This window comes from Manis pentadactyla, chromosome 13 (assembly GCF_030020395.1).
Source record: "Manis pentadactyla isolate mManPen7 chromosome 13, mManPen7.hap1, whole genome shotgun sequence".
In the NCBI taxonomy this organism is placed as follows: domain Eukaryota; kingdom Metazoa; phylum Chordata; class Mammalia; order Pholidota; family Manidae; genus Manis; species Manis pentadactyla.
The window spans coordinates 21,795,309-21,856,256 of NC_080031.1; the positions used below are offsets into that span (position 1 = coordinate 21,795,309).

A 60,948-nucleotide genomic window follows, 5' to 3' on the forward strand; every position below is an offset into this window, starting at 1 on the left:
GATAGAAAGGAAGGAGGGCAAAGGAGGCGAGGGAGGCAGCACTTTCCAAGACCACGCACCCCCCACCTCCCCACCCCCACCCCCAGGCCTAGGCCCTGTGCAGAACTTGGCTGCCGGCTTCTTTGCAGGAGCTGCTCCCTAAGTCCCACAGACTCCAAAGCCGATACATACCTCACTGCTTTCCCCCATCATGCAGGCAGGGACCAAGTGGCCGTGTGCTGCTCTGTCTACCTAACTGGGACTCTCCACTGTCCCACAAACGAAGCACTTGATATTTGCTTTGAAGGCCTCCTGCCTGGAGCCTCAGGGGTGAGAGGATGCCTCTGTGCTTGAAGGAACTTCAGTGAGGCCAGCTGGGGCCGGTACCTTGTTCCATTCAAATTCCTGCAATGAACTGGAATGGACTTTCCCTTGCAGCATACCACACAAATCCAAATACCAATTTTCATTTTTTACTGTATTGTAATCCAAATTGAATCCAAGGGCTATTTCTGAAAACCCAAAATGGGAAACAAAGGAACTACAACCATATAAACCATGAATGCATTTCCTGACACTGTTGGGCTGGAGGAAAACCAGAGCATAAAAATGCGCTTTATGCCAGGCCTGTGCTGATGACACTTCCTTCTGCCCAAGCCCTTGGCTTGGTTTTCCCAATTAAAAAGGAACAAGACGGTGCAGGTCTGGAGTTCATGCGACATTTCCCATCTGAAATAGCCATGAGTGAGAGCCAGCAGCCGCCAGGCCGGGGGCAGGACGTGGGCCTCCCAGGGCCTGGCCTTCCTCGCCTCATTCTGCTCCAGGAAAGCAGGGTGGGGTGCCCCTTTTGGGCACTCAGCCTGGCCACTGGGGGGCAGGGAGGGGCAGACAAGTTCAGGGAGCTCTGTCCCTGGGCAGAAGTGCTAGATGGGAAAGCCAGAAGAAAGTTCTGGGTCTGTGAGGAGGGTGGAAGTATGGACAGGCGTCACTGACTCAGAGGCCAAAGGCTTGAGTGTGCAGCTCTGCCAAAAGCTAATTCTGAGGCTGTGGGCTGCTCACACAGCCCTTCTAAGCCTCAGTTTCCTCATATGTAACATGGGAATGGGATCTCTCTGCCTGCCTCACAGAGCTCTTGCAAAGATCAATGGACCCAGATTTAGGAAAAACTGAACCCTACAAGCCCAGCATAACGCTTTTACTGGGAAGGCTTGTGATTCCAAACAGGCATCCCACGTTCACTTCCAGGTAGAATGAGCTATGGGACCCCTATCCCCTCCCCTCCCTCTGGAGATGGGGTCAGGGGAAGAGGTAGAGGCGTGGAGGCTGTGCAGACCTCCATGGACACCCCCTGGGTGTTCCAGGGTACGGTGAGTTGGGGGAGGCCAGGGCCAGGCTTGGGGTAGCCAGGGGCAATAGGCAGACTGGGCTGGGTTAATGAAGTATAGATTGACTGGGCCCGAGCTGATGAGCTCTGGCCCTGGGCTTTTCCTGAGCAGTGGCGACAGAATCAACGCTAATCCCTTGATCCCATTAGAGGCCCCTGTGCATCTCTGGGCAAAGTCCGTCCCGCCCTTCCAGGGCACTGTCTGGGGCCAGAGGAAAAAGTGGGGGCTTTGACCAGCATCGCTGACACTGTCATCTATTTAAAGCACCCCCTCTTCTGCCTCCTGCTGCCACATCCCTGCTTCCATGCCCAAAGGGCTGATGCCTTTCCCCAGCCCTGGCTGCCCAGTTTCCCCCACCTCTTCCTGGGCCCCAACCCAAGGAGCTGCTTATGTTTCTGCATCTGGAGGCTTCGGTACCTGCCTCATCAACTGCGGGGGTTCAGGCTCCCTGGTGACAGATGATGGCTTGTTTCCTTCCCACGGCAACAAAATCTCTCTCCACCAGCCTTTCCTTGGTGGACCTAGCACACTGACGCAAGCTCTCCACTCCATCCCTACAGCACATGGGTGGATGCCCGAGCGCACGCAATGCCCGGGCTCCTCCCTCCCACAGCAACTGACCGCGTGCGGGTGAGAGCTGGTGGTCTGCTCCCTACCTGCTCGTGGCAGTTATGTTTATTATTATCATGAAATATTATATAAACCATGAAACACAAGCTGGGAAGAAATAAATGTGTCGTTTTTATGAAAACTAAGTTGAATGCTCTCAAAAGACTCCATAGGTAAGTGTGGAAAAGAAGTTGGCTAAATTAGGTGAAGACTGATATGGAAAAAGCCATAAACACTAAAAACTAGTGGATACTGAATTTGAATTGCTCACCGAGTGTCCTCCAGGCCCTGGGTCACTAAAGAAATTGACACTGGGGGTCACAGGCAGTGCGCAAAGCCTGGATGATGCTGGAAGGCAGCACAGACCCCCCATCAGCCCCCCACTGGCCCCAGAAAGGCCTAGGCCCTGCATCCAAAAGGTGGCAGTGCTGCAAGCTGGCTAGTGATGAGTGGTTTGGATTTGGGGAAAATGATCACATATTGTGTGAGAATGGGGAAATATTTATTGAAAACTTGGCTGTAAAAGTGATTTGTCTTAAGTTGAAACATGTGGTCCCATGTATGCCTCGTTTTGAAGTCGTTCCCCACTGTGACCTGCTGTTATCACCCCCAGAAACACCTGAGTCCATTTGTGGCTGACCTCTACCACTCACATGCGTGCCTGCTCCCTCTCCCACACCGCTGTGTCACCCGTGGACTCCAACACAGTGCCTGCCCACTACGTGCTGGATTAAAATTTGCCAAATGGAATTAAATAAGCCTCCTCTTTCGGGACTGAGAACTGGTGGGGTGTGTTCATGTGAACACCTGCAGGCTCGGAAGAAAGACTTTCCATGCATTTGGAATTGTCTAGACTTGCAGCCAGCCTTGCAGCCAGCCCAGCCTTTCCAGGCCCAGCCTCTCTATCCATCCCAACTGGCTCCACCCCCAGCTGGCTCCACCCCCACCTTGGACACATCGTTGCCTGCCCATGAGTCCCAGACACCCTTTAGTTCTTAAGCACAGCCTGTGCACCCTAAAACCCATAGACAAATTCCTGTAAATAGGTCTTCCCAGACATGGCCGATCTCCATGGCCAGCTAGCCCTTAACTGATGATCAAGTTCCATGGAAAGCTGTTGGGTTGGCCTCTTGCCTTGATTTTGGCCTTGAATGCCCGTCTGACCCCCACTTTTCTCACATAGGACATTTCTTCAACTTCACAGAGCCCCAACTGCCTTAACCTCAAGCTGCTAAAATTAGAACTCTCCCAATCAGCCTCCATATTTTAAGATGAAGGTGGAGGCCTAGAAGGGCAGGCAGTGGGGCCCTGGTCCCCAGAAGAGGGGAACAGTACCCCCTGTCCCAGGTGCTGCCCCAGCCACTGTGCCACCTCCCTGCCACTGCTCCCGGGACCCTGCTCCTGTCAGCAGCTGGCCATCCCCCGCGGAGTAGCCTGTGTCCAGTGGAGGAGGCAGAGAACACCCAGGAGGGTGACAGGGCCATGCCATGTGGCATGTGGACAATGAGGGTTGAGGCTGGTCACAGACTTGAGTGACACATGCAGATGTGGGGAATCCTACCCACAGTGGACCCTGGGCCCCACACCCATGCACACCTGTAGTTTCCCATCAGCCACCTCCTGCTCCACCTGACTCTTCCTCAAACACCCATTCTCCCCTCCCTTGCCCCTCCCTCTTCTGGCTCCTGGCTGTGGCCAGCCAACCCCCCATCCACGTGTTAATTCTTCTACCAGCACCAAACCAGGACCCAGAGCAAATCCAGGGTCTATGGCAGATTCAGCCTGTGACCACAGGCAAGCAGAGGCCCTCCCTCCAAGGCCCAGGCAGAGCAGTAGGCTGCAGTGGGGGGGTCACCCTGGCAGACCCTCTCAGACATGGGCCTCAGATCTGGGGTGGGGATAGTGCAGCCTTACGCCCAGCCCCACTTCCCACAAGCCTGCCACCTGCTGGCCAGCTGGCGTTCTCCAAGGCTGGGGGATCTCCGTTGTGCTTAATAACTGCCTGGTAATTAGCTCCACGATTTTGCTACTATGCTTATAATAGCCTCCATTAAAGTTATGGGGTTTTCAAGCCATAATGGCTTCCAGAGTAATTAATGCACAACTGGGTTTATTGCTAAGTTTATTTTTAGAGCTTTTCCTCTTCATTCCCCTCCCTTTCCTCCCCTGAATGTTTTCGCCCAAATGGCTGGGATCAGAACTGCCTCCTCACAGCCCCTTGCACCTCTCCTCTGTCTCTCCCCCTCCCCAATCCTGTCTCCCTCTGCTTCCATCTCCAGGGAGCCTCTGGGATCCCACGACAGGGACAGGTTTCGTGGACAGGGGTGGCTCTGAAGTGGCTCTAGGTCAGGGCCTGTGTGTGTTCCTGTGCTCGCCCCACCTGACCCAGGGTCAGAGGCCCTGGGCCTGGAACTCTGCGCATGCTCCTGATGACAGCACAGAGCCAGAGGGGCTGGGTTCACATCTGGCTGCATCATGTCCTGATGGTGACCTTGGGCACATCATTTACCCTCAGTGGCCTCAGTGCATTCCATGGGAAATGGTATTAACAGCAGCACCTACAGTGAAAGTGGTTGTGATGGCTTCCTGTGAGGTGCTGAGTGTCCCCATTGGGCCCCATGGCAGCCTATATAACTAAGGACAGCCCAAGCAGAAAAGTGGGAGGTTGAGCAGGTGCCCAAGGGTGGGTCTTGGTTTAGGGAGGTGCCCATAAGAAGGGGTAAGTGCAGGACCACACTCACACAGGCTGCACCCATCAGACTGGCACGAAGCTCCGCCTCTTTCTGTGGCTTTCTGCATCCTGAAGTTAGAACCCTCCCCAAGACCAAGGACATTGGAAAAGTTTTGCCAGTCACTGAGAGCCCAGGGGAACTCCCCCAGCCAGGCCTTCGGGAGCTCCTCAGTCCTCCATCAAACGCGGCCTGAGATTGCCCAGCCAAACAGAATCTGAGCAGCCCTTTTGGTGTGGGAGGATGGGGCCTGGGGGAGCATGGCAGAAGGTCACAGCACTTCATCACACTCAGCACCAGAGACCAAAATAGGCATCTAGGGGGAGGCATGGGGCTCTTGCCTGCTGGTGCCCTGGAAGAGGATCTGTGAGAGATGCAGCGTACACTCCAGAACTGTTCTCCCTGCTCTGAGCCCATGTTCTTTGTCGCTGCCCATGACATTAACCTGCTGAGCCTTCCAGAAATGAGGATCAGCCTGCCCACCAACTATTTACAAGGATATTGGAGGCAAAGAGGGACTTTGGTGGCAGGGCTCAGGTGGAGACATGCTGGCTGACCCCAGGAACCACGGTGTCTTTCCTGGAAGATACCTGGTTCTTCACGAGGTGACAAAAACATCTGGAGAGAGGAGCAGACAGGGGGAGGAAAACAGTCTCCGATACTTGGGAACCAAAACTCCTCCTCGGCCACGGCTGTCAACCCTGCCAGAAATGGGGGCGCATTCTCGCCCCCTGTGAGGGGCCTGGGCAGCCAGCACTGGAGGTGGTGAACACACCAGCCCAGCCTGGGGTGCCCTGGCCTATACCCCCACCTTCCTCCTCTGCAGACCCCATCTGCATCTTGCAGGGTACTCAGCACAAAAGTGGAAAGGAAGGTGAATACAGGCTGTGACAGCCTCCATGGTGGTCACCAGAACTCTATGCCTGCTCTTCTTATCACATGAGTGAACAAGGCCCCGAGGAGGAGGATGCTGCTGGTGGACCCTCTGCAGAACTGAGGGAATCTGAGTCCTCCTCACACTGGGTACCTCTCCTGGGGCCCCTGCTGGAATTCAGCTTCCCCAGGATGTGCTGGCCCCACCAGGACCACCTTCTGCCTCCTTGCTGACACTCAGCTGCGCAGAGCTGGTGCTTCACAAGAATATCCTACAGACATCAACAAAGGGTTTCCTCCCAGAATCTCCCCAAAGCTTCTGTAAGTCCTCAAAGGACTCACCCAGTGCTCACCCCCATCTCCAGGCTATGAAAGAGACCGTCTGGGCACAAACACATGGACGTGGCAGTAGCGGACGTGTCTTGAGCGCTCACTGTATGTACTGTACATCAGGCACTGTCCCCGGGGCTTTCTCAGTTAACCTGTTTAACCTCAGGGTCTGTGAAGTAGGTGCTGACGATACCCCATTCCATGGAGGAGACACTGAGGCCCGAATAACTTGGCCAAGGGCATGGGACTGGCTGGTGGCAAAGTTGGGGTGAGTGAGAAGGCTGTGCCCTTAACATCTATGCCCTGCTAACTCCCATGAGTGGGCAGTGGCCTGTCTCCACGATGCCAGGCACTGGGCCCCTTCACCAGGCAGGCGGGTGGACATAGGCTACGAGGAGGGGGCCCTCAGGCTCCGTAGTGCGTCCTGGATCTGGGCTGCCCTTCTGGGCATCTGTGCCCTACCCAGGTCTCTGGCCATCCTCTTCTGCTCTGTCTTGTAGGTGTCCACCTCCTAGGCTCCTGACAGTGCCCCAGACAGCCACCCCTTCCCAGACTCCAGTCGGGCTGGACTCTGCAAACCTGCTTCCGCAATGGGTGGGTTGTGAGCCTTGGTAAGACCTGCTAGCCAGCATTCGGCTTCTCTGTGCTCCCGGTGCCTGGCCTGCCCAGCCCATTCCTGTTTTTTCTCCCCTGTGCTTCCGCTGTCTGCCACCACCATCCCTGGGGCCACCCCTCTCCTGACCTTGCTGCCGTTCAGGTAACGAGGAGCTGTGGGCCCAGCCAGCCTTGGAGATGCCGAAGAGACGGGACATCCTTGCCATAGTTCTCATCGTGCTTCCCTGGACGCTGCTCGTCACCGTGTGGCACCAGAGCACCATTGCGCCTCTGCTCGCTGCGCACAAGGGTGAGCCCCCTGCCCCAGCTGGCCTGACCAGGCTTGGGTAAAATAAGAGTGACCACAGCCAGATTCTTATTTTCATTTACTAGGCAGCTGAGAGGAGCCATAGGCTGATGCAGGCCAGTGCCCTTACCCTTCTGGGGATCGTGGCCCCTGTGGGAGCCTGTCGAAGGCTGGCACACATGTGCATGTAGGAACAATTCTGCATCCCATCCCAGGACATGCAAGAATGGCCGGGGAGGGAGTATGGATGGGATTCATGGCCTGCCTTGCATCTTGAAACCTTTCAGGAGGTCTATTGCTTGCTCCTCTTTTCCTGCTGAGGTAACCCTGATGTAGTCCTACCTAGCGAAAAGAGGCCTGGACAGAGGAAGAATCCCATGAAGCATTTGTGGAAGAACTGGGTTTACAAGCAGCTTCTCCTGGCTCTGAGTCCAGAGCTTTCCCATCCACCAGCTTACATTTCCCTTGCACACCAGGGATCCCTACGTCCCAAACTTTTTATGTGCCCCTCATTCATTGGTCCTCAGTCTCACGTCCCTCCCCTCTCCCCACTCCATGCATGGCACGGACTACCCTAGGACAGCAATTCTCCCACTGAGTCATGCATAATAAAGAGCACACAGGCAGCATGTTACAGTGGGAGGGCACCCAGGCCCATCCCAGCAATAGTGCCCACAGGGTTGTGGTGGGCCTGGAAATTCTCATGCAGCCCATAACCCCAGGTGATCTGGACACAGGCTGTATGTAGCCAAGCATCATCGGTCTGGAACTGGGCTGCTCCACACAGTTACATGTCTTGCTTGGCCCAGTGGTTCCTGAAGCTTCCATGAGGAAGGAACAAGCTGAGATGCAGTGCCCCATTGCCCCGTGCTGGGCACAGTGAGCCTCTCCTCCTGCCACATATCCTCTCCTTTCCACTCCCAACTTACCCTTTTAGAGCTGTTGTTATCCTGCAACTACATCATCCCAGAGGGGTTGAAACCACCATATATAAGATGACATGTATCACGTGGAGCCCGTTCTTGGCAGGGCTGTGGGGTCAGGGATATCAGGCTGTTTTGCTAAGAACTGATGTTACTCCCTGAGGATGGGGAATTGGCTCTGGTTCCCTCAAGCATGCCAAGAAGGACTGAACCAAAGCTGCCCTGAAATACAGTCAGGGTCACAGGGAGGTCTTTATGATTCAGAGGTTGCAGACACCCTAAAGCCAGCAAGAATAGCTGAGTGCAGGCTGTGGCTGAGTCATAATTCATGAACTTTCCCAGGGCACAGATCTGTTTGGGATTATTTGAGTGGCAGAAGGATAAAGAAAATGGCTCTAAATCTAAAGGGGCCTCTGTGTTCAAAACTTTCCCAACTGCAGGGTAAATTAATTTGTATACACATCCTGGTCAGAATCCCAATCCCCATGTATCTTTTCCTCAACCTCATTCTCTTTCCAGTTTGACCTAAAACTCCTCCAAAAGTTCACCTTTGATCAACCATGTCCGTGCTAGTCTTTCTGCCCCTGCATTCACACACCACAGGCACTACATCCATGGCCCAGGAGCAGGCTCCTAGCTATTGCTGTGTGTCTTGTTGGGCCTCAGTCTGTTTAAGTCCCTGAAGAGCTAGAGCAGGTCTTCTGGGTCCTACTGCATCTCCTCCCCAAGCCCAGCATCTGCCCTCACACAAGCACCCCACACATCCTGCATGCTAACGATGTGGTGGGAAGGGCAGAGGTGACAGGTGGCGGATTCCCCACATCCTCCCTAGGCCCAGGCTTCAGCTCTTCCATGTGATTGTTCACTTCAGCCTCTCCGTGGTTGCCGGAAACCAGGAGGAAGTAGGGCTGGCTACTGTCCTCCTTCTGCACTCGAGGAGATAACTGCCTAGCACTGTTTGGACACTTTACATGTATTGACTCACTAGCCCACATAGTAACTCAATAAAGTAGATGCTACTATTAACTTCATTTCTCAGATGCTAAAATTGAGACACCAGAAGGTAAGCAAGCAGCTCAAGGGCATACAATTAGTGACAGAAGTGGGCAGGATCTGAGTCCAGGCCTTGGGTTCCTGGGTCTGTCCTCTGACCATCAGCACTTCCTGATACAATGGTGTGCGCTCATGAGAGCCACACAGTCATTCAAACATAAAGACATAACTTGGGACTCATTAAGAACAAGAATACCAATGGCCCTGATTTCTCTCTTGATAGCTTCACTAATGAGGAAAATACCCAGGATGTAAGAGAAAACTTGATAATTAGAGATGCCCCATTTGGAGCAGACTGCCTTCAGGAAGGAATGGGTTCCTTTTGCCTGTGGGTGCTTTGCCAGAGGCCAGCCTCCAAAAAGCTTCACACAACATCTTTCATGGTGTCCTTGGGGAGATGTGGGGGGAACTAGCTGGATACTAGGACAGTTAGTGTCCCAGATGGTCAAATGAATGTGTCCAGAAAGTACAGATTAGGAGACTGACATTATGCCAGCAGAAGAACTGAAACACTTTTGTGTATGCTAAAATGTAGGAATATCTAAATCACAAACAGCAGGTTCAGGATTCCAAATTATCTTGGTAACTGTGGGCAAAAATCCTGGAATAAAATGCAATAGTTAAGTATTAAATATGCACCAAGATTCAAAGGATCAATTATATGAGGCCAGAAGAGGAGATGCCCCACTTGACCAGAGGTTTATGGAAAATCTGGGCTAGCTGACTTCAGACTCTCCCGAGGCCAAGGTGGACTGCAGCCAGACAATACCAACTGTTGCAGCATGTACACTACAGAGCATCATCGCAGCACCCCGTGCTCTGCAGCCCCCACCCTGTGCAGGGCGCAGAGCAGTCACATGCAGAGGGCACTAGGGTGGTAAGGGTGGGGACACTGTCACAGAAATCCCCACACAGTCAGGAACAGAGAATGCAATCTTGGGATTTGGCCACCTACACTCAAATAGCTTCACAGCCCTCAGATGAGAGAAGCAGGCAGAGGCTCCATATCCTCTCTGGAGTCCAAGCTAGAGAACTCCGGAGCGCCTCCCAGGGGTGCAGTCTTCACATCAGCTCCAACAGGCAGGGATACAACGTGGCCAAGGTGGGGAACTTGTTTGGCAGGGTGGGTGGCATCCTGCCCAGGACTGAGGCCACAGCCAGGCCGGCGTCCCCACACCCTGTCTCCCGCCCCCACAGAGGATGGCAGTGATCCCCGGCGCGACGCGTCACCTGGCGCCGACCCCAGGGAGTACTGCATGTCGGACCGCGACATCGTGGAGGTGGTGCGCACAGAGTACGTGTACACGCGACCCCCGCCATGGTCCGATACGCTGCCCACCATCCATGTGGTGACGCCCACCTATAGCCGCCCAGTGCAGAAGGCCGAGCTTACGCGCATGGCCAACACGCTGCTGCACGTACCCAATCTGCACTGGCTGGTGGTGGAGGATGCGCCACGCCGCACCCCACTCACCGCGCGCCTACTGCGCGACACCGGCCTCAACTACACGCACCTGCACGTGGAGACGCCCCGCAACTACAAGCTGCGCGGTGACACCCGCGACCCACGCATCCCGCGTGGCACCATGCAGCGCAACTTGGCCCTGCGCTGGCTGCGTGAGACCTTCCCTCGGAACTCTAGTCAGCCCGGCGTGGTGTACTTCGCAGATGATGATAACACCTACAGCCTGGAGCTCTTTGAGGAGGTGCGGGGTGCAGACAGAGAGAGAGGGGCCCTCCAGCGAGGGGATGGAGATGCACCTGTGGCTGTGGCCATGCAGGGAAACCATGAGCCAGGGGTTAGGCCCCAGGCAGTGCAGCCTGCAGGGAACTAGGGGAGCGGTGGAAAAGGGGATCAACAGCCTGCATGGGTTTAAGGGGAGGAAGTTGGTGTCAAAGCTCCTGGACGCTAATTCAGAGATACTGTCTGAATTAGGGCGTTTAGGGGAGCCACTCTGCCATGGTTTGGGCTTGTGAGTCAATGTCGTCTGCAGAAGGGGAGGCATCGTTTCAGACTCCACAGTGGGACTGAGAGAGATTTTGCAGCAGGGGAAAGTGGGCCAGCAGGCCACGTGCAGAAGAGGAGTATCAGCTGGTTGGAGGGGTTAGGCCTTGACCACCCCGGAGGGCAGCTTCCTCCACAGAAGCCCAGCACAGGCAGATGCATCTGGGCTGGAATCCTGGCTTGGCTATAGTTAATTGATGATATCACCTTTGGGGGGACTGGCACCCCATCCCATCAGGAGTCCACGGTGTCCTGATTCTGGATCCTCCTTTGCAGATGCGCAGCACCAGGAGGGTATCCGTGTGGCCAGTTGCTTTTGTTGGCGGCCTGCGGTATGAAGCTCCACGGGTCAATGGGGCAGGGAAGGTAGTCGGCTGGAAGACAGTGTTCGACCCACACCGCCCGTTTGCAATAGACATGGCCGGATTTGCAGTCAACCTGCGGCTCATCCTACAGCGGAGCCAGGCCTACTTCAAGCTGCGCGGTGTGAAGGGAGGCTACCAGGAAAGCAGCCTCCTCCGAGAACTTGTGACCCTCAATGATCTGGAACCCAAGGCAGCCAACTGCACCAAGGTAAGACTCCCAAGCAGAACTGCCAGCTGTGATGCAAGCTTTTCAACCAAGCCCTACCTACAGACAAGGGAGAAGCAAAGACTTCAGAACAGGCTTGCAAAGAACTAGCCTAGAGCTATGCTTTCGTACAACACCCCCTTGGAGGGTAGTTTATCACCTGTCAGGCAGTCATGGCAAGTCAAGCAGGGAAATGTAGAGGGAGGCCATCAGTGAGGCAAAGCCAAAGACTGCGTCCCCTCTCTCACTGCCAAACACCTGGGCTCTGTGAGCTCCCTGCCAAACACAAGTACACGCGTGCACATACATGCACAAGCTCACACATGCACAAGTGTACACAGTAGACATATGTGCATGCATAGGTACACAAAACACACACACACTGCTTCTAGTTTCAACTTCTCCAGCTAGAGCCTGGGCTCTCACTTGGCTGAGCTGAAGGGTCCTGAAGAACTTCTTCCCTGTCTAGAAACCCCTTAAGAAATGCAGCAGAAGCTGAGAAGTAAGAGAAAATCTCAGGACTTATTTGTCTATTTTCTGTAGCTGTAGAATTTGTTTCCAACAGATAATCTGAATGCATCCTATGGTCAAACAGCAAAAATGAGGGGATAACTAGAAATAAAGAACAATGGAGGAAGCCTGGATGCAACAGGGTCAGAGCAGGAGAGACAGGGAAATACGCCCCGAGTGTGGGTGGGAGCTGGGAGGTGACAAGGTGATGCCCCGCTTTGTTTCATGTTTCCGGACGCAGATCCTGGTCTGGCACACACGGACAGAGAAGCCAGTGCTGGTGAATGAGGGGAAAAAAGGCTTCACTGACCCCACTGTGGAGATCTGAGCCCAGGATCCAGGTACACCAGGAGCACACCCAGGCTTTCCCTCTTGGGCTTTAATTGTGGGAGGACAGGGCAAATTCCAGAGGAGTTGAAGAAGACAGTTGAGGACCCCTTCCCACTGCATCATCTGGAGTTCAAGAGCCAGCTCCCCACACAGCTGGGTCCTTCTGCCCCCAACTCCTCAGAAAGCCTCACATTCAGACACCTACTCATGACAATGTCCTGTCCATACTAGTACTATTCTGGCCACAATCCCTGCCCCACTGCAAGACCCTGCTATGTAGACCCTCTCCTGGGCTCTGCCTTTCTGTGTGGATTCCTTTACAGTCATGCTGCCATGAAAAGAACCCCAAGCTCACCACTCCCACCTCACCAAGCATGCCCACGTATCCCTCTGCTGTAGTAGTGACAGTGTAGCACAGGGGTGGACACACAGACCCCAGAGCCTGGTTCAGCTCCCAGGCCTACCACTTTTCATGGTTTGAACTTACTGTCTTTCTCTAGGCCTCAGTTTCTTCATCTGCAGAATGCATTGCTGGGGACATGAAGAGTAGTCCCTGGCACATATGCTCCATATAAGTGTTCCTATTTTTATTTGATTCTTTAAAAACCTTCTAATGAAGTAGGCCACAGGCTCTACCTACATTTTAGAGAAATGATGCTCAGGAAAGCTAAATTAAGAGAATTGTGCCAGGTGATTGGCAAAGCCAGGAATTTTCGATGGGCTTTTGTATGACCTCATCACAGAGGTCGGAGCTCAGTGGGATGCACACTTGCCCTCTGGCCGTGCAGTTAAGCATTAGCTTCTGTCCTATTTGTACTGCCTGCCTACTGGGGACCACAGGGTGTCAGGCTGTGTTTTGTCCCCCAACTTAAAAAATCAACCTAGCCAGTGCCACTGAGAATATGACAGTACAGAGCCTCCTTTCCTGCCTCCTACCTCACCAGGGCGCTGGCAGTGCCCACCCCCACCCCCAGTAAGGGGTCCAGGGAGGACCCTGGGGGCTGGCTCTGCAGAGCTCCCAGGCAACCCCTGGCTGGGGGCTCAGGATTGGGCAGCTAGGCTGGACAGGGTGCCCCCTCTCCTTCACCTGCTTTCCCTCCACAGGAGTCTCCTTCTCAGACCCTGTTCCTGGCCTTCCATCCTCTCCCCGCCGCTGATGATCCCACCAAGGCAAACTCCTCAGGAATCACCTCACCCTCCTATTCTGGGGGCTTCAGAGAGCCCAGGCCAGTGCCTGGACAAAGGACGGAGAACGTAAAGCACAGAAATCCCAGACCTGTTGTTCTCTTCCATCCAGCGTGGGCAGGGGCCCAGATGCTAGCCTGGCTACTCCATCCAGGGAGCTGCTGCCCCCACATGCCCCCAGAGTGTCCAGCACTGACAGGGCCTGTGGAGCACAAGCCCTGGAGACTCCAGGCTGAGGGAAGGCAAAAGCCCTGCGGTCAAGTGGAATGTAGCCTCCCCCATTCCCTGCTCTGAGGGCCTAGCATGACCACACAGGACATCTGGCCAAGGAATTCTGGAGACCAGAGAGCAGCCCCACCTCCTCCCCTCCTCAGCCGGATGCTCCCAAGTAGACATACCTCTCTCGCTTTCCTCTGGCCCGTTTCCAGAGCATAAGGCTGTCCTGAATCACAACAGGTGACCAGCCCTGCAGGAGGGGAGCTGGGCCTGCCAGCAGGCTCCCTTGGTACCTCAGGCTATGGTGGGATTAGAGCCCCTTCCTCCAGCCCTGCACCCCTCACGCCTGCTTCTTCCAGCGCAGGAAAGGCACTGGGCCCTTGAGCCAGCACAGGTCATGGACTGGCCTAGACTAAGACCGTGTGGCCCCCTGTCCACACACTGTCTACCACTGCCCGCTGGGCTTCAGGGCCCCTGACTGGAACTGGGGCTGGGGTCGGATGGGCAGAAGTCTTTCCCGGGAGCACTTGAGAACCAAAAACCTCAGGGGCTCCCACCAGCCAGGGGTGGATGAAGAGGAGGGGGAGGAGGGAGGCGGGGCAATTCCATGACATCTTCCTGCCCCTGGTTTGGGGGTGGGGACTTTGGATTAGCAGAGGGATTTGTGGAAAAGGGGCAGAGATCATTGGGCACTGAGAGGAAAGGAGAGGTGGGTACATGCAACTTTGGAAACCATTGCATTGTAAACACAAACAGGAAGGAACCCTCTTCTTCCTAAGCTGGGGGCCTGCAGAGCAAGCCCACCTCCTGTCCTGCTGCCCCCTTCCCACCCCAGAGAAAGAACCGTGTGCACTTGCTGCTCCACCACCAGGAGGAAAAGTGGTTCCTGTTCTCTGCCAACCCCTGGTTTTCTGACTGGGGGTCATCTCACTCATGCTCCTGCAAGTTGGAAGCACAATTTTCCTCCCAAGTGAAGGAAAAGGAAAGGCCTGAGCCTACTGAAGAGGTGTTTATTTTTTAACTGCTAACAACCCCATCCCATTTAAACTCCCAGGACCAGCCTGAGGGCCATGGAGAACCCACTCTTCTGTGGGTGAGTGGGTGCTAAGACTCAGTCCAGTGATCCAACATTCAAAAAAATAGCATTGGCTGCCTACTTTGAAATGGATTTAACTTCCCACAGTATTCATGAAATCATAGATGGGATCCCATCCCTGAGAACCCTGGGCCACCTTGCAGGACGTCCCCCAGCCTTGCACACTTTGGATGGTTGCTTTGGGAATCAACCCGCTGGCATCAAGTGGGAGAGCAGGGGAAAATGGGAGCAGCTGGCCAGAGGGCACCAGTCACATGAGTGAGTTTACACCCAGGCACTCCACTGCCTCCCTCCCTGACACTAGCCCTGAATGCTCAGGGCAGCTCGGCTGGTCTTAGGCCGCCTTCTTGGCTAAAAATGCAGGGCTCATTTTCAGGAAATTGATAATGAACAACAAAGTGGGATATCCTCTCTTACTGTGTTTTTTTTTTTTTTGGCAGATGCTAGTTGAGTTGTTTTTACTTAATATCCTCTTAGCTGCATGTGTATTTATTTATAATTATGACCCTGGTGGACTGCAGCTTTCATCTTAGTTGGGAATGAGTTTGTTATAAAGCAGAATTGAGTCTATGACTACAATTCACTTTCCCAACCTGGTCTGTTCCCTCCTCTCTACCATAAAGGGGTGAGGTGGGGGCTGGGGTTCCCAGCATAGGTGGGGGTGAGGGTGGAGCCACACAACTGCACCATCTGGTCTGTCTTAATTTAACTGTATTTAATTTGTTTTTGAAATTAAAAGTCAAATATGTTTTTTAACAGCCCTAATCCTCCCCAGCCCTGCCATACTTTATTCCCATGCATTGTCACATCCAACAGACACTTATTCGTCAGGTGCCTCCTGGGAGCAGGCATTATTCTAGGACTGGCACAGAGTGGGGGAAAACCAAAACACTGGTCTTCTGAGAGGAGGGAGATGGGCAATAAGTGAATCGATAATATTTCAGATGGGATCAGTTCTAAGGAGAAGCAGGAGGCTGAGTGCATCTGTGGATAGGAGTGACACTTCTATCTATAGTTTGGTCAGAAAGGCATCTCTGATAAGGTAACACCTGGGCAAGAGCAGCAGCAAGCACATTTGCACTTATGTGGGTCAGAACATTCCAGAAAAGAGCTCTCTCCCACTTGGGAGAGTGCTTAGCATATTTGGAGATCAGCAAAAGGCCACTGTGACTGGCTGGGAAAGGGGGAGGGAGCTAGTGGTGGGCGTGGGAGAGGCATAGATTATGTCGGTGCTGGGAATGTAGGGGTGATGCTTTGGCATCTATTGGGAAAAGAAAGCCTTTGGAGGGTTGGAAGCAGAGGACTGGTGATCTACTTGGCCCTTGAGAAGAATCACTCCCCTTTCTGGGCTGACAATAAACAGAGAGGACAGGGCGGCTAGCAGAGGCAGCACTTGTAATAACCCACAGGGTGATGGCAAGCTGGACGAGGGGGCAAGCCGTGAGCATAGAGTGGCTGGGTTCTGGATGTGTGTACTAGGTACAGCCAGGAGAATTCAGATGGATTGGATGTGAGATACGAGAGCGGAGCCAAAAAAAATCGAGACACAGAACAGAATTGCCACTTCCTGATGAGGGGCAGAGCGCAGATGGAAACGTGTGAGTAATCAGTTTGGTACCCCTTGCCTATTACACACGTGGCAAGAGGGTAGATGACAGGGACAGGGCACCTGGATCTCAGAGGGTGAGGGTCAGGAAAGAGGACCCAGGGCTGTATAGGATCCCCAAGTCGATGAGGCCACCCACAGCCAATGTGGGCAGAGCAAAGAGTCTGAGGAGTGGCCTGGAGACATCCCACATTTAGAGATGGGGTTATGAGGAGGATCAGCGGGGAGCATCTGGGCAAACCGTGAGTGAACACTGGAGGAGGAGCTCCGCCAGGGGCTCTGGCAGCAAAGCTGCAGGGTGGTTTGGCAGAGGTCATGAATAGCAAGGTTGTGCAGGAGGCCCTTACCTTAAGAAAGGCCCATGTATCCCTGTGCAGATTTGCTAAAAGGCTGATTCAAGGGGATTCTTCACTTTATTTGCTGCACAATTCCTTTATTGCCAACTCATTGTCACATTTTGCAACAGAAGACAACATACATGCAGCTTTGTAGAAGCATGCTTTGGTGTAAAGTGAGCATGGGCCATGCCCAAGGAACCCTGGTCTCAACCATGTCTTAGCTCTGTGCTTTCCATTCCAAAGCAGTTTAGGAATAGCTGGTGAGTTTGGGCAAGATTGGGGAACGAGCCCCCAAATATTGTCCATGATGTTCATTTTAATAAGTCCCATTCCTCTGCCCTAGGGAACCCGGGGCTCAGCCCGTGAATGTGCATAACCATACAAGGCCTCAGCTCTTGGGCCCACCCAGTGGCTGCACACAAGTGCCCCTGCACAGTCCGGTCCTTGACCAATGCAAGCCTGTGGGTTTCCTGAGGACCTTATGCCTGCTATTCTGCTCCCCCTTCTTTATGGGCTCCCTGGGGAGACATCTATTTGACTTTGACTATTACTGAAGGTAATCAGTTTGTGGCAGTGGAATCCACATGTCATTTGCGAAGAAAACTTAGCCACTGTAGCTAACTCACATGTAGAGCTGTCCAGCAGATTCTCACCCTCTGCCTGCCAGCACCAGAATGGACCTGACTTCTCCTCTCCAAGGGCACTTCCAGTCCACAGTGATATTTCGGGGAGAACGGAGGTAAGGGGCCAGGAGCTGGATCACCCACTAAGTGGGTAATGGCGGTGTCAGGACATGCGTGCCAGCTGGTGCCTTTGCCTCTGGTGAATCACACAGATGGGATTGGAAAAATATCACCATAGAGAGTTTGATTCAACTCTGTTGCTTTATTGCAATTCAGGATGGCAAACCTGAACCAAACCACTGGACTGAATTCCCAGAACTAGCGCCTCAAATTTATGCAGACAACTGCAAAGGAAGGCGACCTGTTCTCCCTCTGCTAAGTCCAGGAGGTCGAGGGAGAGAAACAGAGCCAGGCCAGGGACCCGGGGGTGGCTACCCACCCACACAATGGGGCTGGTCTTCTGCCCTTTGCTTCCCTGGACCCTCAGACAGGGACGTGGTTTCGCTAGGATCTACATTTCTTCCTCAGCTGGTGCTTCTCATTGAGTAAAACTGGAAATACTCACTAATTAAGGAAAATAAGGGGCTGAGTATTTCTGTTTCTTAAACTGGGTTTGTCAATCTGTCAGATGCAATTAGAGTGGGAATGAAAAGGAGAAAACGTGCATCTCTCAGTTTCTTCCAGAATTTCAGAGAAAGCTCAGGGAGGGTGGTGAAGGACAAAGTGGACTCAGGGGAGACCCCTACACCGCCTATCCTCTACAAACGGTGACGAACCCACCATCCAGAGAGGAAAACGGACCCTGAGGGGTGCACCCAGCCCAGAGGAGGTCACACAGAGCAGCAGGCATGCCCAGCAGCCGGACCTCCCTGAGGACCCAGGTATCAGCAGGCGGAGGTCGACCTGACCTTCCCACCCGCGGGTGTCTCCCGCTGTCCCTGCCCAGACAGCGGGGAAGTGGCAAAGGCGCAGCCACAAAGCCCGTCAAGGAGTCATTAGGCAGGCAGAGAGCCCACCTTCTTCGGTTCTACGAGGCACTTGCAAAGCAGCAGCTCCTCGGCTCCCGGAGTCACTGATTTGGGAACCTCGCGCATGTGCAGGAGCGAAGGCAGGTCAGCGGGTCGCAGGACCGCGGGCCTGCTTCGGCCCTGGCGGCGCTGGGCGGTGCTTCTCAGTTAACGTACTGGCTCCTGCCTAGGTGGGGTGTTTCAGTGAACTGTATGTCAGGGCCTGCCATCGTCTCCTCGAAAACAATGACCTAGGGGTCAGAAGGGCTGGCGTTTGACGGAAGCCAGATGAGGGGGCCTGAAGGGAGGGGCTGGAGCCAGGCTGGAAGGAGCAGGGACCCCTCCGGCAGCACCAGGGAGGACAGCAGAAGGGGCTGGACTTAGCTTCCCCCTCCTGCCCTAACCAGCCTTACTAGTCTGTGACCACGGGCCCCCCGGGGAAATACTGCGATACCTGGGAGAAATGGGTTCAGAAGGGGTCCCAGGGCTGCAGGTACTCCCACCTGGTTACTGCCTTTGTCCAACCAGGCACCTGGGAGGTAGAGGGTCTCCTGGGGTCCAACGTTCCAGTAGCGTCCAAGGTTTTGCCCATTGATGAATACAACCCCTTTTTCCCAGCCCTTTGAGGAGAGTAGGGAAGGTGTTAATCAACCACACCCACCACTGAATATAAGGTCTCATAGGCAGGCAGAGACACAGACATAAGCCATGTGTTCTCTCAGCTTCCAAGAGACCCACACAAACCAATGTCTTAAAGGCCATGAGGCTTATGGGTGGGTGTTCCCTCCCATTCCCACTAGCTCTGAGCCTCCCAGCAGGGCATTCAACTCAGACTGGACCTTGAGAAATACCACTAGGTGTTCTGCTTTCAGCCAACGTCTACCCCAGGGAGGCCCCAGGGGCCCTTTTGGAGAAGGCAATGTAAACCCAGAGAACCCCCAGATGCAGGTGGTAGAGGGGGCAACAGGCAGGGATGGGTTCCAAACCTCCAGCTTCATGAAGGTGTCAGAAGGGGAGAGGTCAACAGACAAGGCGCCCAGGAAGAAAGCAGGGAACGTGGGTACTTCAGGGATAAGGCTCCATTTGTCAGCACTGAACCTGCAGGCAGGATGGAAGACAAGGGAGGGCCTGGGCCCATCCTGCATCTGCCTGCAAAGGCACCCTAAGTCCCGGTTGGGACTGGGACACAGGGAAGGCAGCAGGGCAGATCCAGAGTCCCCAACGCACGAGTGCTGCAGAGCCTCTGCCTGACCAGGGCCTGCTGGGCCCAGGTGCCGCCTGAACTAGGAGGGGCAGGCAGAGCAGGCCCCAGGCCCTCCCCGGTCTTCTGTGGTCATACCTAAGCTTACATGCTGTGCAGGGCATGGACCCACCTCTGAAAGAAGCTCTTTTTCAAATCCAAGCTGTAGATTCTGAATTTTTTCAGGGGGGAATCATTCAGATAGATATTTCCTATTAAACCTGTGGGACAGAGGCCAGGAAGCATGAGCCTGGCCAAAGGCAGGGGGCAACTGACCTGGCTAGGGCTGGGCACATACATGAAAAGTTTTCAGAAAGTTCAAGTAAGGGTTTCTCCTGAAGTATGTACTCCCTGAGCAGCTGTTCTTGCAGCAAGAAACCTTCCCTAGACACCCCAAAAGGGATGAGAATGAGTACTACCAGTATGTGCCAGGCCCTAGGGACTACATGGAAGAATACATTTGAGGGAATGAAAGAGTGGGCATGTCACAGAGGAACAGCCTATGGCCTCTCTCTGAGTGGGGAGCTCCCTTGGGGGGCTGAGAATTCCAACAAATTAAAATGAGACCAAAGCGACAGATGATTGCAGGCCACAGCAGTTGCAGTCTAGCTTTGAGGTTGGTTTGGGGAGGTCCTAGTCTAAACAGGCCTAATATTCAGACAGAAATCTTTATATGATATAGGATTAAAGACTTTTTTTTAAGTATTTAAATTGTGAACAGATGGCAACATGACATGTGTGTCCAAGTTGGAGGTACTGTGCACACTTGAATAGCAAGTAGTCAGAGTTATGGAGAAGGGGCCAGCAGTGATGGTCCCATGGCAGCTCCCAGGGCCCTCCCACTGAGGGCTGCTGAGTTGCCAGGGTGGGAATGTGGGTAGGCTGAGGAAAGCAAACAGACTTCACAGGGCCTACCAACTGCCTCATGTGGCAGGTTCAGGTGTGGGGGGCACACCCATTTCTGGAGAGGGGGTCTGTGGCTTTACAGACAGAACTATTCCACGGACACTCCACAGTGAGAGTCTGAAGAGGACACACGATGGTCAGGGGCCTGGCAGGTCAAGACTGGGAACAGGGTCTGGCTGGCTGTCCCTACCCACCCGCAGAACAGAGGAAGTGAAGATGGGCCCGGAGAGGGAGCTCTTCAGGGTAAGAAGCGGAGGCCCAGAGAGGAACCCAGCAGGGACTGCTTAGGCAGACAGGAGGGTGAGTTGGAGAGTGCTAGAAGCTAGGCTGAGCACTTCTGGAGAACCGAGTCACGGGATCCAGGTAGCTCCCAGGGTCTGGGCCGTATCACTTCCCTGGTAGGCAGGGAGGCGACGCAGAGGTGTCTTCATCACAAAGTGGGGACACCCATGAGAGTTCAAAGGTCTTCTGGTGTTTCCTACCACAGTAGGATTTATTTTTTCTGAGTTTGTATTTCATAACTTACATGAAATCATCCACATTTTAACAGATAAGGAAGAGGCAAATTTAAGCAGAAAAGACTGAGATGGCCAGGAAAAATTCAGTGAGTTGGTGTACTGTTCCTAGAGGGGCACAGCATGAGAGCATTTTGTTCACTGTGTGTCTGCCTCCTCCTCCCCAACACAAAGGGGATCTTCAAGGGGCTTCCAAGGTGCATCAGGAAAAAAAAATCAGTGTGGAGACCCAGAAAGCCAGGGGTCCAATGCCTCTTTTAGATTCCTGGGAACCCCCTACCTTGCCCCTTACCCCCAACACCCCACCCTCACCCCCAGCCCTGTGCTGAAAGCCCCTGTGCTGAAGCAAACAGAAGCCCAGGCAGACCTGAGGAGGTCGACTCAATGTCAGCCGTGTATTCACCACGGGCAAGTTGACAGCACGCATAGGAGTCCTACCTGGGAAGAGAGAGACCCAGCCGGGCCTCTCAGGCCCACTTCGACCACCCTCTACTGAGGCTTCATGCCCTGTCTCCCTCCACTGGGCCTCCATGACCCCACCTCCCCCCACTGGGCCTCCTTAGCCCGTGCCCTGCACGCTGCGGTCAGTCTGTGTGGCCTGCTGGGTGGAGAAGGGATAGCCAGGCATGCTGAGCATGCAGCCCTTCTCTCAGCATTGCTGTGACCCACCTTTGCGCTGGTCATCGATATTATCTCCATAGTTGACTCGCCCGCGATTCTCCACCAAGATCCTCAGCATGGAGTAACCCTGCCAGGAACACAGTGGCAATGGTGACCACCTAATCACCAAGCCATAAGGTCACAACTGCACCTCGGGGTTTCACTGTGGAACCCCAGTTCTCCCCTAAACTCTGAGGATGGGAGTGAAAGAGTACGCTGCTCAGAAAGCAATGCTCTGCCTTCCCTCCATCGGCAGCTCTGTGGTAGGAGCTCCTGTCTTCCAGGTCTTCCTCTTTGACTCCCACCAAACCTGCTCAGGGAGCAGCTGGCACTAGCCATCATCACCCAGCTCCCCAGGGTGACAAACCTGGATCAGGGGGATAACGATCTGCTTCCTTTTATAGTCCAAGAATCCTACAGATACTGTGTTCACAAATACCTGCCAAATGAACAGAACAGACAGGAGGGAGGTGGACGAGGGGCCTCTGCTGAGCAGAGCAAGAAGCATCGCTGTGTGTGCTGAGGGGTTTAGCCAGGCACAGTGGGAAAACGAATGCCCATGACTGCAGCTGGGAAGGACTGCGCAGCCGATGGCGATAGGCCCCCTCCACATACTGGTAACGGCCACCCACCCGACGCCGAGGACAGACAGTCAGAGGTATACTACAGGGCTTGATAACCCCAAGGCCCAGGAATACCTGTCCTCGGTCACGCACAAGACCGCTGAGGACACCGGATGAGGCGATGGTGGTCTCATACAGAATGTACCCAAAGGACTGTCCGTTCCCATTGTTCACAGGCAGGTTCTCCATATTGACTGGCCTTTCAGAATTGACTGGCTATATAGAGAGATGGTGGGGGGCTTGGGTTGGGGGGCACTCAGGGATTAGGCAGAGGAGGGAAAGGGCAGCAACCTCACTGAAGCCATGTGGTGGGTGCGGGGTAGCAGACAGACCCACTAGGGGTCAGCACCCTGAGGCGGGGTAGGGCCTCTGACATGCTTTCCTCCTTGACCTCTCGTCACATTGGCTCCGTGGCTTTCCAGGGTGAGAGGGGAAATGTGGCGACACAGTATCTTGCCCTGCATCACAGTGGGCCTCGGCCTGGCCACCCCCCACTGCGGCATTCCCACCCCCATCAGGTCAGCCGCAGAGGGCAGCTCTCAGTCCACAGCTGTGCCCACTCTCCTGCCTCTTCAGGCTCCTCGCCCACCGAGGCAGGGCAAAGGGACTCCTGCTGAGTTACCAGGATCCCACGGGCTCTTTGTTCCTTCCCACTTCATGCTCTAGCAGAGTTTGCTCAGGGTCCTAAAGGGCAGAGTGAACCTCCAGGCTGCCAAGACGTGCTTCTGCCCTCCTCCGTGACAGCCCAGCAGGGCTTCCTGGCCCGCTCCGTCTAGCAGCACTCACCTCCTCCAGGTACATCAGGGCATCCCACAGTGACAAGTAGAAAGTTGGCTTCACTGCTTCATAAGCAGTCTTGGGATGAAGGTCAGGCAGGGGTGGCAGAGGGGCACCTGCAACACAGAGCACAGGGCCAGCCCGAAAGGACCAGTCACTGCCCGCCCAGCCTCCTGACACCACTCCACTCCTGTGTGTTCCTCTCTCCTAGGGCCCAGGGGAGAAAGGACCACCCTTGGATGTGCCTAGACCCTGAGAGGAAGACAAGCAATGTCCCAGGAGTTCAGGGGCTTCCTCATATCCACAGGTGTCTTGGCAGCTATAAAAAAATAAAGCTGGCAAAACACACACTAGGATGAGAACAGTTAGTCTCCCAAACCTGCCTGTCCTTGCCTAGATGTTCTTGCACACACATCAGCCACAGCTGAGGTGGGCAGCATGGAGGCAACTCGTGAAGGGGTTTGAGGGCCGAAGCAAGGGCCCCAGTTGGTGCTTGAGTCTGCTGCTTGCCACGCACCTGAGATGGAGCCAAAGAATTCCCGGAGCTTGATGTACTTGGCTGTGTAGTCCCCAGCCTCCGTCAGCACCGCGTCATAGTCTGCAAGATACCAGCACCCTGTCACTGTCACCCACATCCAGGACAGTGTCTGTGACACCAAAAGGAGAGGGAGGCAGTGGGGTGGGGCACAGGGTCCTCATCCCAGCAATTTGGGAGGCAAAACATTTAGAATATGAGCTGTCAGCCAAAATATTATGAATACCAAGTACTATAAAATCATCCCAACTGCCCATGGCCATAGTATGACCCTAAGTGTGCAGGTGCCTTTTCTACCTTCTGGGGAATCTCAGTCTAAAGTGAGGGCAGGGGTCGCATAATTCCCAGGGCCTGACAGGGACAGGAGGCCACCCTCATCTAAGGCTGTGCTTCTCCCTTCTACCAGCTGACCTCCAAAGGTGCACGGGCATGTCAGCTGGCTCCAATCTAGCTGTTCAAAAGTGACAATGCACACAAAACCTCCACCGTCCCCAGGCACTCGAAGCCAAATGCATTACCAATTCCAGAAGCTGTCCCTAAAGGACTGTCCCTAAAGAACCCAGGCGTCCAGGGAGGGTCAGTGATGGGGAGTACTTGCCATAGCTGGTGACATCAGACTTATATTCATGAAAATGCATGGCTCCATTTATGAAGCCAAAGTTGGTGCCTCCGTGGAACATGTAGAGGTTGATGGAGGAGCCAGCATCGATGATGGCAGACACAGTTTTTAAAACCTCTGCAGGGGAGTGGGTGGGGGTGGGGAGCAAGTTAGAGTGAGAGACAAGCCACAGGTGCCTCTGGCCTCTCACCTCCCCAGCCCTCCTCAAACTCAGTGTCATCCTGTCCTTCAGCTTTCCCTGAAATCCTGACTGCAGAGACTGGGGAAGAAGGGGAGAAAGGGTTCTTGTTTTTTAAATCAGTTCTCCACTGACTGCCATCTGGATGGACCGCAGCATGGGGCAGCCTTGCAGCCCCGCACAGCATGACTGTCAACTGGTCCTCTCAGATGCAAGAAGGTAGGATGCCTAATGAGAGATGTAATTCTGACCACCTCCCAGCCCCACCTTCATTCCAGCATAAACCAATAACATGAAAAGCTAATACAAAGGGAGAAATATAATTGGTTACTATATGTAGTTTTTAAACCTCCGTATTGGTCGAAGAAATGGGAACTGAACAATGACCTATCAGGTTGGCAAATAAAAAAAAAATTATTTTATTACTCAGTGTTGGTGAATCTGTGGGAAATGGGTATTATTTAATAATGGTGAGTAAGAATTGCTACAATCTTTTAGGAGAGCATAGTAAATTTATTTCAAAATTGCATTAATGTAGCAATTCTAATGCTAGGAACTTAGGGTAATAACATGCCAAGTTTGAAAAACTGGATGTTCAAGAATGCTCCCTGAAATTAACAAAAACTGCCAGAAGCAACCTAAGTGTTCATGAACAAGAGATTGGATAAATAAATTGTGGGTGAGTCACCAGTACAATGGGGTTCTTTGCATTCTTTAAGACAGTGCTGAAATCTACATCTAATAGTACAGAAAGATGTCCTTTGGTGTCATTCACTGGAACAAGCAGGCAACAGACCAGATCTAACCGCATTTGTGCACATTTTATCTGTATGTGCATACAGGGCTCAGACAGAAGTAAGAACTGCCTGGCCTGTATGTATCAAAATATTTTCTCTGGGTTCTGGGATTTTTATTTCTTCTTCATACATTTTCTATATGTGCTGGATGCTGGCGATAGGTATGCATTACTTATCTAATTACAAAATAAAATAAAGCAGTGTTAAAAGTCCTACCATTCACTTCAAATATCAAGGTAAATGACTCTGGAATATCAAGAGCTGACTATTACACACAAATAATCCCAGGAGCCTTGCACCCTACAGCTAATTTACATCAATTAGCACGTTATTTGGAACTTGGTCTTATTTCTGAGGTCCACACACACAGGTAGGATGTAGTTATCATAAAGCACTCACCGGAAGAATCCAGGATGTTGTGTGGGCCACCCCACGAATCAAACCACCCCGTCCAATACTCCATCACCATCTTGGGCTGAACCCCCTGGTTACCACAAAAGGAAAAGTTAGCTGACCACAAGAGGCAGAGGGGAGCCCCTGATGGAGGGGAATCCCAGCCCTTCTGTCCTCCCAACCCTTCCCTGGCTGCAAACCCCTTGCCTTAGAGGCCACTGGACGCAGAGCGCAGGTGAGGACGCGATGCCCCTGCACCAGCTCATCCCCCACATGTGGCCTGCACACTGCGGCTGGAAGGGGAAAGAGCTGGCAGAGCTGGTGCAGGAGACCCTGTTGCCTTACAGTGAGTGTTAGCTAGAAAACATGGGACGTGCACAGTCAGTCTCTGCTGGAACTCATCATCTGCTTGGGAATCTTTTCCCACACTGCTCAGTTTTCTGGATCAAGCCAAGCTTTGCCTATGCTCTTCCAGGGAAGAACCACGTCCTGTCAGGAGAACTTTATTTCTGAGAGGCACACTGGGGGCACAGACCCCTCAGCTGCTGCCACTCTTTAGCTGAGGAGTCAGAGGGATGCAGAGTGGGACCCTATTTGAGGTCTAGTTGGTTCAAACAAAACTTTGCCAAACTGGACCAGAGAATCAGGGCATTCTATAACACAGCTATTCTCAGTGCAGGCCCTGCAGCACGATGTTTGGCTTTGTCCCTTGGCTGGGATGTTCAGTAAGTAACATAACTTAAGAATACTGACTCTCTCACAGGCTTGCCCTGAGGATGTAGCAGTCACTCCGGGCCTATGTCTGCAGAAGCACCAGAGCCCAAGGGAGGCGCTAGGACAAAGATGCTAGTTATTTCAGGTTCCACACCAGGAGCCCACCTCGTCCATCAAGTACCTCTCTGATAGTCATGGCCTCACATTTAGAGGATGCCTGCATACACAGCAACAAAGTCTAATCCACAAAGGGTCCCTTTCTCATGAGGCAGGAAGTCACAGCCTGGCATCAGCCCACAGAACACCTCAGAGCAATTTCCACACTGCCTCCCTTGCCGGCAGTGCAGCCACACGGGTGCACTGGGGCTGGGACCTGCAGTATGAAGGCAGGGCTGGGAGCTGGAAGGCTGGGGACCCAGAGTTCCCTCCAGGTCTGGGAGCCCTGAGCACAGCCGAGGGCACTCCAAAGAGCCACAGATTTTGTGACAAAGAGGCTTAATTGTCGGAATTCCAAATTGATGCTGCACAGGGCCAGACTTACCTGGACACTTAAGAGAAAGGTGGACAGTAACTGCAGTTCATGTTGTGACTGTAAGTTGATCGTGGCCAGCACTGTGAACAGAAAGGAGAGAAGAGAAGCAAAATATTGTCTTCAAGCCAAGAAGATTTTCTGAATTACCCCCAGACCTTGCTTAGTTCCCCAGCAAAATAAATGAACTAATCTTGACATTGTTTCCCACTTCTCACTAAGTTTATTTCTTCTGATGTCAGGAAATTTATCTTGTTCATCTTGGAAATCCCACCACTCAGCATGGAGCTTACAGAGCAGTATTCATGAAGCATCTGTTCTTGATTAATGTAAGTTTTACAACCAGAGTGTGCATTTCAGTTAATTATTCTTTTGTGGAGCCCAGAGTTTGATCTTTCCCCTGCACCTCAAGTGTCTAGTACTGGGTACCAATCTACATGAGGGCTCCCCTTTCATGCCTTAGGTGAAGGCTAATTTTCTAATCTACTGCATAATGTATTCATTTTTTAATTTAAAATATTTTAAGTGATTTTCCATCAGGGAATGGTATGCCCGAGAAAGATGTGTTCCGTTTGGCCCTTAGCCACGATCCCTTGGCTCGCCCCAGCGGCAGAGCCTGGCTGAGGCTCCCTGCCTGCTCGCTGTCTGCCTGGACCTCACGTGCATGGGCCTCAGCCTAAGCCAATGGGGCCTGGGCACGAACACATGATGAAGGCTGATCCTGGCAAGCTGGCCGCCCCGATGCTCTCTGTCAGATATAAGCCCTGGTTACTAGTAGTTAAAACCAAAAAGTAGTTGAGCCTCCAGGAGGTTGAATATCTGTCCTCAAGGTTATACAGCTGGTGAAGCAGCAGAGCTGGCCAGAGCCCAGGCCCGTCTGACGCTGACCCACTTCCTGTGATGTCACCATCCTCCAGACCCCACATTCAGACCCCTACTTACCTAAAGGAGGAACCCCTCAAAGACAAGAGGCCTATCTGAAACTGACCAGGAAGGTGTCCCAGAGTCAAGGTCAGCATGGCTAACTGCACACAGCTATTCTCACCCTTCCTGACACTCTGCTTAATACAATAAAGAAATGAAAGGTGGACGGCCATAAGGAACAAAAGCCAGAGAGTAGACAGCAGAGATGAGGTTTCAAGAAAGTCCTGGGAGACTGCATAAGGGTGGGAAGTAGGTAAGTGGCCTAGAAGGGGAAGAAATTATGACCGGCTCCCTGCCTCCAGCCCAAGGTCTCACCCGATGTCCGCGGCACTGTCTGGGGGGAGGATACCTCCATCCCCGCTGGTGCCCACCACCGCAGGGGGACCATACACTGGGACAACTGAGCCCCAGGTCTGCAGGTGGAGAGGCCAAAGTACAGCAGAGGGTGGAGAGAAAGATTTGAGCAATCTGAGCAGGGGGCTTGTGTCTGCCCCTCTGGCCTGTAGCCACTGCCCAAAGGACTCATCCCTGGAGGAGCTAGTGACACCATACCAAACACCAGCATTAGACTTCTCTCCTCCCCAGTTGCCCCACAGAGAAGCACACCTGCTGGCAGCCTGCCTCGCCCTCAGCCCCAATTGGCCACTCACTGACCCCTCCTCAGACCACTCAGTCCAAAGCCAGACATTTGATATAATCCCCTTACATGGAAGATGGAGCAAACAGGTAAATGTTTATTTTTTAAAAAGTGAAATATACTCAGGGACAAGAAAAATAAGAGAGATAAGAAAGAGAGAAATAAGATTTCATTTAAAAAGTATGACATAAGAAAAGAAATAGAGTCAAGAAAAAACATGGTTCAGGAAATCCCAAAAGAATTGGAAGGCAGAAGTTGAGGAAGTCACCCAGAAAGCAGAACTAAAGGGCAAAGATTTAAGAATCAAAAAGGTGAGTGACATAGAGAATGGGTATGAGCATCCTATCCACAAATACTGGGAAGGACCAGAAGGTCAGAAAAAAGAAGGGAAGCATGTCCAAGAAACACAGGTGTCCCCCCGCCCCGTTCATGCCATAACTGGTGCAATTCACATGAGCCACGGAAGTGCCACGAAAGGGAAGAAGTCTTATGCCGAAGACAGAATGTGAAATGCCAGAGAACCAAGGACAAAAGGAAAATTATAATATGTTCTAGTAATAGGAAAGAGAAAAAAAAAATCAGGGTATGTAAAGTAATCAGGAACCAGAACGTCCTTGCACTTCAGCGGCAACAGTGGCTGCTAGAAAATGCTGGGGAAATGCCTTCAATGGTCCAGGGAATGGGACTCAGTGGAAGACACAGAGGCGAGTCCAGGTAAAGCAAGGAGGGAGAAGTCAGCATGCAGAATTTTAACCAATAAATACAGAGTTCCATAGGCATGTTATTTCGAATTAAGAAGGGAAATACCAGAAGAAAAAGAGTTCAAATTGGTCATTTCTGGGTCATTGGAGGAGGCAGGCCACATTGTATTTCTTTCTAAACATTTCTATGATTTTCCTTTTATACCATGTGAGTGTGTTACTTTAATGACAATTTCGACGAAGTGGAAAACATTATTTCAGGGAGCAGGCTGCAGTCCTGAGGCCAACCTGCAGTGGAGGGGCATATGGAGCAGCAGGGGCCCCCGGGGACTCCAGCACCTGGCCTTCCTCAGCAGAGGCTGACAGACTAAGCAAAGCTCACAGCAGCCCCCAAAGTTGCCTTCCCAGCACCGCCACAGCTGCACCCCAGCCCCATGGGTGCTCAGGGCCCAGCCACTGCCTTGCAGGCAGCCGCGGGGAGACAGCGCCACCGCGTGGAAACGACGGGGATCACCTGGGGCCTCAGCACGAGGAAAGGTCTGGGCCTTGACAGCTACCCTGGGGACGAGAGCCTCCACCTGCCCACTCATCCCACAGTCCCCCTGACGCCAGGATGCAGACGTGAAAGGCCCTCTCTTCAAGCTGGTCAGCCTAGTGGAGGCCTGCGCTGAACAATAAAGTGCAGTGTGCCGGGGGGAGGGTGCAGAGGGGTCACTGAGAGAAGCTGGCAGGTGGGCATTTCACCCACTCAGTGCACCAGCCCCCTCTGGGCACAGGAGCAAGACCGATCAAGACAGACAGAACCTAGACCCCTGCAGAGTTTACTGCAGCCATGAGACAGGAAAATGAAACAAAGGAACACCCAGAATGTTAGAAGGCAAAAAATAAAGCAGGGCCTAAAGTCTGGGAGAGGGAGGAGCTGCAATTTCAAATGCATGCTTGGAGGGAGCCTTACTTCGAGATGACCTGGGAGAAAAGGCAGGAGGAAATGGAACAGCCCTATAGACATCTAGAAGGTGAGGTGTCCATCCAGAGCCTTCAAGGAAGAGCAAGGAAATCAGGAGGGTGGAGCAGGGTGGTGGGGGACAGGTCATAGAGGCCAGCGGGGAGCCCCAAAGTCATCCTCAGAACTTGTGCTTCACTCTGAGTGAGATGGGGCGAGGGAACCTGAGGGCATTCCCAGAGGCTGCTAAGGTTGGCAAAGCTGTGGGGGAACCAGCAGTGACAAGGACACTGACCCCAATGTTGTCACAAGAGCACAGATAAGAAGTGATGGCAACTGCAGGGGTGGCCAAGCTTACTGGATCCTGGGTAAGTCCTGAAGACAAAGATGAAAAGGATTTGCTCATGGCTGTGTCAGGCACACGGAAGGATAGGAACTGCGAGTAACTACACGGCCTGCAATGTACTAGACAAAGGAGACTGAAAGTGGGACCCAGACAAGTCCAGTCCCTGCTGGTTCCATGAAGACTGGCAGCCTTCCTGGGCAGGGCATGCCCAGTGGGCAGATGCACCTGTGAGGCAGGAGCTCAGGAAAGGCCCCTGGTAGAGACACACAACTCAGACTCATCAACACGTAATGGTTTTTAAAGCCATCTGGAGACACCACAGGGTGGTCAGTGTTCAGAGAGAAGAGCAGAGTGCACTCCAAGGAGTGAGTCATAAGGAATCTGAGCACTAGGTTTCAGGGAGGGAGACACCAAGAAGCTGCCTGTGAGGGCAGAGAAAAAACAGGAAATTGTGTCACAGATGCCAAGTGAGGAAAAGCTGTCAGGGAAAAGAGATTGAAGTTTGCTGACATATACAATCAGAGGTCAGAGGCGACAAGGACTATCAGCTTAAATTTTTAAGAGGAGGTCACCAGCAACCTTGAAAAGAGCAAGGCCAGGGGATGGTGGGGCAATGCGATCACCATGTTTAAGAGGACTGAGCGGCAAGGGACGCGGGGAGCTGTCAAGGACAGGTGCAGGATACGAGGAGGGGGCAGAGAAATGGAACAGCCGCTGGGATGTTTTTTAGAAGGGAAAACAACATGTTTGTATACAGATGGGAATAGTCCAATAAAGAGGGGTTGACGACATGGGGTGGGAAGGTATTGTGGGAGCATGGCCCTGAGCAGGTGTTGGGGGAACTTGGGCACGTGAGGAGTGGCTGGCCTAACTGGGGTGGGGCCAGTGTCCCTGCCATGGCAAGAAGGGCAGAGTCTGGGGGCAGGTGGCTACCGTGGTCCGCTGCCACACTCACTGTACAGCTACTGTCTGGCACAGTAGGGACCACACGGACCCTTGGAAGTGGCCAGCTGTCCCTATGACTTTGGCGGGATTTGAGTGCGCCTAATACTATATTGGCTCAGTCTGCTCTGCTGCCATTCGCGGACCTCCTCAGAGCCCAGTCCGCTGTTCCCCACTGCAGTCTGCAGACCCCTGGGAGCGCCCCTAGTGTTCAGCAGAAATGGGAGAGCGGGCTATGGCAAGCCCGTCCCCAGCACTCTGAGGCCTGGGGCTTCAGGGCCTAGGGACATGCAAATGGAGAAGAACAGGCACCAAAGGAATTCCCTTGTGACACATGCCATCTGGCGGAGCATAAACAGGCCAGGGCGCTGCCCCCCACACCCACAAGGCTTCAGGCAGGCACCTCCATCGACGACTCCCTTTGGAAGGCCATCCTTGTTGTCTGAAGTCAAGAGCAGCTCCACGATACCTCGATCCTCCAAGGCCTGTGGGGGGAAATAGGAAAGTCAAAGGCTGTCATTCCTCAAAATTCCTGCCATGTCACACAGCTGGGAATGTGGCAGCCAGAAGAGAAAGAGGGCAACATTCAAAACAGAACATTCATTTCTATGCAAAAAAAGGAGAACCCCACCTTGTCTGTGCCCACCACATTTGACAAAGCTCCCATCAGCTGAAAGTCCAGCAAAGGCAGGGGCAGTGCTGTCAGGCTGTGGCAGCCCTCAGCTGCTCCAATCTGCCAGGGTGCCACATCTGGCTGGCATGCTCCTATCTGCCAGGGTGCCGGGTCTGGCTGGCATGCTGCTCCTAGACCGGCCTACTCAGAGGCCAGCTCAGCAAGACTAACCACCACGCTGTCACCCAGAAACTGACTGCAGGGCTCCAGGAGTAGATCAGTGGCTCCAGGACAACCTACCCTCTGCTTTACCCACCCCTGGAGTAAGCAGCCCATCCCTTCCCCACGCTGGACCAGGGTGGGCTCTAGTCAACAGTCATATGTCCATTCACTGCTGGCACCGAGGAGAACAGGAAGTGCTCCCTGAAGGTTGTAAATCAGAAGAGGAAGTGGCAGGAACCCACAAAGTGCTGAAGAACAGTAATGATCTCACCACTCTGAATATTCTAACATTTCTAAGCAGGCCAGGCCTTCTGCTAAGCAGTTTACATGGACTGCCCTGCTCAATCTGCATGACTAATATCTTAACTGTATAGACAGAGAGCTTCCCAGGGGTTGAACAAAGAGCTACTAATGAACAAGCGTGGAACTAACCTATAGTCCATCCACCTTCAAAGTCTCTGCTTCTTGGTGGGGACCTTTCTAGCTAATTCAAAGACAGAGAGGCAGTTGGAGGTGTGACCTGACCCAGGATGTGGTAGAGGCCTTGACTATCAGGACTGAACTTTCCCTTTCCAGATTTAGGAATACCACTCTCCTTGCAGACAGCCTTGCGCCCCTACACAGTGGGCTTTCTGCATGTGAGAAGAAGGGGAAAGAGTGGATAAGAATCTACAAGCTGGGGCCTCAGTCCACCTGTCTGCAGGGATGAAGTAATTTCCAGATGGAAAATGAATCTGCCTAGACAGCAAAAGAGATGCTGCCCAGGACATCAAGGGACCAAGCAAAGCATCTTTACTTACGTGGATTCACTGAGTCCATGTAATATTTTCCCAATTCATACCATGGCCAACCCTTCTAAATACTCCACAGCCAATGCTCATGATTCTATCAAAGCCTTATTTATTGACTTCTTATCCTATGCCTAGAATAGTACTGAGCCCTGTGATCTCACGTATACACAAATTCAGAGAGACAAACACTCTCATTAGTCCCACTTCATAGAGGAGGAAAGTAAGGCATTTGTTCAAAGTCTCTGCTACTAACTGGCACACAGCAGATCTGAGTATTAGCCTGTTCTTTTAAGTGTTACTCTACCCCTAACTTCCCCTGCCACGTATTAAGTGGTTCTCAAGCTCTCCTACACTTTGGCATCAGATGTCTGAGCACCACCCAGAGATTCTTATGTAATTGTCATGGTATATGGCCTATAGGGATTGTTAAAGATTCGCCAGATGAAACCAACATACAGCCAAAGACAGGACCACTGCCTGAGATGCTGGAAAGGCGCAGCCTCTCCAGGAAGACTTTTCAAATCATCACAACTCAACTAAGTCAATTCCTTTATTCTTGGCCCCTGCAATACCAACACCATGCGTATACATCAAGCCCAATTAAACTCAATTGATAAAGGGTAAATAAGTGACAACCCGGTTGAAATAAAAATATGGAGAAAGGATTCACTAGTGAATGGAACTGGGAGATGTGGTATTGACGTGAGAGAATATTAGACTGCCTTGTCACACCATAGCCCATAATACACCCCGAGGAAGGAATATGAAGAAATGGAGTGAGCTGACTCTTACGTTCCTGATGTAAGGCATATAGGCAGGGTCTTTGTTATAGGAGCCGTATTCGTTCTCCACCTGCACAGCAATGATGGGTCCTCCGTGCTTGTACTGGGGAAACGAGATTAAAAAATGAGAAGCTGAGTTTGTACTGGTAACTGTATTATCTAATTTCACCATACTTATGGCCAATTACTAGCAAAACATCTCAGTTGAAAGCCAAAGTCTCAAAAGGTTTTGTATCTAATTGAGAGTGATGTCAGTAGGACACAGAATAGGAAGCTCCTGACCCTGTTCCCCTATGGAAAGATCAAGTAAACAACTACAGACTGACAAAAATAACTTTATAGGGGCCCAGGAAAACAGTCAAATGTTTAACAAACAAGTGAACATACAATGAAGAAAAAGAGCTGTTCAGATGGTGGGAAATTCATGGTGTTTTGCTCAGTCTTGCCCCAGCTCCTTCCTGGCATAGCTTTGCCAGGAGTCAGAAGGGAGCACTCCAATTCCCCCAGGATGAAAGTAGCAAAATGAAACTTGTTTACAATGCTCTGGGCTGTCTATGGCCTGCCCAGTGGACTAGTTTCTGTCTCATGTGACTTGGAGCTCAGATAGGAAATGTTAGCAGAGTTTGGGCCTCAGGCTAGAAGCTGCAGAAGGTAGGGTGAATTACAACGTGAGAACACTTCAGGTGGACTACAGAACTATGGATGCCTGGGGCAAGGTTTTTACATGCAAGGAATACAGTAGAACATCTAAAGCCACAGGAAGAGACTCTTTGGAAAAAATAAGACATGTAAAAGCAGGAGAAATCAGGGAGTAAAAAAAAGTACACACACAGACTAGACAGGAGGCCTGCCCAGAAAGTATCTGAGATCTCAGGCCTTCATCTCAGTCTGACTTCAAGGCTCAGGAGCCTGCTAAATAGTAGTGTTTCCCACCCATCTGCAAAGACAGGGAGAGGTGATTTTTTTCAAATGCTCAATTTTCAACAACAACAGCAAAAATACAAGGCATACACAGAAGCAGGAAAACATGGTTCATTCAAAGGAACAAAATAAATCCCTAGAAATAGCCTGTAAACACATGCACTGGACTTATTAGACAGATTTTAAAGCAAGTGTTATGAATATGTTCAAACAGCTAAATAAAAACATATACAAAGAAATCAAGAAAAGGAAATATGAACAAAATGAGAATATCAATAAAGAGACAGAAATTATAAAGATAACTAAACAGAAATTCCAAAGCCGAAAAATACAGTCTCTAAATAGAAAATTCATCATAGGAGTTCAATAGCAGATTCAAGCAGGCAGAAGGAAGAATGGGCATCTTGAATACATTTTAAATATTGAGTCTGAGGAACAAGAGAAAAAATAATGAAGAAAAGTGAACAGACCCTGACGAACTCAGGCAACATCTTAAGCAGACAAATATACTCATTATGGAAACACAAAAAAGGGAAGAAAGAACAGATAGTGCAGATATATTATCTGAAGAAATCATGACTGAAAACCTCTTAAATTTTAGGATACCTGGAGATACAAATCCAAAAAGCTTCAATGAACTCCAAATAGCATAACACAAAGTCCCGTAATGGGACACATTATGCTCAAGCTGTCAAAAGCCAAAGATGGAGAGTTTGAAATAAGCAAGAGAAAAGCAACTTGATATGTACAAAGGATCCCCGATAAGACTATCAGTGGCTATCTCATCAGAAGTCCTGCAGGACAGAGGCAGTAGAATGAAGTATTCAAAGTAATGAAGGAAAAACTACCTATCAACTAAGAATTCTATATCCAATAAAGTTATCCTTCAGAAATGAGGGAAAAATTAAGGCATTCCCAGACAAATTAAAACTAGGGGATTCATTACCACTAGACTTGCCTTACAATAAGTGCTACATGGAGTTCCTGAAGTTGAAATGAAAGGATGCTAGACAACACCTCAAAGCCATATGAAAATACAAAGCTCAAGAAAAAAATGTGAAAACCAGTATGTAAAAAAAATAAAACCTACTATTATTGTAATTTAAGTTAATAAATCCACTTCTTATTTTTATAGGATTTAAAAGATGAATGATAAAAAATAATTATGAATCTACATAAATGGGTACACAATATAAAGATGAAATTTGTGACATCAAACAGAGTAGGGAGCAGAGCTATAAAGGAGTAGTTTTTACATGTATTTGAAGTTAAGTTGGTATCAATATAAAATAGAATGTCCTAACTTTAGGACAGTATATGTAATCCCCATGATAACAATGAAAATTTCTATAGAATATATGCAAAAAGAAATGAAAAGGGAATCAAACTTGTTACAATAAAAAATTACTTAATACAAGGGAAGGCAGCAATGCCTCCCTATGAGGCTGGTATTACCAAAGTCAAAAAAAAACTACAAGGAAACTACAGAACAGTATCTCTGATGAATATTGATGCAAAAATCTTCAACAAAATACTAGCAATCCAAATTCAACAGCATATTAATAAGATTATACTCCATGAACAAGTTGGATTTATTCCTGAATGCAAGGATGGCTCAATGGAAATCAATGTAACATGACACATTAATTAAATCAAGGGAAAAACCACATGATCATCTCAACTGGTGCAGAAAAAGCATTTCACAAAATTCAACATGTTTTCACAACAAAAACACTCAACAAATTAGGAATATAAGAAAATAATCTCAACCTAATAAAGGCTATATATGAAAGTCCATGGCCAATTTCATACTGAATGGTGACAGACTGAAAGCTTTTCCTCTAGGATTAAGAACAAGACAAGGATTACTGCTTTCACCACTTCCACTCAACACAGTATTGAAAATTCAGCCAGAGCAATTAGACCAAAGAAATAAGAGGCATCCAAATTAGAAAGGAAAATGTAAAATAATCTCTATTTGCAGACAATATGCTCTTACATGTAGAAAAATCATAAAGATTACACAAAAACTCTAAGTGGCAATAAACAAATTCAGTGAAATTGCAGGATACAAAATCAATGCAAAAAAATTCAGTTCTGTTTCTATACACTACCAATGAAGAATTCTATTTACAATAGCATTAAAAAGATTAAAAAACTTGGAATAAATTTAATCAAGGAAGGAAAATAGTTGTACACTGAAAACTGCAAAGCACTGATGAAATAAATTAAAGCAGACAGCAATAAAAAAGACAGTCCAGTGATTGGAAGACTTAATATGTTAAGAGATCAATACTTGCCAAAGTGACCTACAGATTCAATGCAATTCCTATTAAAATTCTAGTGTTTTTGCCAAAAGAGAAACCTATCCTAAAACCAATATGGAATCTCGAGGGACTCCAAATAGACAAAATAATGTTATAAAAACAAAAGTACAAAGTTAGAGGTCTCACATTTCCTGATTTCAAAACTTACAATATAGCTGTGGTAATTAAAACAGTGTGGCACTGGCATAAAGCCAGATATAGACTGATGGAATAGCATGAGACCAGAAATAAACTCTCACATGTATGGTCAAATGATTTTCTGCAAGGGCACTGAGGCCATTCAGTGAAATATGGGAGATAGGGAGTTTGTGATTAGTGGGGACAGAGTTTCAGTTTGGGAAGATTAGAGTTCTGGTGATGATGGTGGTGACAGTTACCCAACAATGTGAATATATTTAATGTCACTGAGCTGTATACTTAAAAACAGTTAAAAATAATTTGATGTTGTGTATATCTTACCACAATAAAAAATAATAAAGTAATTATGGCCAGAAAATTTTAAAAAGAAATAGGTTTGGTATGCCTTTTCCAAGTTTAAGAATGCTTCTGACCCACATTCCTGGCATGGTCTTCTTTACCACTCCATCCTCTCCCTCCACCACCTACTACAACTTGCTAAACCATTCTGCTAATCCCATCTTGCTTGCAGCTGCAGCACCATGTGGGTAATGTAGGCCCTTTCACCCTTCTGCCATTTCAGCACTGCACTGCCTCAGACAACACTGAAATACTGAAATAGAGGGATTTTTTAAAAAGACAACCACTGTAAACCCCTCCCACTGTAGATCTTAGGCAGTAGGGAAGAATGTGTACAGTCTGTGCAGGAAGGAGCCCCTCAACCCTTGGTCTGAGAGTTCACCCAGGACTGTTTCTGCTTGCTTTTACCTGGAGAGGTACCACCCTGGACATCAGGTGATCAAAATAAAGGTCCACTGCCTCGGTGAAGCCCTTGTAAGTTGTTCTCAGCCTCATGCCAGAGTCTTGGAGTAACCAGCTTGAACAAAAGGGGAGGAGAGTTAGTTTCACAGTCTGTGGGTTTGCTCGGGGCAGGATGATAGTGGAGTGAAAAGGAAGCAGTGTCAGGGTGCTCAGGAGCGTGCTGGGCATCCCTACGCCGCTACCCCCACCAGCCAGGCAGGAGACAGTGCCACCCGACCTGGGAGTGAGTGCAGCCCCAGCTCAAGCCCTGCACTTGGCACTGCACCTCGCCAAAGGACAGCAGCAGGGATAGGAAGTTTAGTCCAACTTCATGGCTCTATGTCAGGCTCCCGCTCAGAGAAAAACATTTTCAAGCAGCCACCTACAGTCTCATGACAAAGGGGTGAAGCCAAAGGGGCTAGGAGTCTCTGGGGCTGGAGAAGGGCACAGAAGTAAGCTTCCAGAGTCCCCCAGCCACAGTGCGAGTGGCCGGCCTCTCCTCATGCTGGCCCAGCGTCTGCGGACCACCTGGCCCCTGGGGCCACAGTGCTCAGCACAGCCGGGGCAGGAGCTGCTGAGCAAGAGGAGTGGCTCGCCCCCCACCGCGGCTCTGCTCTCCTTCCTCAGGAACACACAGCGTTAGTTCCAGGGCTGCAGTCAAGGCATCTTCCCTTCTCACCTGAAACCCTGAGAACACACTATCTAATGGGAAGTTCTGGCACATCTGTCATCCTGATTTGGAAGCCCTGAACAGGGTCAGAAATCTCCCACTGACATCAGGTAAAAGTGGACAAGGAGAGAGCAGTTCTCTCCGGATAGATACCCCCACATGCCACCTCCATAAAACAGGCCTAGTTTCTCATGCCCATGGGATTCTACTTGTTCCCAGGCATCCGGCTCAGCCTCCCCTGGGTGCCCAGGTGTCCATCCTGTATGTGACTAGGACCTTGATGGACAGGCACGGCCAGGGGTTGGTCTGAGCACAGAGCCTCCCTGCCTCTGAGCTAAGACTTAACCCTGTCCTCCTGGGCCGTGGCGGCTGAGCTTGAGGAGATTGCTGACACACAGATTTCTGATCCCCAGGTGGGTGGGATGCCACCCTGGCTGTGTGCTTGGCCTCCGTGAGGGCACTCCTGCTAAGCTGGACAGCACAGTGCCAGCAGTGATCCTGGGCTGGAGGAGGTAGAGATGAGCCCGTGCTCCCTAGAGAAGGGCTGGGTTGTACCCGAGACGAGAGAGAAAACAATGCCCAGGCTGGTGGCTGCGCTGCAGGAGGCCATTCCCAGAGGAGCTGGCACGGCAAACAGGATGGTTCTTCCCTCCTGGGGCAGCACGGGGTGGGGGAGGGCGGGTCCGACCTCAGGAACACTGTGAGGTTGGGAAAGATTATGCCTGCTAACAGGAAATACTGGCAATAGCCAGAAGGAAGAATGAGTGTGGTGCCAGGTGCCTTCTGTCCAGATTTCTGCTCCAACCACAGAGCACTCTCTTGACCTCCATGGAAGCTATACCTCCTAACATAATTGAGGAGGGCCTAAGATTTCAAGATAAAAGAAAACAAAAACAATAATTTGTTTCTCCTACATGTTATCAAAATATTTGGGCTTTAAACAAAAAATGCTTGGTAACATCCCTAAGCGACAGACAGGGCAGATTTGACTTTTCCCATTTTGTAGAAAGGTCCAGAGCAGACAGACAACCTGACAGAGGTCCCAACCCCATAGCAGAGCCCAGTGAGGTGATGTGCCTGAGGAGGGCCAGCCCTGCTCCTGCGGCCCACCACATACAAGCCACATGGAATTCGACAGAGCCCATTGTGATGACATGTTACCTCTGGGTACCACTTATTTTGAAAAGGAACTTCATTACAGAATGAAAACTATATTTGAATAGCAAATTACACCTATGTTTCTGATTAGTGTTTTGCACAACTTTACAATACAATTCAAGCCACAGCCAGAGCCTCTCACAGCCCTGCTCACCTGGGCAAGCCCCCGAGGTCGATCTCACTGCAGATGTAGGGGCCTGGACGCAGGATCACCCACAGCCCAATCTCTGCTGCCATCAGCACAAAGGCCCTGGGTGGGTCGGGAGGAGGGCAAGGTCAGCAACTCACACATCAGAGCAGAGGATTGGCAGGGGCTGCCTAGCTCCTCTCCTCACCTGCCCTCCTCCCTGAGCCAGAGACACTGGGCAAGTGGAGGGAAGGCCACAGCCCCTTCCCCAGCTGAGCAGGGAACCCCTACACCAGGCCACAGGCCAGAGGCCCTGGGTGCTGGGCGCTCACTCCCTCCCAGCCTAGGACCATCTGTGCAGCCACAGTGGGGGCATGAAGAGGAAGGGCATCAGGGCACGGGTGATCCTAACAGTGAACCTGACCCCCATGGCCTTGCTGCCCTAGAGGGGTACCCCGTCCCCTCCCGGAGCTGGACGGACCACACTACAGAGGAGGATCCGACGGGATGAGGCACCTTGGGCTGCAGCGGAGGGACTGAGCTCGGTGGAGGCAGGCCCAGAGCCCTGGGAGGAGCAGGTTCATGGCCAGAGAGCCCCTGCATCCTGGGGGCAGAGCCCTTCACAGCATTCTGAGAACAAGCTCCATCCAGACCTGCCTCTCTCCAGTTCTCAAAGCAGAGCCAAGATGCCCCCATGGCCACTAAGTTGCCCCCAGGAGCCACCTCTCTGCCTCCCGCCCCAGGCAGGTCCAGATGCAGCCACAGCACATACTCCAGGTCCAGGTTCCCAGAGAAGTCAAATTTGCCTCTTTCTGGCTCATGGAGGTTCCACGGAACATAGCTGTAATCGGGGAGAGAAGGCATGAGCTTTTAATTTATTACATATTATCTCACAGATTACCTTCTTTATCCCTAAAACCCATTATGGTGGTGGAGGCTGCATTTCCTTAGGTACACTGTCTTAATGGTCTCAGGCAGGAACCACAAACTAATTGAAGAGATTGAGGGACCCTAGAGAATCCAGGGCCAGTCTCTGGGGGACTAGGACCTTGTCTTCTTAGAAGGGAGAGAGGCTGACAAAATTTGAGTGACACATAAGATATGACCACAGGTCAGCTTGAGCATGCGCTCCCCCCACCTCCCTCCCTCCCTGCCCCTCCTTCTCTCTCTTCGTCAGAGGAAAGAAGTAACTGGACAGGAAAAACAGTTGAATGCAAAGTAAAAGAAAGCCTCAAATATCTGTCCTATCGCTAGTGAAGCACATAGAATTCCAAAACCTGTAACAGAATGGAGGGTCTAACTCTAAAGAGAAGAAAAGGAAATGAAGCAAGTTCTCTAAGGGGCAGAGGTGTGCAGCAACGTCTCATGATGGTGATGACGGCTGCTCCTCTGTGAAACTCCACTGAGCCTGGCTTCTGGCCGAGCCCTCTCCCACTGCAAAGACTATGTGCACGGAAAAGGAGGCCAGGCTTGCTTGCTTTCAATTCAACTTAAAGAGTCCCAAGTTTAAGCAAATATATCCTTTTTTATAGGGCAGAATGTTTACCCTGCAGTATTCCTACAAGCTTCAAGAATCCTAATGTGTGAAGGTACCTGCATGATCAGAACTTACCTATGCAAATAAGTGGATCATTTTATAATCTTTCTCAAAGTTATACACATTTGTTCTACAATGGAGTCATAGCTCAGACCATTCCTGTAACCCTTTTGTCTTCAAAGTCAGCTCATAACCACCCAAGAAAATGCATGTCCTTGATTTGTAATCACATATTTTTGCCTGGGAACAGAATAACCCAGCCTGGTAACACACTTTGTTTCAGAGACTTAGACCCAAATATCTGTTGGTAATTTTGAAAAATAAATCCAGGAAGAGATTGGGATTTTTCGTAACTGAGCACATTTTTTGATTTATATGTTCAACTTATTCCTGAGTGTCAGCCACATGCAAGTCCCTGTGCTAGGGACTAGGGTGAAAGCCGTGACATTCTGAAGGTAATGCTAACAAGGAGCACGGACCACTGCTGACAGCTTCTCAAGGCAGCTGTTTGGAAGAAGACTACACTTATTTGCTATATAAATTGGGGGGTGGAATGCTTGTCAACAAAATAGTTCATGATAACTTAATCACCTCCTTTTGTATATGTTGCTCTTTCTGCTCCTCTAGACCTTACCCATTTCCCATCTTTCCATCCCTACGAATGGGAAGCTGCAGGGATTAGGGAGAGGGGAGACTTACTGGGTAAGGTCTAAGCCAGGACACCGTAGCAGAGGGGACAGGCTACTTGTTCCTCCTATATTTTCCTCACAAAGCTCGGCCCAAAGATTCCCTTTAGGGGCTGCTCAGGTTTGGGATCTTCCTGCCAGGGGCAGCCCTGGACACAGGTGCAAGGAGCCCCACAGGGTGACGAGGCAGGGGGCAGGGGCCGGCCGCACTCACGTGGTAAGGGTGTTTAAGCCACAGGCTTTCATCTTCAGTAAGCGGTCCCTCCAGTATTCCTTGGGCACACGGAAATAGTGCACAGAGCCCCCGAAGATCCAAAAGGGGGAATCCTCCAGCACAAAGTTTTGGCCTTTGGCCTGCAGCCCTGTCTGCCGGTGCCTTAGCCACGGGAGGATCAGATTCCGCCAGTCCAGCCTGCAGAGGGAGGGCAGTGGGGAAGCTTGGAGCTTCAGCAGCGAGCAGGAGCAGAGTCTTAAGAGAGATTAGAGATAGGCTTCCCCTCCCCGACAGACCCCCAGCATTCCTTTCCAAAGAGGGCCTTCTTCCAAGGCATTCACCCTCCAGCTCGGCCAAACTTTGGAAAGAGTCCTTCTACAGCCCCGCTCACACACGTGGCCCCGCTGCTGAGAAGAGCACGCTGGGGCTGCGGTCAGAACAAGACAAACACACATTCAGCATGGAGACTATGTAGTAACAGGACGGAGGGAACGGAGCAGGCCCCACACGGGAAGGTGTTCCCAGTGCACTGAGAACGGCCTCCTGCAGCCGGGGACTGGGTGGTGGAGGGGTGGGGGCCTCAAGGAAAGGTGCGGCGCGACTCCCGTGGCCTCCCGGTTCCTACCACGGCCAGCTCTGCCGGCCACTACACATCACAAGGCAACTACTTGAGAGAGTGCCTCTGAGCCGCCTCATGGTCACTGGTGCCCGGCTCGAGATGCAGATACCTGGAATGAGGTTAGAAACAGCACCTATTTGTCGGCCAAATTTCCAAGTTTTAATTCTAAACTAAAGATTAAATGTTAACCAAGAGTTAATCCAGCCTGACAGAGAGCCCCACCAGGGAGGGCTGTTGGAAACTTTCAGTTCCTGAAAAAGCACCTCTTGGTGTTTCCTGGGTTGGGCAAGGGGAGCCCCTCAAAATGATCCGGTGACTCAGTGCCCCCGGGATTCCATCCCCTCCTTTCCCACCCTGTCTCCTAAAGGCCACAAGAGAACACCAGCAAGAGATGCTGTGGGGACCAGGAAAGTTTCCAGTCAGGAACTTAGGAAAGTGGGAGACAGAAGACACCAGCATGAGTCTGGGGCAAAAGCTCATTTTAGTTGGGGCCTTCTCCACACCCACTTTTTCTTACCATTCCTGACATTGTTGGGCATGCTGTCAGCAGGGCTCCTATGCACAGAAAAACTCCCCGAATGGCCTCTGATCTTCTGCTTATCTTGTAGCACTGGCCAACCCGGCACCCCTGGGAGATGTGTTCTGGCTAAGGCCCAACTCAGCCACTCAATCAACACTGAAGCACACTGGCTGGGGACTGTCTTCTCTTAGAAGAAACACACATGTGTGAACCAAAAGAGGACTGGGAGCAGCAGTCTTGACTGTGGATTCAGCAATTCTCTGCATCTTCAAAGGGGGGCTCCTTCACACAGCTTCAGCCAGCCACGTGGACCCACAGTGTACATCGTGAGCATAGGGCACACGCATGTCACACGGCCCATAGGTGCTTTTCCCGTGTGCTCAGGGGATGCCCCTCCCACCTGCTCTCTCTCCATCTCTGCCACAGCACCGGCACACCTACACCATAAAGCAGCCAGAACCCTGCTATTACTAGGGCTGCCATTCTAACGGCATTTCGTGAAAGTCCACTGCAACCTGCCTGTGCTCCTCGGGAAGCTCACTCCATCCAGACCACACACTTTACGGCCCCTATAAGGAATGCTGATACATACAGTCTTCTCCACCTCATTGCACTCAGATAATTACAGTTCAGTGGCATGAGTGCTCCTACAGGGCACACGAAAATATGGGCAGAGGCAGCTTGTGGGCGAGTAAGCTGTACAGCCACACAGGGCCGTGCACTCAGAAGGCCCTCTTGCAATGAGCAGTAAATAAGCCATAGAGATCTAATATGCAGTACAATGCATATAGACAATAATACTGTACTATAGTCATGTGATATTACTATAATGCACTATTGTAATACATAGACGATTAAAAGGAACACCTTGTACACCTTAAAAAATAATTTTTTAAAGACCCCACACATTTCAGATACTCTGTCATCTCCATTCTGAAATTCTTAATACTTTATAAACAAGGGCCCCACAAATTAGGCAGCCAGGCCTAGTGATAGCAGAGGACAGTAGCAGAAATATGTAGGTAATTGCTGAATGAATATATCTGAATTATTCAGGTGGAGTCAGAGAAGGCTTCATACAGAAGATGACATTCCCCTGCATCTTGAAGACAGGGCATTTCAGAAAGCAGAGGAAATTTGGGTCAAAGCATAAAAAAGTGAAAGCCTTTGTACTCAGGGAGTGGCCAACACACGGGTTGGAAGGCTGCACCACGGCTGCCGCAGACCGGAGCCCTCAGCAGTGTTGGCCTGGGGCTGGCACTCACCGCAACCGCTACTCGTCTTCCTGAGATCAGTGCACAAACTGAGGTACTTTTATAGCAATTGGAGTAATTCTGTGCCTGCTAACACCAATTATAAAAGGCTGGGCATGTATTTTGCATATTTTTTCTCTTCATTTCCTTTTCCTAATAATGTGTTTTCCTTGTATTTTATAAGGTAACAGATTGGAAAGTTCTATGAAAAGAAGTAAATGAAAATGATTCTTCCCCGCAGACAGAATGAGAAGTATTGCTCTAGACGAGAAGCAGGGATCTAGCCTCAGACAGCTGTGATCACAGAGGTGGGGACAAGCACAGGGCCAGCGCCATTTACCAGACAAAGGCCCTGATGCGGCCAGAGACACAAGAGGGGGAGGGCCCAGGGCAGGGCGGAGCCACAGCTGCCGCCTGCCGGAGCCTGGGCTGCAGCGGGTCACCTGGGACACTTGCAGAACTAACCAGTGCTGAGGCCCACCCCTGGCCCAGTGGACTGTCTCTGGAGGGGAGGCACAGGCATTGGTAGTTTCTAAAGCTCCTCCAAAGATCCTGACAGGTAAAGCTGAGAGCTGCCAGCCAAGGATGAGTTTCATAAGAGGAAGCGGGGCCAGGCTGGGGGCCCTGGATGGAGAGAGACAGGAAAGTCGGGTGCCAAGGAGGCAGAAGGTGCCACAGCCATCACTGACCCCTGGGACTTTGTCTAGGCCACTCAGGGGCACAGGAAATTATCATTACCTGCTCTTTCCTACTTCTCACAGTCCCCAGGACCCAAAATGTATGCTACCACACTGCAGGATGGCAATTCTGCAACATTATCGCTGAAACAATCATTTGCAGATAACCCAGGAATCCAACCATTATTTTCTTCTCTAAAGAGTAAAGTTGCAGATGCTGAGTGACTTATGAATGGTATTTTAGAGTACAACTCTTCCCAAGGACCACCCAGATGGGGAGGTGGAGACAAAAACAGCATCTGCAGGAGGAGGCCGGGCCCCGTCAGCAGCGCAGTCGCCTTGGCATGGCGGCACTAGCTCTGTGCACCACAGTCTGTCTCTGTGACACAGGGCTAACTTCTGTCCTAACTGCTCAGAAAGGCTGCTGTGAAGATCAGATATAAATGAAACACTCTGTGATGTGCTGTACAGGAATTGTGTTGCTATCCAAAATAAGTTTATTTTAGCACTCTTTGCATATTAGAGAGAATAGGCTCCATGGGATTTTTTGTAATGTCCCTATTATGGAATGATCCCATTCTTTCCCATTTAATTTAGTGTCTAATTATATTTTACGTGCTAGACTTTGTGCCAAGCCATCTTCTTACAACCTCTAAAATTTTACAATGAAAGATCTGTCCACTGAAATCCTGCCAGACCAACCCAGACTCTTGGCCAGGGGTCTGCAAATCCCAGCTGCAGGCCAAATCCACCCTGCGTCCTGCCTTTGTGCAGCCTGCAAGAATGGTTTTCACATTTTTAAGTGGTTGAAAAAAATTTAAAAAACAGTAATTTGGGGCACAATAATTTGGGACCCTCACATTTAAATGTCTATAAATAGTTTTATTGGCACCCTGCCATGCCCATTCATTTATGTATTATCTGTGGTTGCCCTGGACACCATTCATTTGCTGCAGTAAATGTTCTATGGTCTGCAAAGCTGAAAACATTTACTATATGGCCCTTTAAAGGAAACTTTGCAGACTCCGCCCTAGAGGATGAGGCCCTGGATACTAAAAGGAGGCCCCCGAGGCCACTGTCTGGGCCTCCCTAGCCAGCCCCTTCCTCTGGCTCTTCCTGCTGGCCCTTTCCTTTGGCTACAAGCTCCTGACTCCCCTGGCTATATCTGAAGGCACAGGAGTTTGGCCTCTAGCTTTTGACCATATCTGCTCCAAAGAACACACTCTGCCTTCATGCTCCAGTCTCCAGGCTCACGGCCTCCAGGCTCTCCCAGAAGACACCCTTCCCTCTGGGCTCTCACCAGGCTAGAATGAGGAACAAATGGATGGACAGATCTTTTTCTTAATAACAGGGGCATATTGACAGTCCAGTGGTGAAAACACACACACACACACACACACACACACACACACACACAATCTGTTTTGAAAGATGGCAAGAATACAACTTAGCAATCACTCCGCCAGGTAGCAATCCTTATTCATTAGGCAAACTTCCATAGAACAATCTACAGTTTGTCACCAAGCTCACATTCCACCAATCCTAACTTTTGTTTATGACTCTGGCTCCCAAATGTTGTGAGAGCCTCCCCTGCTACCCCCACAAAGTGCAGAGATATTGAAGGTCACTCTCTGTGACCGCCTTATTCTAACTTGGTTCCTGCTAGTAACACACACTTCTGAATCTGTCCCCAAGTTGATGACTAATCATTAGGAAACCTCCTTCCGGGTTTCCGTCTCCAGATGTGGTCTGCACCTGCACAGTATCTTATCTGGAGATTGTTAGAAATGCGGAACCTCAGGCTCTCTCTGAGACCTACTGAATCAGAATCAACACTTTAGCCAGAACACAAGGTGAAAGTTTGAGAAGCATGAATCTGTACCTTCTCCTCTCATATATGTGTATATAGTCTCTTCCTGGATAGAGCTTTACTTTGCTAGTATCTTTAAAGCCTATCATTTCTCGATTCTTTTTAAATTTCCTCTCAATGCTTATTAAGAGGCATGAGATTAACACTGCAAACAGCAAAAGCTAGCTCTTACCAAATTCCAAATTCTGGAGAATTCAACTGAAAATTTTCTGGCAGACTACTAGATGCGCTTTTAATACATTAATAAAAAGGATGAATTCACTGATAAAGTGAGGATGATAAATGTTGGGTTTCACCAGGGAATTCACTCTGGGAAAATGAGATGATACATGTTAGAACTTCATAAGTGAGGAAGCCCCAAGGAAATGGTTATTAATACTGAAATAATCTTTAGAGCCAGTGACCATGACACTGATCATAACCTCCACAATGTCCTGAATAACTAACTCAGTAACAGTAAGATAAGGGAAACATAAACTGTATGGTAACATCAGGTCAGAGAGACTTCCCTTCCAATTAAGCTTGTTACCAAGGAGCTAATCAAATCCTGAGGAGGCCCTTGTTTCTGTTGCTTTTCCTACATCAGTTCATTCATGATGAAACATGTTTTTCTGATGATACTGAGGGCATCTGCCTCTTTCTAGCTGGAGCTTATATTAACCCCTTCCTCTGGAGTTTCTGTTGTCTTGTATCTTTGCTTCATTGTAGAATAAGTAAATGTTCAGTCCAAAAATCAACTGAAGAGCAGGACTTGGTCCCTGCCCTACCTGACCCTGGGGTGGCTCTGCTCAGAGCCTGGCTCTGTTCAGTATTTGCAGGGCTTAAGATGACATGGGAATGCCCTCTGGCATGGCTGGAAACGTTTCAGACCTGTTATGGTCAGCACCCTCATTCCGGGAAGAAACAGGACCTGTCTCTTCTCTGTGGCAAGGTTCCTGCATCCGTGTCAGGATCCCTGATGGGGCCTCATGCCACAAGACCTCTGCGTTCCTACTGCTGCCATCTCTTCTCACTGGTGTTATAGGCTATGCAAGCTATAGACATCACAACAGGTTCTAATGGAAACACTGAGTGGAGGACCTGGGCCCAAGAGCCCTACAGGGAGCGGCTCTCATGGGTTGGGGACTGGTGAGGGAGAAGAGCTAGAAGAACCAAGCAGATTGTACTCTATACAGCTGACCCTTGGACAATTGGGATTAGGGCCACTGACATACAACTTTTGATTCCCCCCAAAACTGAACTACTAATAGCCAACTGTTGACCAGAAGAAGCCTTAATTGATAACACAGATATTGTATGTTATGTATTAAATAGTACATTCTTACAATAAAGTAAACTAGAGAAAAGAAAATGTTTTTCAAATTGTTGCAAATCTCCAAAAAATTTCCAATATATTTATTGAAAAAATCTGTATGTATGTGGACACACATAGCTCTAATCCGTGTTTTTCAAGCATCAACTACACTTATCAGTGCAGGGGTTCACACGACAGAGAGAGCAGGGCAGGCGCCATTCAGGCTGGAAGTCACTGGACACAGGCAAAGTGCCGTGTGGGTGTTTTAGAATGGGAAAGGGTAGATGAGCAAGTGACAGGCTTAGAGCCTCTTTTGTGTGGAACGGGCCTGGGAATTGGTTCTTGGCCTGCAGAGAGGGTCATACAGGGCAGCTGGGTGGCAGAAGACCCAGCCAGCAGTTGGCCTGCAGCAGAGACCAGGCAATGCTCACACCATGTTAAGCTGGCCAAGGGTGTTGACCCTGGTACATGAGGGGGAAAACTGCAGGAATAATCCTTCAATTCCCAGAATGTAAGTCCTTGCAGGTCCCAAAGGTTGGTTATTTTGACATTACACATAATGCCTACCTGCTGATCTAAGGTGATGATTTACAAATCAAATTTCCAGGTGCACTGTGACCCTCCTAGAGCTACCCCAAGCAAAGTTGCAACTGAGTCTGGGTGCAGGACATTATAGTAAAGTTGCTGACCAGGAAACACTCATGTGTTCATTCATCCAAGTGGGCATGCCAGAGGCCATCATTAAGATGGTAAATATATTAAACTGCCCAAAGACATCATCACACATACAATGACTTCACTTGATCTAAAATGCAGATTTCTATTTCTTATCCTTAAGATTCAGATGTGGTTATAGGCTCCCATAAGGTCTAACATCCTTGGACATCCCATTCTCCTGAACTATTTACTTGGGGGCATTTCAGTCTTACCAGTCTTCACCCTGTGCATCCCTCCCTCAGCAGGGGAGTCTGGATAGGGAAGGAACTATCCGCACTTTGGCCCAGGTCGGTACCTTAATGCCTTTACTCCAGAATCATGTTTCCTAGATCAATCCTTGAACCCCAATAACCTCAGACCCAGGGAAGTAGAACTCTGTGTCTGCATCTGGCCCAGGTACCTGGATGTTCTCCTTGGCCTGGGCCCAAAGCTCTGGGCTCCTGCTTTGCTGGGAGAGGCATTAAATATTGCCAGAGTGCTTGGACCACCCATTCCAAAATGAGCAAGCACACTCATTTGCAGAGATGCAAAGCGATCTTGCAGCATCTGAAGGTCCATGGCACTACTGCAATCTTAGCACCTTTGTCCCTTCCTCTGAAAAGGCTACTAGGGAAGCCAGCATCTGGTTCAGCACCCAGGCTCCGCACATCAGGCCCAGTGGCTCCTATGAGGCCCGGGGATATGCTGGTGCTTCAGGTGGCAACATTTTCTAATTATTGTAGAAAGTTGGTATGTGAGTAAGTTTTTACTAGAACAAAACCTTGAAACCCAATCATGAAATAACAAAAATCTTCATTCATAATTAGCCCCATAACATCAACAAAGGGTGTCCTGATGTTATGGGACAGTATACTTTCACTATGGGAAAAATTTCCACTGACAGCATCATAGATAGAAAAAGTATTATATCTCAACTTGGGAGAGGTGAAAAATCTCTAGATAACCCAAAGAGCTCTATTGACAACAAGACTGATCTTGGAGATGATTGTGGAATCAGAAAGAAATGATTTCAGGAAACAGAGGACAATATAAATATGTTACATATTTTTTTAATTCACTGCATAGGACTTATCTACACAGATATAAGAGATGAGCTAGTTCTTCCAAGATACAAAGAATCTATACAAATACATAGATTAAACAGAATTTCTCTCTCAGGCTGTAGAGCTCAGAACCTTCTTCACAGAAAATAGAATGTGCTGTTTTACTTACTTATTTTAAATGTCTATCTCATATGGTCAGTGAATCCATGTACATACATCTAACAGATACTGCAATTATTTTTGCAGTAGCTAAAAGATTGTAAACAATCAATGTCCATCAATAGGGGGCTGTTTAAATAAATTATGTGCCTAATGGACAAACGGGGAAATATGTATATAGCTGTCTTCTTGTATTTATGGACAGAATACCCCTGAGAGAGACCATTATTGGTAATCACCTTTGGTTGGGGGTAGAGGGATACTAGGGGCCAGGATGGGGGCTTTATACTCCCCTTTATATTATTCGAATATTTCCTCCTTTCTATGTTACCTACTAACAAAATTTTTCAGGAAAAACACAATATATTATTGAAAGGAATAACCCATCAACTGTCCTGCTGAGTGAGGGAGGATATAAGCAGGAAGTGTCAACTAGGAGTCTCTACAGGGCAGACCCTCATCTAGAAACATTTGCTTCCTTACCATGAGTCTCTTTTTATTCTTATTTTATTTTATTTTATATCCCACCTTCTATCCCAGGAGAAGTTACACAGTGGGAACTCTTTTTCAGTATGGCCAGAGTAATAAACTTAAAAAAAAGATAAAACTGAGTGGAGAGGAAGCAGCAAATATTCCTACACCAAAAATAACTCTGCAGGATGACGGTGGATGAGGAGGGAGCCCTGGATGCTAGAGTCCTTCTCAGGCACTAAATGTTCTGAAAAGATTTCTTGAAACTCTAGCAACCTCCTGAATCTTCACCAGAAGAGCATTCAAGGCACTATACTGGAACTCTGAGTTGTTTCATCAAAGTGCTTTTATTTCACTTGCTACTTCCTTGACCTAAGGTAAAGAAAACACTTTGGCAAAGCAATCCTGAGAAAGAAGAATAAAGTAGCGGGGATCTCACTCCCCAACTTCAAGCTCTACTATAAAGCCATAGTAATCAAGACAATTTGGTACTGGCACAAGAGCAGAGCCACAGACCAATGGAACAGACTAGAGAATCCAGACATCAACCCAGACATATATGGTCAATTAATATTTGATAAAGGAGCCATGGACATACAATGGCGAAATGACAGTCTCTTCAACAGATGGTGCTGGCAAAACTGGACAGCTACATGTAGGAGAATGAAACTGGACCATTGTCTAACCCCATATACAAAAGTAAACTCAAAATGGATCAAAGACCTGAATGTAAGTCATGAAACCATTAAACTCTTGGAAGAAAACATAGGCAAAAACCTCTTAGACATAAACATGAGTGACCTCTTCTTGAACATATCTCCCCGGGCAAGGAAAACAACAGCAAAAATGAGTAAGTGGGACTATATTAAGCTGAAAAGCTTCTGTACAGCAAAAGACACCATCAATAGAACAAAAAGGAACCCTACAGTATGGGAGAATATATTTGAAAATGACACATCCGATAAAGGCTTGACGTCCAGAATATATAAAGAGCTCACACGCCTCAACAAACAAAAAACAAATAACCCAATTAAAAAATGGGCAGAGGAACTGAACAGACAGTTCTCCAAAAAAGAAATACAGATGGCCAACAGACACATGAAAAGATGCTCCACATTGCTAATTATCAGAGAAATGCAAATTAAAACTACAATGAGGTATCACCTCACATGAGTAAGGATGGCTGCCATCCAAAAGACAGAGAACAACAAATGTTGGCGAGGCTGTGGAGAAAGGGGAACCCTCCTACACTGTTGGTGGGAATGTAAGTTAGTTCAACCATTGTGGAAAGCAGTATGGAGGTACATCAAAATGCACAAAACAGACCTACCATTTGACCCAGGAATTGCACTCCTAGGAATTTACCCTAAGAATGCAGCAATCAAGTATGAGAAAGATCAGTGCACCCCTATGTTTATCGCAGCACTATTTACAATAGCCAAGAATTGGAAGCAACCTAAATGTCCATCGATAGATGAATGGATAAAGAAGATGTTTTACATATACACAATGGAATACTACTCAGCCATAAAAAAAAGGGCAAATCCAACCATTTGCAGCAACATGGATGGAGCTGGAGGGTATTATGCTCAGTGAAACAAGCCAAGTGGAGAAAGAGAAATACCAAATGATTTCACTTATCTGTGGAATATAAGAACTAAGGAAAAACTGAAGGAACAAAACAGCAGCAGAATCACAGAACTCAAGAATGGACTAACAGGTACCAAAGGGAAAGGGACTGGGGAGGATGGGTGGGTAGGGAGGGATAAGGGGGGGAGACGTAGGGGGGTATTAAGATTAACATGCATGGGGGGGTAGGAGAAAAGGGAGGGCTGTACAACACAGAGAAGGCAAGTAGTGATTCCAGAACATTTTGCTATGCTGATAGACAGTGACTGTAAAGGGGTTTATAGGGGAGACCTGGTATAGGGGAGAGCCTAGTAAACATAACATTCGTCATGTAAGTGTAGATTAGTGATACCAAGAACAAAGAAAAAAAAAAAAGGGCAGTTCCTGTGTGGTAACCTCCAACGAGTTCTACACAAGGGTATAAAGGGCATATAAAAGTGTAGGCAAAGGGTCTGTTTGTGTTTATACAGAGGATCAAAGCCTAACTGGGCTACTCTGAAAATGAACTAAGATACTATATGAAAAAGAACTTCCAACATCAGCACTCTCTGGAAGACTCATGCCAGAAGATGATCATCAAAAAATCCCAACAAAGATCCACGCACTGCTAAAGCTGTAGATGCACTCATCCCACCAGTTCCTGGACTTGCCATGGGAATGAGGAAGGAGATATCTAAGCTGGCCTGTGCATACAGTAAAACAACAAATTTGACTAGATCTATACTGTTGGAACTCAACCAAGAATTAGGAGAAGTGCAAATTGTAGCGATCCAAAATCTTACAACTACAGACTATTTACTATTAAAAGAACATAAGGGATGTGAACATTCCTCAGGAATGGGTTGTTTTAATTTGTCTGATTTCTCTCAGACTGTTCAAGTTCAGTTGGACAATATCCACCATATCATAGATAAGTTTTCACAAATGCCTAAGTTGCCTAACTGGTTTTCTTGGTTTCACTGGAGATGGCTGGTAGTTACAGGTATGCTTTGGTTATGTAACTGTACTCCTATTATGTAAATGTGTGCGCGCAATTTAAGTAGTAGCTTAAAACCTATACGTGAAGTTACTCTACAAGAAGATATGTCAAAGAAAAAATCAATCTTCCCATGTTTTCTTGCGCCTGCTACTTCTATAGCTTTTCTTCTTCCTTCCTAATTACAACCCTTAAATAGAATTCGTGCCTCATATCAAATTTACCGAGTATCATAATTCTTCCAAGTGGTAAAGATACTTCAAGACAAATGCTGGGCATAGAAGCTACAGGGCATAAATATGCAAAGAAATAAAAAGCTAACCATTTCAAACAATAAGTCTTCTCTCTCACTTACCAACTTTACATTTCCCTCTATGGCCCCGGAAGATGACTGGTTAGCCAGAGACGGGTCAGATTCCTCAAGGGAGGAACAACCTAAGACAGGCACAGTCGCAGGGGGGTCATCAGGTGAGAAATTGGGGATCAACAGAGGTGAGGCTTAGAACCTCACCCCCCCGTTCTGATAGAAATCTTCTGCATACGTGGATGTTTTATTGCCCTTGTCTAGCCTGGATTAACACATAGTCTACAGGCACACACTTGATCATCTACATTTGTTCTCTTATAACACTAAACTATGTTTTCTACCTTTATCTTGTATCTACCTACCACTTCAGCATTTTATTAAAAATAATAATAATAAAGAGAGAAATGTGGTATCCACATATAAATCAAGTATAAAAATCAAATGAGTATTCATATTTGAACTGACTGTTTATAGTTCATAATGCATGAGCAAAACCGAAGGTTTCTGTGATGACTGCCCTTGTACTGTTCACCATGTAACTTATTCACTATGTAAGAATTTGTTCTCCATGTAAGAACTTGTTTGTTATGCCTCAGAAGATTGGAGACTGACGAAAATTAGGCTTGGGGTGGATTAATGATTGTGCATTGAGCATTGACTCCCCTATACAGAATTTTATTGTTGTTAACAACCATTTGATCAATAAATATGAGAGATGCCCTCAAAAAAAAAAAAAAGTATACACTTCCAATGGTAAAATAATAAGTAACCAGGATGTAATGAATATAGTCAAGATATTGTAACAGCTTGGTATGGTGATAGCTGGTACCTAGAATTGTCATGTATATAAATGTTGATCACTATGTTGTACACCTGAAACTAATGTAATGTAATACTGTGTGTCAACTACACTTCAATAAAAAAATAATTATCTACAAAAAAAAAAAAAAAAAAGGAAACACTTTGGGCAACTTTCTGATCTTCTGTTGCCAATGTTATGTAGCTTTTGCCCCAGTTTCCTGGCTGAGGCCCCCAACCAAAGGCGATTACCAATAATGGTCTCTCTCTCAGGGGTATTCTGTCCATAAATACAAGAAGACAGCTATATACATATTTCCCCATTTGTCCATTAGGCACATAATTTATTTAAACAGTCCCCTAGTCCTAGTCCCTTTAATCACAAATACACCAGTAATGTCCATGCTCTTGCTCCGAGACACCCTGGGCCCCCTCAGTGGGTGGCCAGCATGGCACTGACAGAATCCCAGCCAAATCTATCTTCCCAGAACAGGCGAACTCAGCCACCCTTCTCCTGACTGAGCACTGCCCAGGAGGCCATACGTCCCCACTTGTGTCAGAGAGGCTGCATCTACTGAAGGAGACACTTCCCAGATGCCGAAAACTTCACTTCTAGAAGATGAAAGGTACTATGTTCAAAGAGTTTGAACATTCCAGGAAATATGACTCAGGCCTCAAGCAGAGTTAGAACAGGCAAAGCTCATAAAATCAGTGACCTCACAGAAGCCCAAGAAGAGAGGTACAATTTGTCCACAAAGCCTTGGAAGAGAGGACGGGCCTAATTGGGATCAAAGAAAGTGACCCAGTCACACTGCGAAGCTGTCCACCTTCACTATGGGGAAGTGGATAGGTTCTCTTCCTTCCTGCAAGAGCTTGGGGTCTGCAATCCAGAAAACGCCAGTGCAGTGCAGTGAGACTTAGAGCTGAGCAAAGAGATGAACTTCCCTGTAAGGAAGCAGGATGCACATTGCCCACCTGGCAGCTTTCCTTTCTCCTGGCTTTTGCCAACTAACTAAAATCTCAGGTATGGGTTAATTGAATTATTGCTCAGTGATGCATTTATATTAAGGAAAAAAGTCATGAGTGGGAACAATGCCTTGATGATATCAAGCAGGCATTCTTTTGTTCATGGACTGGGAAGAGGAGAGGCAAGTGGCTCAAAGACACGGTTCACCTTGATACAAGCATTACAGGCTTCAAAACAATATGCTGAGTTAAAGAAGCCTGTACATACTGTAGGATTACATGTCTATAAAACTCAAGAAGTGCAAACTAATGAACAGTGGCAGAAAGCAACAGTTCAGTGTGTTTGGGGAGGGGGACAGCAAGATGCCAAGGGGCACAAGGAAATTTCTGGGGCTCATGGGGACTTTCACTACCTTAATTGTGGCAGTGGATGTATATGTCAAAACTTACCAAATTGTACATGTTAAACATGTGCAGTTTATTGCATGACAATTATAGTTCATTGAAGGTAATTTTTTAAAAAGACCAGGTTCAAGCTAAAAAACCGAAGGTTGAAACCTTCTTCAAAAGTCACCGTGGTCCTCCTATTTCTTGAACATGAAGTAATCCAACAGCTACAACTGACCATGAACCAGCTCAAGGTAAAGTTCGTGGAAAAAAAAAGACTGCAGCCAGCCACACACCCCTGCCTCCTGTGAAATAACTGCCTCCCGAGGCTCAGGAAAGGGGCTGACTCTGACAGCTCAGCTCCACAAAGCGGCAGCTGCATAGCCAGTTCCGACATGACCTATATTCCACCGGCCACATCCACATTCCCAACGTCAACTGGGAGAGGCCCCCACCTCCCACTCATTTAATAACTCAGTCAACATTAGAGTAAGGCAGGAAGAGGGACAACAAAGGGCATGTCCCTCTCTGGCCTCCAGTGGTGATCCTTGATGGCCAGCCCAAGCTACACAGAAGGAATTGGGTAGAGAGCCCAATATCATCAGGGTGATACGATAAAAAAGATGCTTAAAAAACACATATTGTACAGGACCCTAAAAGATGATCCTGAACTTGGTTCAGAGCTCCTCCGGCCTCTGTCTTACCTGCTGAGAAAGACAGAATAGTAGGAATAACAGTGGCCTTCCCAACCATTTCAAACTATTCCCATGGGCTTGAGTCACAGCTATTCATTCTCTGTTGCTGATCCCAGGAAACTCCATAAGCCCCCCACTGACTCCTACCGTGGCCACTGCACCAGGTAGGGACAACATTAACTCACTCATAGAAGCTCAGGCTTCTTCACAGCCAGTCAGCTGCCTGACACCTCATCTTCTGTCCTGTCACACAAACACCCAGCCTCCCTCCCACACCTTTTCCTGTGGACTATTAAGGTGTACAACCTGGCCCATCCCCAGCCCTGCAGTGCTGCCTGCCCCTCATAATGACCCATCTGAAACCCCCATGTAGACTGCTGCACCCTTGACCTGCAGCAATGAGCAAACCATATGCTCTCTGCGCACCTGTAGCCTTTGTCTCTGGGATGCAGGTTCCTTGATACCCTGTTGTGTGCCAGAGGTTCCCGCTGCCTCTTCTCTGAGTAATTCTTCCAGGGTTTGCATCAGCCTTGCTTTGGGAGGAAGGCTGAGTATCCCTCAAGAGCCAGGACCAGTTTTTAAAGAGGACTGGGTTAGAGATCACAAATGAGATGGAAAAGAGTCTCAAGAACACTTAGAGAAATAAAATGCTTCTTAGTTCTCTGGGCCCAGAGTGAGAAGAGAACCATTCCTTCTCCCAAACAGTATGACGGCATCCTCACTAACTCCAAAACAAAGACGAAATGAAACAAAAAAGACACCTAAAGTCTCAAAAAGGTGAAAATACAAAGTTTCTACATGTGTTCCTGTGGTAGCAAAAAACTTTCAGATACTTATCTCCATCTAAAACATCTCTATCTCCAGAGAAGTTCAGAGAAACTAAGAAGGGGGATAAAGAAGCAGCAAAAGATAAGGTGGAGGCATGGCATGCCTGTCCCCAGTTCTGATGGCTCAGACTTCAACTTCTTCAACATTAACTTTCAGTGCCAAAGCATTTCATAGTGCTGGTCTGCTTTCCCAGCAACACTGGGAGTTTTGAATATGAAAAATGCCAGGCATCGACCTGAAAGATCTGGTCAGGGCTGTAGAAGCCTATAAATAGATACAGTTTTTAAAAAGTATGGGCCAGGGCACTCACACAGCCTGTGGGTAAATCATTGTATCACTGAACACAACCACTTGCCACAGACAACATTTGGTAAGCAGGGGTTAGAAGGGGTGAGCTGGTGTCTGGTGAATGGTGAGCAAGTAGAGAAGGAAGACATTCTAGATCCGGGCAAATAAATTCAAGGCGGAGGAAGTGGAAGGCCCACGGGCCAGCATTGTCATGGCTGAGTTGGGCAGGCTGCACTGACCATAGCTGGGAGCACCGGCGCTCTGCTGGATAGAGAAGGCTCCCAGCAGGAGCGGTAGGAATTACGGGGACCTGGGAAACGAGTGGAGCCGAAGGGGCTCCCCAAGGCGGTCTAGAAGCGGGGCAGCGATGGGGCTGTGCCCAGGAGAGATCTGCAAGCTAGTGCTGCTGGCTTTCCCAGAGGCTGGGATTATCCAGGAGGAAAGCGGAGCCCGCATCACCAGCGTGGAGTAGGCATGGGGAAGCTCTAGGGCACAGACGCCTGGGGACTGAGAGGGCAGCGCCTAGTGTCTCTCAGAGAGGCCTGTGTCTCCAGGCGGGAGCAGAGTACCCAGGGGCACAGTGCTAGGGAGCTCCAAGAAAGATGAGGATAGAAGACTGATCCGTGCGAACTCGGGGTTCACGAGTGCCTGTAACTCGACCTGCTGGGGCTGTCCCTCAGGTGAGTGGGAGGCGAGGGCTGAAGGTGTAGAGGACTGGGGCCTCTGGGTCAGGTAGGAGCGGGGCGGGGTGCTCTCACCTGCGGAGCACCAGGAAACTCAAGATTACCAGCAGCAGGAGTCCCAGCGTGCGGCCCGGCCTGCGCCGGACGCTCCACATGGTCATCGCGCAGGAGCGCGTCCGAACTTGCTCCCACTGCAGCCCTCACTCTGCTGAGCTGGGTCTCAGCGCGGGGGCGGGGCCGCGCGCGGGTCGCCTGGGCAACTGGGCCGCGGCCCGCCCGGCCCGAGGTCGCTCATTGGCTGTGGCCCGGCCCTCCCTCGTGCGCTGGGCCCAGCAAGAACTAGCAGCGGGGCGGGGCCTCCAAGGGACCGGCGGGCCGGTGGGTGGTTCCCTTCGCGCAATACCCCCACCATCTCCACGGGGCCATCCTACGCTTGTCTCTCCACGGCCGCTCCGCCGTCTCCTCGCTCCCCCTGGCTCCCGCCTGCCTCCCGGGCTTCACCGAGGCGCTCCAGGTTGCCTAAGCTGTTTCTCTGCACGTGACGCGCAAGCAGGTGCAGAACTGCCGAGCGCGTGCTACCCTGCCCTTCCACACCGCTGAGCGCAGGGATAGTCACCCCCAACCGTGTGTAATCAGCACGCATATATTAAAGGCGTTGCAACGCACAACACGATCTTTTAAAACAATTCCAATTTTGAAGAGAAAAGTTATTGAAGTAGTGACTTACCATGCGAAACGGAAAGCAGAATTGTCTTCACTTTTGAAGGCTTAGTGTGTGTGATTCAGGCTTGAATAGCAGGGTGAAGGCTGGGGGTAGCACAGAAACATTGTCTGACTTTGGTTTCCACACGTTTCATTCTGATCCCTACTCCCAGTGATGCCGGGGTTCTTGTTCACAAAGCCGAAGAATGAGCTTCACAAACACTTCAAGGTAGAAGAGCAAGGTACAGGCTTTTATTTAGAGATAAAGGGGAAGGACAGAGCTCCTGGCGTGAGAGAGTCCAGGGTGGTGCGTTGCCTAGGGGTTTTATAGGCAGTTGAAGATTTTTCGAGAACATGAAAAAAAGCTTGGGCGTGTGGACTTATTAAGTGGTCCTAAGATACTTATAATTAACTTGATACCAGTCACCTCTGTTGATTTCTTCCTGATATACCAGCATCTTGGTCTGGGGGCATAGGAAACAAGGCCACCTGTTCAGCCCCCAAGGTGGGATGAGGCAATGTTTGCTAAAGAGTAAATTAAGTGCAATCATCTTTAAGGTGGAATCCTTCGTGCCTTTTACTGTGTTGTTTATGGCTGGGTCTGCATGCTAAATTAGTTTGCCCAGTTTGCAAAATCACTTCATCAGATCTGAAGGAGGGAAGACAGCACATAGGCCTGGGCCTTTTAGCATGTTAAAGTGAATCTTACACATGATTATAAATGATTAGCATAAAATAAACATGTACTACTCTTCTTTATCTGGGGTACACCAACTGATCTCACTGAAGAATGACTCTAGCGCTGAATGTTTAACACAGAGTTTTAGTAGGGGGTTTCCTTGCATGTAGCTACATTGCTCTGACTGCAAATATCCTGCCTTGCTTTTTCTGGAGGACCTCACCCTGCTCTGACTACACCCACGGTCCCTGTCTCACCAGCCCTTTAAATTTTTTTATTTCAAAAGATACAAACCTCACATTTTTAGGAAAGGAATAAGTTCTTATTCTTTCTGGCCCAGAATCATGTCACAAAGGACATTGTGTATTATTTGGGAAAAACTTAGGCTTTCTAACAATCACAAACCCGAAACTTCCCCAGAACAAAATGCAGATTTTTACTGAAAGAAAAAATCTAAAACATTTTCTAAGGAGGCTAGTGTTTTTTTCAGAATAAGAGTTTCTAGAAAATATCCTCCACTGCATGTTTTAAAACCATTTTTTACATTTGTACATAGCTTTAAACTTGTAATACTGATAGGAACAAAATGAGATTTTATTTCTTGGAACAAGGACATGCAGAGTTGTGTGAAGGTTCCTTTTTTTTTTGAGCATTAAGCAAATAGTCAAGTAGCAAAAATTAAACCAAGGATAGGCAAAAACAAACAAATAAGAGGTATTAAAACAAACAAACAAACTCTGCCGCAACACAGTAAAGATACCAGGGCCAGCAACATTCCCGAAGACATGAAGGGAGCAGAAGCACCCCTGCACTCTCCAAAATCAGTAACTTTTCTCCATTTTAAACACATAATAGCTTGATAGTAGTACTATGATGGAAGTAGTTTGGTATGATTGGCATAATAGCTAGCCCATGATACATAGGAAGTGTCCGACGTTAGCCCCCTTCTTACCTATCAAGGCCATCCCAGACGACACCCCACATTTGCCTCTCACTACTGGTGATAATGCCAAGCAGTAGAGCCATCTGTTCCACATTAGAGTATCCTTAAGTTACTTAAACAATACCAGCATCTCCATTATTTTCTCCATTATTTATTGTTAACACGCTATAGAAACCCTGAAATCACTAGCCTACTACCCCTGTGTCCCTTGTTTTTATGTATGGGGGAAAA

The 60,948-nt window shown here is 49.4% G+C and overlaps 2 protein-coding genes across 7 annotated transcripts; one reads left to right on the top strand and one right to left on the bottom strand.

Moving 5' to 3' along the window:
- Positions 1 to 6,347: 6,347 nt before the first annotated feature.
- B3GAT1 (beta-1,3-glucuronyltransferase 1) lies at positions 6,348 to 15,880 on the top strand. Of its 2 annotated transcripts, none has more exons than XM_036879526.2 (6): positions 6,348 to 6,516; positions 6,663 to 6,809; positions 9,980 to 10,488; positions 11,064 to 11,360; positions 12,109 to 12,208; positions 13,302 to 15,880. In XM_036879526.2, the coding sequence occupies exons 2-5, from the start codon at positions 6,698 to 6,700 to the stop codon at positions 12,193 to 12,195; spliced, it is 1,005 nt and encodes a 334-aa protein (XP_036735421.1). In that variant the 5' UTR covers positions 6,348 to 6,516; positions 6,663 to 6,697; the 3' UTR covers positions 12,196 to 12,208; positions 13,302 to 15,880. The 2 variants fall into 2 exon arrangements, with proteins under 2 accessions (XP_036735421.1, XP_036735420.1); XM_036879525.2 differs by having other exon boundaries at positions 6,351 to 6,499.
- Positions 15,881 to 17,452: 1,572 nt separating this feature from the next.
- Positions 17,453 to 58,620, bottom strand: GLB1L2 (galactosidase beta 1 like 2). Of its 5 annotated transcripts, none has more exons than XM_057491137.1 (19): positions 58,469 to 58,620; positions 42,214 to 42,411; positions 40,549 to 40,617; positions 39,804 to 39,899; positions 37,789 to 37,897; positions 33,666 to 33,758; positions 31,651 to 31,732; positions 26,767 to 26,837; positions 25,518 to 25,602; positions 24,123 to 24,260; positions 23,507 to 23,587; positions 22,999 to 23,105; positions 22,288 to 22,428; positions 21,957 to 22,028; positions 21,599 to 21,677; positions 19,642 to 19,729; positions 19,255 to 19,366; positions 18,772 to 18,800; positions 17,453 to 18,519 (listed from the first exon to the last, which is right to left on the bottom strand). In XM_057491137.1, exons 1-19 carry the CDS (start codon positions 58,552 to 58,554, stop codon positions 18,456 to 18,458), a joined length of 1,800 nt encoding a protein of 599 aa, XP_057347120.1. In that variant the 5' UTR covers positions 58,555 to 58,620; the 3' UTR covers positions 17,453 to 18,455. The 5 variants fall into 5 exon arrangements, 4 of the variants coding, with proteins under 4 accessions (XP_057347120.1, XP_036735413.2, XP_057347119.1 ...); XM_036879518.2 differs by having other exon boundaries at positions 18,772 to 18,888; XM_057491136.1 differs by having other exon boundaries at positions 18,723 to 18,888.
- Between the last annotated feature and the right edge of the window lie 2,328 nt (positions 58,621 to 60,948).

Excerpts from the sequence above, each read along its gene's own strand:
- B3GAT1 (XM_036879525.2), top strand. Across the intron at positions 6,810-9,979 it reads TCTGCTCGCTGCGCACAAGG|AGGATGGCAGTGATCCCCGG; the intron begins GTGAGCCCCCTG and ends CCGCCCCCACAG. Across the intron at positions 11,361-12,108 it reads AGGCAGCCAACTGCACCAAG|ATCCTGGTCTGGCACACACG; the intron begins GTAAGACTCCCA and ends TTCCGGACGCAG.
- GLB1L2 (XM_036879518.2), bottom strand. The coding sequence starts at position 58,554 with ATGACCATGTGGAGCGTCCGGCGCAGGCCGGGCCGCACGCTGGGACTC. Across the intron at positions 37,898-39,803 it reads GACCTCGGGGGCTTGCCCAG|CTGGTTACTCCAAGACTCTG; the intron begins GTGAGCAGGGCT and ends CTTTTGTTCAAG. Across the intron at positions 22,429-22,998 it reads CCCTGATGTACCTGGAGGAG|CCAGTCAATTCTGAAAGGCC; the intron begins GTGAGTGCTGCT and ends CTCTCTATATAG.